The following is a 72,089-nucleotide window of genomic DNA, read 5'->3' as shown; positions in this document are numbered from 1 at the left end:
TCATCAGGGCACATGGGTTAAATCACTGCTTGCATTTTTCTATAACCTTGCGTTTATTATTGGATTGGGAAGAACCCCTGTATGAGTCTGGTTTGAATGTGCTATAAATAAATAACCGATGCAGCAATGTGGTGTGTCTAATTTGCCCAGGGGTGAATATCACCAACTTTTAAAACTTCTGGTGATGTTGCTGGGGAAGGATCTATCTTACTGGGTAAGACCAATCAACAATCCCATTTACTGCTGCTTGAATGGTAGTCGGCAGGTCTTTCCTTTTCAAAAGGCCTCTTGCTGACATCACATGGCCCAGGGTGTGCCAGACAGCATAGGTTATCACTTGCTACTTGGTCAAATCTGTCCTCTAAGGTCGTAACAATAGTAGATTTCCAATGACTAAGATCTGGAATTTCAAATTTTGAAGGTAATCGACACGGTTAAACCTCTGCAGAAAAAAAAAAAAAAAAAAAAAAAAAAATATATATATATATATATATATATATATATATATATATATATACACACACACACACACACACACACACACACACACACACACAGTGTATTGTATTAGTTATATTTATCGAAAACAATGTTGTTGGAAGCTATATAGATCTGAAATATATTTTGCCAATACAAGTTAAGTATTTTATTTCTTGTTTAATTTAGAGTACAGTATAAATCTTTTTTGTCACAGTCAGTGAAGGGCATTTAAAAATGAGCCTCTTTTTTATTGGATTCATGCCACCATTTAAAAAGTATTGTTGCCTTTCTGAGGTCTTCTTTTCTTCTTCATACACATATCTGATGCAAAGTTTTCATTATAAAAAACAAAAACAAAAAAAAAAAACAGAGTTAATATCTACCATTCACTGTTCACGAGAAGTTGTTAAATTAGTTAGGCAGGATTGCAGGTTGACAGTTTGTTCCTGGAAATTAAGATCAATGCCAGATAAAGACTTGTTCTATGTAAAATGCACTAATTGGTGTCTAATTTGGCATCCAAATGTCAGGAGTCCAGAAGGACAGAGTGCAGCAGGGGAAAATGCAAATATGAATAAGCAGATGGTGCTCTCTGGAGCTTAGGGCTGAAGTACATGAACTGGACACAAAAAGTGAAAACCTATATTTTTCCGATCTATGTTATATCTGACCTTCAGAGCATTTTGTTATCAGTTTATTCATTCTGGCCACGTTGTGTGTTTTAAAGTTATGTTTAGAAAGTTTGTTTGCCTGTCTTCAGCTGTATCAAATTATTTATATAAAAAGCTGGTTGTGCTGCACATAATGAAGTCTTCATTCACCTTTCCTGCAAGATCCCCCAGGGCCAAGCCTTGCTGTTATTTTAAATTAAGGGGTTTTGTTTTTTGTTTTTTTTAATTGATTTAAATTGGGACTATTTTGTTTCCTTTCCATAGTATTTACTGAGCGTTATTGTCATGTCAGTGTTTTACTATTGGTTCCATGACTGTGGGAAGATTTATTTAGTTGGAAATGGTCTCTCTCTGAAGCAGTGGCAGCATTCCTATTTCAAAGGTCCTAGTGCAACAATGTTATATCAGAAAGAAAAAGTTATAGCAATACAGAATTCAATAACGAATATAGAATTTATATATGTAATTAACTTGCATATCATTCTCATATGATTGTTACAAAGTACCTGCTCATTTCTAGTATATCATTGAAATGCTAAACTGTACAAACTAATACTCTTCCATGAGGCTCTTGACTTTTTCTCGGATGCTGACATACAGCACGGTATGTGGGCTTTAATTAGAAACTTGAGATTTCCAACAGATCTATCTGTCATGACTAAAGCTACTTTATTCACCCTGGTTATTTAACCACCTGCTTGATGACTTGCTTAAAGAAAAAGAAAAAAGACAACAAATATATTGACATATTTTAAATTGTAGTTTCAAGAATCTTCTAAACCCTTAAATGGTATTCTATTTATTATTTTTCTTACTGTCCTTATTGTCCTGTGAATTTTATTTTCAACTCTGGGTCTTATATTATTTGTTGTACACCCCTTCTATAGATCTGAAATCTGTTTGAATGTCCTTGATATTTGTTATTTAATATTTCCCTCTGAACTCCTGCCTTTTTATTTTCCCTCTCTGTAACAGTTTATTTATTTATTTTTAGAACAGGGTCTCCCCCTCCACCACTGTTATTGTGTTTGTTTAGTATGGTTTATTTATTGTTGTGTATTTGTATATATGATGGAGAAGCACCTTGTGTTTTTGTTATTGTTTTGAAACTTTGTGTATTTTTATATGACAGCGTAGCCGTGTTTGTTTTGTTATTGTTTTGTTTTTATTTAGACATGTTCTAGCAGAGGCGAGGGAGTAACTCGTCCTTTGCCAGGAATGACTAAAAACCTTGTGCAGAAGGTGGCCACCTCCCGAATTAATTAAGCAATTAATTTGTTACTAAATCAAGAGATGGTCACCTGTACAGTGGCTCTCAAAAATATTCACCCCCCTTGGACTTTTTCACATTTTACTGTGTTACAACATGGAATCAAAATGGATTTAATTAGGAGTTTTTGCTAATGATCAACACAAAAAAAGTCCATAATGTCAAAGTGAAAAATAAAATCTACAAATTGTTCTAAATTAATTACAAATATAAAACAGAAAATAATTGCTTGCATAAGTATGAACCCCCCTTGCTATGACACACCGAAATAAGCTCTGGTGCAACCAATTGTCTTTTGAAGTCACATAATTAGTTGAATGGAGTCCACCTGTGTGCAATTAAGGTGTTTCACATGATTTCAGGTTAAATACGCCTGTCTCTGGGAGGTCCCACAGTTGGTTAGTACATTTCCTAACAAAAACTACATCATGAAGACGAAGGAACATTCAAAGCAAATCTGGAATAAGGTTTTCAAAAGCACCAATCAGGGGTAGGATATAAGAACATTTCCAAGGCATTGAATATCCCCCGGAGCACAGTAAAGTCCATTATTAAGAAATGGAGAGAATATGGCACACCGAGAAGGGCACTAGTCAGGGAGGCCACCAAGAAGCCTATGGCAACTCTAAAGGAGTTACAGTCTTCCACGGCTGAGCTGGGAGACACTGTGCATACGGCAACAATAGCCTGAGTGCTTCAGAAAACTGGCCTTATGGGAGAGTGGCAAAAAGAAAACAATTGTTGAAAAAAACTCACATCAGATCTCAGCTAGAGTTTGCCAGAAGGGCTGTGGGAGAATCTGAGACCAAGTGGAAGAAGATTCTATGGTCTGATGAGACCACAATAAAGTTTTTTTATTTTTTTTATTTAGAACAATTTGTAGATTTTATTTTTCACTTTGACATTATCGACTTTTTTGTGTTGATCAGTGGCAAAAACTCCTAATTAAATCCCCATGTTGTAACACAATAAAATGTGGAAAAGTCCAAGGGGGGTGAATACTTTTGAGAGCCACTGTATATAAACCTGCAGCTCTCTGCACTCTGTGTGGGTGTTCGAGATGCAGAACAAGAGCGAGAAAGGAAAGAAATTTAAAATAATGAAAAGGATCAGTGAAGGCAACTGCCCAGCCTGACCTCAGGTCTACTTTGTGTTCATGATTTGTTTGTTTATCTTTCTCTTTGTAATCTGTGAGCAAGTGTTTTTTGTTTGAATATTTTATTTTATTTTTGTATTTAAATAAACGGCACACGGCACATCTTTTGCCTGCAGTACCTAGCTGTGTTGTTCTTCCTGCATTCCGGCCTAACGTCACCGCTCAGCCATTTCCTGTCACACTCTCTTATTAGTGAAACCTCTGGAATTATTACATTACATGGTATAAGATATCAGTTCTGTTTCGTCCTTTTGCAATAGTTGGCCTTCTCATCCTTTCTCTCTTTATATATGGCTCGGGCCAACATTGAAATATTCATCTATTTTAATATCAAAAGCTCTGGCCACAGTGATTTGAAGTTCTGAATGTAGAGGGGAATCTGGGAGGATTTGGTTTGAGTGGCTGACTCAAGTGAGTTATGTGGAGTTAACAGAAAGGAAAAGTTTTGGAAACTGCTCTGGATAGATATTAGCTGAGATTTGCAATGCCAAGAAGATGATTTAAGAGCGCTGCAAGCCTCTTTTGTTTAACCCACCGAGCAGAGGCCCACCAGATTCAAGAACACGGCTACTGTTATCACAACTTGTAACAACAGCTTGCAGGTGTAAGTGTGTGTGTGTGTATATATATATATATATATATATATATATATATATATATATATATATATATATATATATATATATATATACATACACACACACACACACACACCCAAACACACACAGGTAGAGGATGTAAACTGTATTGTTAATTAGAGGTGTGGTCGACTCGTGTCTTCAGACAGCCATCAAGTGTCTTGATTCTTCATTTTTAAATTAATCAAACTGTTCCTTCATCCAAACTCCTGTTGACTCAACAGTTAGGTTTCCTAGGTCACATGTGTTAATGTAGGGCAAGCTTCCTGAAATGCACTTGTCATCTGCAGTCAATTCTCTATTCTTATCCACTGCAGCCTGATATCCCAGAAACTGGTACAACCTCTTTAACCTTAATGCTAGAGTTGCCACACCATCCAGTCCTACATTTCTTGAAATCAGTCCTTTGAAATCTGTTGCTTGAGAATGGATTTGACTCTATCAGATTCCTTTAGGCAAACTTGTTCTCCGCATATCAGTCTCTTGAACAATGGCAAATGATCTTCATTTTCAGTCTCTTAACGTCTTGTTTGAAGGAGAAAGTCTTCCTCTGAAGCTTTTTGAGTAATATGTTTCAATACTGATTTGTTCAAATCAGTGGTGTCAAACATACTTTAAGACCCAGGAGTTCCCCTGAACATTGATTATTGTGTAGTGCTATATACAAGTATGTTACTACCTGCAGGATGCTGGCTGTGTACACGCAAATAACCTGCATTTGTTTTAATAAAAGCAGTGGTGTGCAGCAACTTTTTGTAACCTGACAGTGGGCTTAAGGGTGTCAGTTTACCTTAATGCCACCATTTTAGCACACTAGTGGAGCTATTACCTTATTATCTCCTTCAAATAAATGACCATGCACTAATACCTCCAGTGCAGCTGGCTGTAGGCACATTGGGATAACAAAGATTGTATTTTAAAAGTATTTGCTTTGACAAAAAAATGTGGGGCACATTTTAAGGTGCATGTTGTAATATAAGTTTGTTACATAAGTAACTGTAAAAGTGTGGTTTGCAGTGCTCAGGTATACAGGTGATGCAGGGGCTCCAGCAATGACAGACACAAAGTTACAGTTCAAACAGCACTTTAATGCTCTGTTCTCCGTTTGAGACCGTCAAATAAAAAGGCTGGCTCTACCGAACAATGGGTATTGCCAGCATATAACAGAAAGGGTTGCAGACCAGAAATAATAAGACAAACATAAACACGCAACACAGACACATAAACGCATCTCCAGACTGTGGTGCTCTTTGTGCAGGTGCGTTGCTGTCAGCAGTGGTGGTGTATTTACAGGTCCAGGCTTAGCGCTGGCTTCCTGCTGCAGCTCCCAGCTTCGTATTAGCCATCTGCTAAAGACAAATACAATTTATCAATGTCAAAACACTCCACTCACATTTCCAGTCCTTGTTTCCTCCCATTAACCACAACAAAGAAGCCGACCACATCGTCATGCACCCCTAAAGTACCATAATCCCCGCTCCCTTTAGATAGATAGTTCAATCACGTCTTCTCCAATTCATGACTGAAATTTCGCTTACCGTACTAGGGCGAGGACTCCTGGTACCGTGACATAGCCCCCTTCCTTAATGGCTTGCTTCCTACTGCCCCTGGAATGAACTGCCCAACCATTCAATACAAAGCATGTAATTCTTGTTGTACAGTGCCCTCACAGATCGAGAGGGAGATTGTTGATTTAGATTAATTTGCTGCCTGTCACAGTAATGTATAAGGTTTTTTTTTTTCTTTAGAGTTGTATTTCTGTTACTTTCAAGCAATGGAAATGTGAAATATATTTTTACATGCTGTGTATGATTTTCTGTGACTACCCAATTGTGCAGTTTTTAAAAATCACAAGTTTTTCTGAACAATAGTAATAGTAATTGTTTTTTTTTTTTTTTTTTTTTTAATTTCCTATCATCTTCACACACAATATTCATGTGCTCCTTTACATCTAGCATATTTAAGGCTATTGGTGCCTTAGTTCAGATCAGGTATTCCACAACCAATTATTCTCACATTTGTAGTCCTCTAAACATCAACGGAGATTAAAAATGTTAATTATTCATTTTCTGTATGTGTTAAGACACATAAAAAATGTACATCTGAGATATCAGTATTCTGACAATCCAGTTCCCCACTACAATAAATTCATTTTTAGTCCATTATAGTTTTGAATGCTATATTAAAACAGATTGTGAGTGAAAGCTTGACCAAGACAAACCTGCTCGGATGGGGCACTAAAATAGACTCATATAATGATGCATCTTTTTTTAATATATAGACTACAGAGCCAGAGTAGTCTATTGTGTAGTATAGTGTTCAAGTTGTTTTTTTGTTGTTTTAGTGTCCTGTCTGGGCAGTTTTGTCTTGATCTGCAGCTGCATTGCTTTTAGTAGAAGAGATTATTAATAAACTATAAAAAAGATATTTGGCAGTGAAAAGAATATGGTCAATCAAGGACAAACATCATTTTGGAAATCAATACTGAAGAAAATAATGCTGTCGGTCAAATAAAAAGAACTGCAGGTGATCAGGTATTTCAGGAAATTCATTTTTAGCAATATCTGGAGATCAGCAGAAACAGATTTTTAGCATAGTGTCCCCTTCACATTTCTGAGAAATCCTAGACTTATCAAAGTAACAGATTGGCAGTACACTCTCAAATGTTTTGGTGATTATATTTTCAGTAATCATGATTTGATTAGACCATTCAAACTGTTATTGCTCTCAGATTTGATTCAAAAGTAGCTGACTGTGTTAAAACGGTCGTCTTTGTGGGGACCGGAATTCCAGTTTGAGAACACATGTTGCACTTCATTTGGAACAGTAAATGACAAACATTGTTTTTCTCCCTCAGGACTGTCCTTGATTAGGTTACATATAATACTGCTGCAATTTGTACACTTGTAAACATCTTAAAAAACTGGTTATTACCATTAAAACAAACTTGGCTAACACAATTTCCCTCATATGATTTTTTTTTAAAAGTCTCAACAGATAAGAATCAATAACAATGTATTTGTATAAGAGGTAATAATGTCAAACACCAAAATAACTGATTGAAGGATATTGAATGCACCTTATACATTTAAAATGTTTCTGGGGTTAGATGCGACTTTATTCATCTACTGTATATAAAAAAGATTACTGTTTCCTAATGGTTTTCATTGTTGCTCCAGTCTAGTCTATTATCAATTTACTCTCTCGTCTTTAACTTGCTGGGTCTACTAGACAAGGATGTCTAGTTACTAGTTCCATTTTTCAGTTTGAGTTTACCTATTGTGTGGATGTTGTCTGTACATACGGCATATCACACTTCCAATCCTGGTTGTCACCCCCAAAAGGATTTAAATGTGGTTCTATAAAATGAATATATTTGCCCTTGAGCCCTTGGTTACTTGTGAAATGCAATTCCTGAAATCTTTGTAGAAATTGCTCTGCTTGTCGCATCAGTGAATTGCAGGCTCTAGTGATAGCTACTCCCTGCACATATTTCTTTTTAGGCAGAGTTATATTATTTCCTAATCCCTGTTTCCTCCCTAAGGTATTTTAACCTTTCATTTGTCTCTGGAGATGACAATATTTCCCAGCAACCCTTTCCCCATTCTAATGTGATTGGCCTTTCAGTTCGACAATGTTGACGCAGAATGCATACTTTGTTTTTATATTCGCTGTACTAAACAGGGAATCGGGAAAATAAAACAAAAAACTGTCTTCCGTGCTGGTATGGGAACATATTGTAGTTGTACCTAACAACATACAGTATTTTAATTTTAAAATATGATTTCTGGTACTACTTTAGATTAAAGCTATCAGTTATATGCCTTATTCTTGTGTTAGCTGTTTGCACAATGGCCCCCATCATTTCTGGGTCAAAGCATTTTACTGGCTCAAAACATGTCAGTCAGTAGGGGGAGCACTTAATTGGTTATTGGCAGGAAAGAAGCCAGTGAAGGGGTGGGGACAATTAACTAGATTAAGTGAAGTTCATCTGTTGTACTGAGCATCTACGGATCTTATTTTTAAGCAAGTGCAAAGGAAAACATTTTCTGTATAACGTTTACGAGTATTCATAATACAAATGTACATTCAATTTTCATACCTGTTACTAAATTATATAATGTAACTCTTACTATCTTAATGTCAACTCTACTGTACATTTAGAATTACCATGTTAAAGTGCCATTGTACAGTAAAATGGAATGCGGTAAGAAGATCAAAATGTCCCATTTCTCTGGATTTATTGGGTTGGAGACCTCAGTTAGGATGCCTGCTGTCATGGGGGTAGTGAACAAACCTCTGCCACTAGCATAGATGTACCCCCCCTCCACTCCCCAGCATTCCGGAACCTACTCCTTCACCCTTGCCCCTCAGTGGTGGAACAACCTACCCACAGATATCAGTTCAGTCCCTGACCACCTTACGGCGCCTCCTCGAGACACGTCTATTCAGACAGCAGATATCACAACTCTCGTCTATACTGGACTATATCGCATTCAGTTGTACCAGTACTTGCATCATCTTGTACTTGCACTGACCTGCTCCACACTTTGCTGTATTATACTATTGCTCTCAATCATAATTATGTTTTCTGTATCTTGTACTTGATTTTACTCTTAAAAAGGTAACCATATTCATGTTTTTTGTGATTGCTCTTATTTGAAATTGTTCTTAATCCATTTATTTTACTTACTAGTGGCTCTTAATGGACGTTAAGTTGCCCTGGATAAGCACAGGGCATGTGCTAGAAATAAATAAATAAATAAATAATAATAAAGGGTATACGTTTAGAAACGTCCACTGTTTGTATAATGACCGCTAATACAAGATGAAATGATCACGGGCAGTTTCAAGAGCTAAGGGCACAATCAATGAAAATTACATTTTTTTTTCCTTCAAGGCAAATTTATTAGCAATGCTAATAAGTACATTTTATTCATAATATTCATGGGGTTTCCATGCTATTTTATTTTTAAGAAAAACATCTTGTGTAAAATGCTGATCACCATGGCTGCAAACCAACAGAGATGTTTTATACAATAAGCCCAAAACAAGCAGATCCCATGTTAGAGTGAGTGTTTATACAAATTACAACCAACAACTCTCAAAAAACAAGACCAATTCCACTTATTTCAAGCATACGTGGCAACCGAGAGGGTTAGCTCAGCCAACAGTTTCAATTGGACAGCAGCAATCTGAGGAGGCTCGTGCTGTCAGATATTCTCTCCTTTCTTTTAAGTTGTGTTGGATTTACTGGTGTGTTAAATATTAATGATGCAAATAAATAAAACACAATCAATATGTTCATTTGCAGTTTTATTTGGTCAGTTCTGAGAGGGCATCAACAACTTGTTGGATGTTCGATGTTCGAGCTGGCTCATGACATCCAGTTCACTAACTATATTTATTAACGTGGAGGGCAGACACGCGTTGTCTTTGGACATAGCTGGGATCCAAAAAAGGACAAGAATTAATTAAGTTACATTTAAGCAGCTCACTTGCTCTTCGTATTTAACTTTAGTGTAGTTTTTACAGCAACGGTATTCTCAAACAGCTGCTTTAATACTGTAACAAGGGTATAGCGCAGTTCATGGTAAGTGGTTTTATACAGAACTGTAAACCCACACAAGATATACAACATGACAGTCCACACACAGCAAAACTCAATAATGAAAAAAAGCCGCCCGCATTTCATTAAGGTGAACTACACCACTGCTAACCATAAAACCGTCCATCAGCCACTTCTTTCTACCATCTTGGAACCCAGAATAATAACTCACCTGCTCCCTTGCAGTATTTATAGTTAAGGATAAACACATTCATTAACATTTATACGTGAAATGAGGGTTTCCATCCAAAACTGGGCATGGATTTTCCTGTGTGTTTCGTCATTTACACAAGTAAATGAGATTTACCCTATCCCTCTCTTTGGCCATTTTTTTCAGCCACAAACCTGATTTACATGAGTATTTCTCCCAAACATACATGCGCATCTCCATTTCACGTGTAAATTGACCCACATGGAAACCCCATGATTGTCAATACTGCTTTACACAGGCCGTTTAAATAATTGAATGTCAAAATGTAAGAATGTTTCTAAAGTCTTTTTCTATTTATATGTTAGAATAGGCTAGTTGTGCTTCTGGGGCATAGGTATAAAATCAATTACCTAAGTGAGAATGATGCATAAAATAAAATCTGTCACTCAGACATCTTCCTATCTTTAATTTATGTCACATGCTATATATACAGAAAATGTAATAATACCCATTATTTACTTCTAGGACGTTACTAGTACAAAGACAAGAGTTTACTTCTCTTGAAGAATTGTACATTATTTTGGAGGATTATGGTTTCTCAGTCTTGTGCTTTTAAGTTAGATAACCAGAAAAAGAAAAATAATAATGACAACAAAGCCTCTCATAATTTTTTAAAAAATAAATATATATATATATATATATATATATATATATATATATATATATATATATATATATATATTATTTATATATATATATTTATAACTATTAACTTCGAAGTTTACATTTAATTCCAATAATAAAATACGAGGAAGAACTTGAAAACTAGACTAGCCAGACCCCCTAACATTGTTGAGTCAGAATTAGATTCAGTAGCAACCAATCACAAAGACCTGTCAACAGAATTCAGTCCACCTCAAAATGTCTTTTCTTTAACAGAGTGAGAGATATGTATTAATCAGTGTCTAATGTCCATCTCTTTCCAGTCTGTCTTGTTTGCTTTAATCATTTGATACAGACAGCAATTTTTGTGTGCTGCCTTGAACAATGTAATTGTGTCTTACCTTTAATTCCAGATTTAATAAACTAACATACGCAAGATATCCTTATTTCAGAAAATCTAGACAGATATAATACAAATGCAATTATTAAAAAGTCTAAAAGTCTAAAAGTCTAAAATGTCATATACAATTAGTTATTTTCCATGACTTAATTATGTTTTTAAGCTTTTCCCACATGCATATTATAAATGTAATAAACTGATCTGTGGAAAATTGTGAAAGACAAATGGTCTTTAATATATATATTTTAATGTGGTAGAATAGGTCATGCACTTAATTTGTTTTATACTTAGAAAGATTACAAAACTAAGCTACAACTATGTGCCTTGGCAAATTAGCATAGAATGTTCTTGAAGACATTAGTGCCAACCACTAGAAACTTAAAATAAGTAACTAGCTCCTAATCTTTTGATTATTCCTTCAACTGGCTTTACTTTGCAGTGCGCAACATTTTCTTAAACATTTTCTGAGAACGCAGTACAATAAAGAAAGAAAGTTTCTGTACTGTATATAGTATGGGTTACATTTAAATTGTCTTTTTTTGTGTGTTCTATGTGCATAATTAAATAGATGTGTAATGCAAAATTGTAAAACTGTCTCCTAATCTTTTTGAAGTAATGTGTCATTTTACATAGTTCTTCTTGTGGCTTTAATTCACTGAGTTTTTTTCATTATTAGGCTTTTTTGTATCAAATTTGAATATCTAAAGACAAGTATATTTCCATGCTTAAAGATTAATTGGACATTCAACGGAAAGTAAAATGTACACTTTCAACAAAATAAAACAAAATATTGAATAAACGTTATAAGCTACCAATTGTCTAGTATGTGAGTGGGTGTGAATAACCATGTTAAGGATTAGAGAATAAAAGAATACAGATTGCTAAAGAAAACTAAGAGGATTTATGTTAAAAGAGTTTCCACATTTTCTAGAGGCAGTAGGAGCACCAAAATGGATCTCAACTGGGAATAGTAAGTAAATGGGACCAATGACAGCAAGATACTGTCCAGCCAGATTGACAAATGTGTATACAAGAGTGATTCAAAGTAAGGTCAGTAGAAGGACAGTAATGCACCATATGTGTTATGAAGAAAACAGTGACGAAGCTGGAACAAAACTAGTTAGCTCAAAGTCAGCGGCCTCATACCCTGCACAAATAAAATGTTCTCATTACAAAATGAAAACCTAGAATATGGTATGGCAAAGAGATGGATTCTGTAAAAACAAATGATTAACCAGTGTTATTGCCCAGTTCTTTTGGTGTTAGCCATTAGCTTTACAAACACATGGGGATCCCCCTTCAATGCTGATTTCTTAACTTTCCATTTCCATTGCTCAGTGATCTATTATCACATACACTCATTTGCTCTAAAACTGCGACAGTATTTAATTGCATACTATGTGCAATTTGTCTGCAAAATCACCATGGCACATTTGGCACATTTAAATGGCTTTTTAAGTCATCTTCTGATTCTCTGATTCTGTAATGAAAAAAAAACTTTATATGGTCATGATATACAGGATCCCCTATACATATACTGTATTTTTAGATACAGATTTGGCAGATATTTTTAGAATGTTCAGTTATGTTCCCTTACCAGCCTTCAACAGGGAAGCAAATTATTCAGCACAATGAAAATTAACAAATGCCATAAGAAAGCTGATGAAAATATTCAGCACTGTACCTGATCTACAGTACAGACATTTCAATACAGTCAAAAAATGTAAGGATAACCCTTTAATTATGTGTAATCAATTGTTATAAAGCCTCCAAATATTTTTAAGTATTTCATTTTTCAATTTTTCTGTAAACTAGCACAGTGGTTAATCCAGCATAGTATTCCGAGTCCCAAGTGATGCTGGTTTAGACAGGTTTTATTGTAGGCTATTCTATTTTACTTTCCACAATAGTCTAATACACAAGAGATATAGAAGAGATATGCTACATTAAGCAGTGAACTAATGCAATTCCTATGACAGTCTTATGCAACATCCAGAACTAAAACTGACAAGGGCTCTACAGTAATAAACTGACAAATCAATACTTTTGTCATATTCAACACTATTATCTTTATTGAATGCAAGGAGGTAACACCCAGTGGTATGTAAGCAATAATTAGACAAATCTTACCGCACATCTGGGAGTGTTTTGGATCAGGTGCTCCCACTGGGTTTGTAGGCAAAGACGTTGGGGATGGCTACATCTCACCATGATACAGTAGACCATAGTGTCCAGACACTTGGTGAGCTCATGCAGATACTTTCAGAGCTTGCCTGTGTCTTTCGGACATCTACTGTCAACCTACTGGCTGTAAAGAGGCAATTGAATTGGACATGGGATCGGAGTACGTCCACTCAATTATCTTTTAGGCACGCCCAGTCATTAAAATAATTAACTTTCAAAGGAGCATAACTCTCACATAACTCTATTTTATTATTTATTGAGAATGTTAGGCTGAAGAAAATTCCTATCTTTGCATGCTAAATATGTGACAGTGCATTCTAGTCTTGAAGTTTAACCAATTGTCTTTAAGACTTAGCAGTTTTATTGAAGGTAAATTATTTTAATTGTCAGTGAATATAAGAGAAAACTCATGTTTTAAGTTTTTGAAGATTTTATAGCCTGAAGTTATAACAATATACTTAACTTTTTAATTTTCCAGTCTGTATCTTCCGATAAAATTCCCATTTTAAGTTTTAGCTTAAAACAACTTTTCTTTTCCACCAGGTAGTGCTGGTATTCTTTGTTTGAATGTCTTTTAATAGACTATAGATTCTTTTTTGATGCCCGGCAAAGGTGGCTGATTTAAATGTCACCATTTGCATATTGATGGACCATAAAGCATCTTTGTATGGTCTATGAGTCTGGAACAACCTTCTGTTTTGTTTACAAGTGTGTGAAGTCTGGCTGAACCAAGGAGATACTAGACTGGATCCCAAGAGATATAAAGTTTTAGTTCTGGATGTTGCATAAGAAGAAGACCTCCAGGAAGATGGCAAGATGATTAGGAAACACACCGGAGCAAATGTGGATGAGGGACACAGCAGACAGGCTTTTGTGGAAGAATCTTGGGGAGCCCTTCATCTAGCAGTGGATTGAACAAGGCTGAAGAAGATGATGATGATGATGATAATGATGATGATACATATATACGTGTTAGTATCATAATAGTCATATGGTCCTAATACCGATTACACCGTTATTTTAGAGAAAACACTGATTTAATTTACCCTTTTACAAATTCCACAAGAGGCTACCCTTAATGGAGAAAGATGTTTGTACAACTTTAGTCCCCCCCCCCCCCCCCCCCCCCCCCATAAATTTACTGCTAACTGCTCCAATTGTCTAATTATATGCACATTAAAAGTCACAATAAATTAGGTACAGTAGGTATTTCTTAATAAAGCCATATTGCTGAAGCTCTGGATGTGACAGTATGCTGTTATGTTCAGAGATTAAAATGTCACTATCTTCAAGGTCCAGAGTGCTTTAATTGAAAAGCTCACTTGAAGCAGATGACAGTTATGTCTGTGTGGCTATTGATTGCTGAGATCAGGTGTAAAACAGTCAATTTTCTCTTTAAACCTGACAGTGGGTTTAACCCTATGCAGTCCATTTATACAATGCTTGTCAGGTGCATCAGGTCCAATTTATTTTCACATGCGCTGTTTATTTTACACATGCGATTTAATTTTTATTTCAGAGTAAAACAGGTTTAAAAGGCATTGCATGGCAAAACGATATCAGTACTGCATCTCCAGCCAAGCCCCACCCCTTGTTCGCTGTATTTTTCACATACCTCTTTATGTACATGCATACTGTTAAATCAACATGGAATGGTTAATAAAAACCTTTACATTTAGCATAGATTGATACTTAAAATATTTCATATTACCCTTAATTGTATAGTTATGTCAGTCCTTTAGTTAACAATATTGGTACATGAATTATTGATACTAGCAGAATAACTGAATGCTAGTGGCATGTTTTTAACATATCTCTCTCTCTCTCTCTCTCTCTCTCTCTCTCTCTCTCTCTCTCTCTCTCTCTCTCTCTATATATATATATATATATATATATATATATATATATATATATATATATATATATATGCACATATATATATGCATATATCACAGTTCACCTTGGAGTATCCCTTTTGTGCTATAAATCATTAGAACCCTTTGCATGGAAGGTCTCAGTTGCTAGGGTGAGTCTGCCCACTGATGATGTGCAAGAAAAAAGAAAAATAGGTTGGAAACAAAGTGATATGAAAAAGTGAATTCTGGCTCACCCCTGTATTCTGGATGGAGGGCATGCCTCCTAAAATCACCCTCTGTGAACAACATGACATGTATCAAGCAAACCATAACCATTGTTGATGGTACAGAGCCAACTCTGAGCAGAGCAGTTGAAAACAATCTTTTTTTTTAATGTGTGGATGTGACAAGTGCAGAGGTGGCTCACCACTGACCAGGTCCAAACCTTGCCCAACCTGTAGTCACTTAGTCAGACACTGTCGAATTATCTTTGAATGTAATAGTTCTGAAGGGATGTCATTTTCACACTTGAATGTAGACTCATGGGATTTAAAGAGAATTGAATGTGTGGGTTGTGACAGTGGTTATCCAGTGACATTGGCTCATTTGAGTAAGCTAGAATGTGAGGAGGGTGTTCCTGCCGAATGCGTACAAGTGTCTTGCAGGTGTCAGGTGAACCCTGGTTGACCACACCTGTGATGTAAAGCATTATTTGAAAAGGCTTGTCATGGTGTTCACAGAAACGGTCCGAGCTGAGCCTGGTGCAGAGTTCAAATCCTGCTGGGAACGTGCCGGTTTGTTAGACGTGAATTGGATGCTGTGACGGGGAACTCTCCGTCTATATGAATATGTTTGGAACTGGCAGGGAGGGGGTTAAATTTCTCCCTGCCAGAAAAACATGTGAGAATGTGGTTGGAGCTCTAATTGAATAATTATTGGTTAATAGGGCTCCAGCCACAGGGGATAAAAGCCAGGGGAGAGGGCCTGGCTGGAATGTGTGTGTTTTTTTTTTCTGGAAAGGTGTTCTTTTGGTTTTGGAGTTTGCTTTGTGTTTGAGAGGTTTTTTGTGTGTTTGGGAAGAAAGAAGGCCTTTTTGCTTGTTTTATTGTTTGGTGTTAAAGCCTTGGAACCTGACCATTTACTTTCGTAAGTTCACTTATTTTTGTTTGAACCTCTTTTCTGTTGGCCCTTGTGCCTGTTTGTTGGACTATTTTTGTTTAATAAAGAACTGTATTTTTGCCTTTACTCTGTCTCTGAGCCTCAATCCACTCGCCAGCCTGTCACAGATGCTTTAAACTAACATGTATTGATTGAAATAATATAATTTACTCTTTGTCAATAATAACATTGCCTGTACTTGGTTTTGAACAAATCTGATACCAAGTAGGAAATATTGTAAGTAGCTTTTGTGTGCAGCTTGTGTGAAGGAGCCTGTTGAAGAGGTTGAGCTGACCTGCTCCTGGCAGGCTCTTAGCAGTTGAAAGCAACTCTCTGAATCAAGTGCCAAACTGTGTTATCACATTCCAGTTTGAGAAAGGTAGACAACTTTCTGGAGAGAATTGCTGTGCTGAACAAAAAAGTAACAACATAATCAGTTAAATATTGTGTGTTTTACTAGTGTAGGATTTTAAAATAAAGAATGGAAGTCTTTTATAAGAGAAACTAAAGACTTGAAAAATGAGTAGACAGTTTCACTAGTTCAAGAACAGACTCACTCTCTTCTTTAAAGAAAGAAGAAAGCTTGATTTAAAGTCTGAAATCTAAAAGCAAGTATTCTAAAGTAATGGAAACAAAATATTTGAACCAACAAACTAAGTCTTAATACTGCTGCTATATTTCTAAGCATTAAACAAGTGTATAGTTTCAATGGATTGGTAAACATGTGTCTTACTTGGAATAAGTGGTAAGACTTGATCTAAAATGAGCCTTTGAGTTAAAAGCAAATATTCTAGAAAGACTGACATAAAACAGCTATTAGAATATTTTATGTGAAGGCAAGACAATAAAATAGTATAAATTGTAACTTTTGAATATAGTGAACAGATTGAAGGGAAATAACTAATTGACCTAGTAAAAGCATTGTTGAAGATGATTGGTTACAAAATGCTTATAGTAATGTTTCATATTAAATCAACACTAAAATTGGCAAGAGGGTAGGTTGTCTTAAAACCTTCTTCCACTGGATTTTGTTTGAACAGAGAAAGAGGTCAGACTTTGTTCAGTCACTATAAGAATATTACATTCTAATATGTTAACAGTAGCCTGAATTTAGATGAAAATAACTGGACCTTCCACTGAAAACTTAAATGACTTCATAACTTAAGCCTATGGCAACCACTCCCCTACAATTCCTATTAAATGTCCTGCTAACACACACCTGTATAAAAGTAATCTAATCTGAAAAGGTGATAAGATACGCTACTCAGACGGAATATATTGTAGACCCAGGTTAATGTAATCGCATAAAAAGCTGATATATATATAAGAGCCTGTTGATGCAGGTAGATGACTGCAACTGGAGTTATGAGTCCCGAGCCAAAGGCAAGGGCGCTAACAAAAGTCAAGGTCATCTACCACATGGTAAAGCCCGCATCGAGAAGGCTCTATCACTATTAGAAAACAATTTATTTATTTATTTTCTCTTTAAAAACAACTTTAAAACCTATATTTACCTTGAACTTCTGATATTTCGCAAGCCAACATTCCACTAAAGAAAATAGACCCTAACATAATTAGAATAGAAAAAAAATGACACACGTAGAGAAAAAGTTATTATTGCTAGCATATGTATTTATTGAGGTCTTATTCAGTCTTATTATAATTTATGTGGACGTGTAGAATTGTTGAATAGTCCGTGTAGTATTGAGTCTGACTCAAAACTTGTTGTTGGAGGCGGGGCATCATTCAAGCAGGCAGGGAGTGGATTGGATGGTGCAGAAAGAATTGAAACAGGGTTGGAAGTTTGACTGGCTGGTTTTGAGGGAGGGTGTTTGTATCCAGCAGATGACAGAATTGTCGACCAATTATGTCTTCCCTGTTGATTTGCTGTACAGCAGCTGTGAATTGAGCCTTCATTACAGTGTCCTGTCATAGACATGATTTCTCTTGTCTATAGACTAGCATCAGAAACTAAGTAGCTTTTCATGTTAACAGATTCATTGTAGATTAGAATGTTAACGGAAAAAGGCAGTATTTATGAGTGGATTGATTTTAAAATGTATTTCACAGTTAGGCACTTCAACGTTCCAGTGGGCATTTATGCAAAATAGAAGCCCGCTAGATCTGGAAGCCGATTGGCTGTTCACACTCAATCGTTTTATATATATATATATATATATATATATATATATATATATATATATATAGCGGAAATCATGAAATTGAGGGGTCACCATGAAATTCACCTCTTTTAGGGGCTAATGCATACCCAACAAGTATGGAGAGGAAACAAAAGAAACCTTGTTTAAATGAATTACTGCACAACGCAGGCCAACACATACCACTTCGCTTGGTTTGGTTGAACTTTTTTCTCCCTATGCACTGCATTTTTGGGTCATTCGGAAAACAGTAAATACCAATACTCTTTTGTTCATTTGCCAGATTGGAGCAACCAGCTACAACACAAATACAAGGCATTTTATTATAAAAAAAAAAAATTGGCCTGTCTCTGTGAATGTCAATCTGTCTTTTGTTTACCTTCTCCCTCTGTGATGTCACTACAGGTATCGTGGGGCTGCTTCAAAACTGAGACAAGAAGTTGCGCCCATCACATTAAAATTTGCATTTTATTAAAAAACTGTATCACTGCCAACAATTTTAAATCTTGTTTGGGAATACTTGTTAGTCATACATTATGTCATAGGCACTTTAAGGGGCTTAACGTATTTTAGGACAACCTTAATAATACACTTATACAAGTTTACTTTAGTGAAAGCATAGCAAAGTGCAATAAAGCATGGATAAAGCATAATAAAGCACTGATAAGCATTGCAAAGAGCATGGTAAAGCATGGTAAAACTGCAAAAATACAGTGAAAAAATACTTGGGTAAATGTTTGTAAGTGTACAACCAACTCAATTTTCTTGAAGGTGGATTAAAAATGCTTGCATATATTCACCAATGACCTGTGCTTGTTTAAATTAATGAACAAGGTGTACCTTTATTTGTTGACTGATATATATTCCATAGTCAATAACGTTTTACTGTATCTTCCCTAGTGATGTTAAAATCATGCTTTTTTATATTGGACACATTCATCATACAATCACCTGCTGTCAGTGTAATTTGTAGGCAGATCTAAGCCTATACCATTTACAAATATTGGAAATATACAGTGTAAGGTGCTTTTTCCTGTTGTATTTGTGCAATTTTCTGGTTTCCTCTTACCTATAATTGTACATTGACATAGACCCCATTCACACTTGTGATTTAAGGTAACCCAGGGGTGCTTCAGAAGAAGCAAGACACCTAGGACACCATAGTGGCCAAACTAAACATGTCAAATAAAAATACCTGCATTTGAAGAGCAACAGAAAACATACACTACATAGCATACTGTATGCCATAGACCACCAAGCAAAACACTTGAAAGTTGAAAATAAAGAGGTCTCAATAACAACTGGATTCTTGTAGCATTTCATGGAGGTTTTCCAGGTTAACCTTTATTTCTTGACATCCTTCATAAAATAATTTTTTTCTCAACATGTGATAATACATCACATGTGTAATAATGATAAACCGTACAGTTTACTGCATACTGCTTTCCGCTCCCTGTGTAATCAGGCCTTTCGGCCGCCTTTTCCTATCACATTACCAATCACATTTTCTATGATGTCAGAGATTTTTTTGTTTTGTGTAGGGGCAAAAAACATGCAAGGCTGTTTGTTTGATATTAACCAAATGAATACACATCATAAATAAACATTAACACAGGCAACTTTGCATTAAATTTACCTAAACATACTAGTCTATTAAAACTGCTTCTGCTATTCAAGCTCAAGGTTGAATGAGGCTTCAGCTCACTTCAGTCAGTATCCAGAGTTGTTCAAAGATGTAGAAAACAATAACAATCACCCCTAAAGGTCAGTTCAGCAGGTTTGGCAAGGATGAATTTCACGTTGATGGTAATGTGCTGTAGAACTCATAGACAGATGATTGTACAACACATGGGATGCGAAAACATAAATTAAATAAAAGGAACTAAAACCTAAACAAGAGCAAAATTGGGATTCGTCTTACAGCAATCTGGCTGGAGAATGCTGCAGCTATTTTACAATAGTCATCCCGATGACAAAGACTAACTCTAAGTTGAGCTAACATGTTTTTTTTTTGAAAGTGTAAACAACTGTATTTTCATTGTAATATTTCAGTGCCTGTTATTGTGATTGTTATTGTTGTTCTACTGGCAATAGAGCAGTAGTTTATAATGCATTGTGCATGCTGTTGAGCAAAGTGTATTTGATATGACAGTGTATTGCTGTATTTAGATTAGGGATCTTTCCTTAATTAAGTTTCTGTAGCTACATGTGAAACAGAATTTTGTTATAGCCATATGTTCAGTAATCTTCCAATAGAAGGGTTAATGCTGGTGTTTACTGCTTTACTTGTGATGATTAGGGACTAGAGAATAATTAGTACAATGATATATTAATGAGTGAACAATAGAATATTTTAAAGATTGTATTTGTAAACAAAGACGGTATTTATGCAGGTTGCCGCTTGGTGCCGTCAGTATCTTGCAGAGGGTACAAGCCAGATAGTTTTAGGTGCTTTGACACCTCAGACAGAAAACACAATCCATCCAACAGGGGGCGAAATAGCGGAACAATTGAGAACAATGGGCCGTCTCACAACGAGAACAATCAATGGGAAGCACTCTACATGCACTCAGGCACGCTCCCGACATGAAATCCAAGGTTCTGATACACAAACCAATCTTTGAACTGCTACCAACTGGATCAGAGATACCGTTTTCGGGCACTCTAGTACGAGATAACTATTTTAGTGTTTGCCTTGGTGTGGGAATCCTAAAGTAGTTGTAATCAAATGTCTAATTTAGCCCAGATTGATCACTGGAGAAAGAGTTGGATGAACATTTAAAGTCGACATAAATTGAAATATGTTCAATTTCTTGAACTAGCAGTGCCAGAGTTTTGTGGTGAAATATCCCAGACATAACCAGACAAAGAGTGCACATATTGGTGGAGGAATTCCTGTTTCAATGGAATACCAACATAGTTAATGACTCTTGTTCTTTGCAAAGACATTTCTTTCGTATCCTGGGCTCCTACCAGAATGTGGGGTGAGAGCACACTCATTCTCTAGTGGCACTCGTGATAGTGTGAATTGAGGGTGGGTTTGGTGGAAGTCTCTGAAAAAACTAACTGAGGTAGTGGATAAAATATTGATTATTATTATAACTATTTGTTTATTTAGCAGATGCCTTTATCCAAGGCAACTTACAGAGACTAGGGTGTGTGAACTATGCATCAGTTACAGAGTCATTTTCATCAATGTCTCACTTGAAAGACGGAGCACAAGGAGGTTAAGTGACTTGCTCGGGGTCACACAGTGAGTTATTGAGTGAGTTGGGATTTGAACCCGGGACCTCCTGCTTACAAACACTTTACTTTAACCACCGGACCACACCGCCTCCTCCTTGATACTAAGCATGGCCTCCTTTGACTTGAGGAAACAGAAGTAATCCTTCACAGTGTAAAGGTACATTTTTCATAAAAGGTACGTCTTTCATAATATGACTATGCACAGAACAGGTTGCTGAGAGTTGCAGAGGAGTTTGGATGGATGTAGAAAAGATGTACTGCTTCTAAAAAATGCAAGTTATCTGTGCACAATTTTATTTAACTAAAAGACTGAAGCTGCTTTTTTATGTGCAATGCGACTGCATTATTTAAGCATGGGTATGTGGCATGCATTAATATTGCTTGAAGATAGTGCATTGATCTTAGTTATTAAAATAAACTGAAATGAAAGAAATAGAAAGCAGCTGGTTAATACCTACAACACCCCCTTGACTGGTATCTTAGATACTGTAGCGCCAATCAACACTGAGAGTGTCTTTTAAAGAAAGCTCACCGTGGTTCAATGATACAACTTGTAAAATAAAATATGAGGGTCGGAAAATAGAACGGAGATTGCGGGAACCTAAATTTCATGTTCATGGCGTTGGCTAGATGATCACATTATTTGAATTTAATTGAAACAAATAAAAATAATCCTAGATTTATTTTTGCTACCCTTGATAAATTAATTAATCCTTCCCCTAATAGTCCTACCCTAGACATTGGCTCCTCTCACAGCTGCAATGACTTCATACATTTCCTGAAAAATAAAATACTAGACATCAGAAATGAGATTCCACAGACACCTTCTATTAAGGAGGACTCCAGCACAATTTTACCAACTACACCTATTAAGGCCACTGTGGGGGCTTTTTGTCTGATTACCTTACAGGAACTGACAGAGCTAGTTCAACATATGAGACTACTATATGCGGTCTTGATCCTATTCCTACAAAACTAGGATATGGTAGCTTTGGTAAAGCCTATGCTTAAGAAACACAATTTGGACCCTGAAGTCCTCAATAACGACCAATATCCAACCTGTCATTCATAGATACGGTTCTAGAGAGAGGTGTTGCAATTCAATTACAAAAATGTATAACTCTTAATGGTATATTTGATAAGTTTCAGTCTAGTTTTCATACTGCACCGAGACAGCCCTTGTCAGAGGTAGGAACGATCTGCTGATAAGTTCTTACTCAGGATTTCCATCAGTAATAATTCTTCGTGATCTAAGTGCTGCCTTTCATGCTGTAGACCATTCTATCCTACTGAATCGCCTTGAAAGCACAGTAGGACTGTCTGGCCTTGTCTTATCTTTCTGATAGGTTTCAATTCGTCACTATTTGGGAGGTAAAATCGGCATTATCAGAAGTTGTCTGTGGTGTTCCACAATGCTCCATTCTAGGTCCCTTGCTGTTTTCATTATATATGCTACCATTAGGTGACATTATCCACAGACACAGAGGGAACTTCAATTGCTATACTGATGATACCCAGCTATATTTGTCCCTAAAGCCAGGATTTTCTTCTGCCTGGGTGTTATTAGTTACTTGCCTTACAGACATTAAGCATTGGATGTCATAGAATTTTCAAATGTTGAATCCAAATTCAACGGAGGTTATGCTAGTGGGCTCACAGAACCAACTAAAAGGTAATGTGGGATTACATGAGCTAGAAATTAAGAGTTTGGGGGTTTGATCCTAATTATCATTTGAGATTCATATTAGGGAAGTTACTAAAGTATCTTTTTACCATTTAAGAAATATAGCCAAACGTAGACCAATTATTTTCATATCTGACTCTGAGAGACTAGTACATGCCTTTGTTTCATCTAGAAGTAATTATTGTAATGCACTTTTTTCTGGTGTCCCGCTTGCAGCTTGTTCAGAATCCCAGTGCTAGAATTCTGACTAAAACTAGGAAAGGTGAACATATTACCCCTGTTTTAGCTTCTTTACACTGGCTCCCTGTGCAGTATAGAATTGATTTTAAGATTTTGCTGTTAATTTATAAGGTCCTGAATAGATTAGCACCTAGTTATTTGTACTCTGAGATCACAGGATGTGGGCTGCTGGTTATTCCTATGGTTAATAAAAGCAACACAGGAGGGGGGGCTTTTCTTGTAGCGCTCCTAAATGGAATGCTCTGCCTTCGTTTATCAGTTAGGCTGGGGCTGTTACAGTATTCAAATCAAGATTAAAAACGCACTTTTATAAAATGGTTTTCTTACCTTAGTAGGTTTTAATGTAACTTTAAAATTGCTTCTTTTGTATTATTGTGTATACTGTTATTTAAATGCTCTGACAGTGGCAGTTGACATGTTATACAAATGTATTGTGGTTTGTTCTTTTTTTCTGCTATATACTGTATAGTGCTTTGCAATACGTTTGTATAAAAAGTGTGATATAAATAAAATAAATAAATAAAATGCTGTTCTACATTGGGACGATAACCACCTGGGCAGCCCTTTGGACTGAACAAAGGCGCAATGTTGCTGCCAAACAGTATTTACTTGACAATTTCTATTTGGAATATGGGTACTATTTTGTGAATACTCTACTACTCTAAGAAACACAGAAGAAACTGCATCCTTTGATATTCTTGGACTACTACTAAAAGGAAAGCTTTAACCCTGCATTGTTGTGTTTACCAACAGCTTGAAGGATAATTTGTTTTCAATAATTACAATGTTCATAATCTACTGTTAACAAAATGGCTTGACGCCATGGCATAATCTGCTGCCCTGGAGTAACTAACTTAAAAAATTAATGGCAAATTGAAGGCTTATGTGAACATAACGTACTGGCTCCAAGTGCAGTGTTTCAGGGAAGTGTGCTAAACACAATAAATTAAAGCCACCAGAGTTATTACCCATTAGCTTTGATACCAGCATGACAAACATTGGATAGGTATTAAGGGACACTTTCATGTATTACAAGGCTTGGATAATATCATGAACTCAAATGTGTTTATAGGCAATCTATACCCTGAATTTAAAACCAGAGAAACAATGAAATGCATTTTCAGAGATGGTGGGGATTACAGTACAACAACAAAGTAAGAGACAGCTAGAAAAAAAGCAACTGAGAGGATCACTGCAGATTTAACAGAATAACTTAACTATTTTTAATATTAATACTTGCCAAAAGGGAAAACATCAGCTATCTTAACATTTAAAACCACTTGCAAATGCCAAACATTCATGGCAAAGAGTGTTTTGAAATGGTGGAGAACAATGCTGATTTAAAACACACCTTCATACACACAAGAAAGATACAAGAACATGCATGTCATCATCTTAAATGTAGTTAAATATGATTAGAATTCCATGAATAGAGGCAGTATTCTACTTGTGTACTGCAAATGTATAATTGAAAGGCTATTGAGTGAACAAAATAATTCCAGTAAATCTTACCTAAAATTTATTAGTCACTCTGCATGTTTTCTGTGTCTCTGCATTGTTTCATGGGACATCCTGAAGTGCCAGAGTGTGAAAGTGCAGCATTGAATTATAGGAAAATCCTTTATTTTCACAGATTTCTACGAAAATAATATCATTATAAAAAAACCTTTCATATAGGAAGACGTATTTTCTTATATGAGCTATGTGTAGTTACAGAATACGTTAGGTAATATTTAATTATTTTGTTAGCTCTATGTGCTTTTAAGATTGAATTTAAAATGGAAAATTATGATAGCTGGTATCTTTCAGGATCATGCACATCTGTTCCTTTAATAATGGGCTTGTTGGCTGTATTTTGATAGGGTAACAAACCAATATAAATGGTGGTCCAGAAATAGCCATTGAGAGGAGGTGGTTTAAGGAAAGCTTACCATACTAAGCAGATGTACAGAGAAGAAAATGAACACCAGCTTGCATAAACAGAAATAAAGGATGGTGTTCAGGTTAAAAGAAAAGGCAAATGCTTTGAGGATGAATATTATTTATAGCCCTATATTTACTATCTTGTGAACAGGAATAAGGGAACTGGTTTGGTTATATAGAACACAATTAATACCAGTTATAAAAAGTAGTTAGCCCTCAATGTGTGTTGATCACTTAATATTTGAAAAACTGTTTAACTTCTGATATTTAATTTTATATGGCTTTGAAAAATCAGAGAACATCTGGAGAACTATTGATGATGACGACACCTCAGCCAGCATTGTTTGTTTTTTTTCCCCCACAATACACAAGTGTTTCTGCTCCAATTGGCATTATAAGGATTGTTTAACACTGTGCCAGAGGCAAAGGAAAGGTGTGTAAGTTTAATGGCACCCGATACACATGCTGTATATCAGATGGCATTCTTCAAATAATCAACCAATGTGAGGCTAAAATCTTAAGTCAAACAAATGCGCAAATGTGGGGCAAAAAAGGTTGATTGTCTGTAGCATGATTTTAAATTGACCGTAACATTTGACAAAAACAAAGGTTTGTTTACAAAGAGGAAAAAGAATTGGACACAAAATTACAACTATATATATATATATATATATATATATATATATATATATATATATATATATATATATATATATATATATATATATATATATATATATAGTAACAAAGCCTGCTCTCCATGATTCGTTGCCCCTTCACAAGCAGTACCCAGACACCAAAATGAAAGTTTCAGCACTTGTGCGCACTTTAATAACACAAAACAAACAAACACAAAATAAACACCTAGCTCTTATGAGCACTAACTACACAAACACAGGAACCTAATTAAAACATGACAGCTAAGCGGTTTACCTGTTAACAACAAAACAGACAAAAAGGCCCGCCCTCCGTCCCTGTTGAAAGCACCATCAACCAGGCCCTCCACACAGCAGCAGCCCTGAGTACACTAGCTGCTTCCTTTAAATACCCTGCACCTGGCACTAATTTAGAATGAACACCAGGTGCAGGGGATAACTAATAATCAAACAATTAACACAACTATCACTAATTAAACCATTCAATAAAGAAATGTGCATTCTCACATGTTTTTATGAAGGGAAGCTATTAACTCCCTCCCTGCCATATTACAATGTATGTATGTATGTATGTATGTATGTATGTATATATATATATATATATATATATATATATATATATATATATATATATATATATATACACACACACACACACACACACATATATATATATATATACGTGTGTGTGTGTGTGTGCGCTCATGCGTGTGTATGGCACATGAGATGCAGTCTATTAGTTGAATACTTAGTAATTGTACTTGTCACTCTTCAAAAATGTAATTTAATTTATAATAATGTATGCATACTGAATACTTGTCTTTTGTGCTGGCCAGCCTGTTAATGGTGTCTAATACATGTAGATTTTAACATTTAGGCAATCAAATATGATAGGAAAAGACTGCAGAAATATTTCTGATGTCACTGGCAATGATTAAATGTCTTCAAGATCAATCTCTTATCTGCTTTCAGTGAGCAGCCCAAGTGTCACAGTGCCTTCGCCCACAGGTGGAATCATTAAAGTGCAAATCTCCATTGCATCTTATTTAATTAGCACGCTCTATGGAGAATGCATGGTGACAGCAAAGTCTGTCAGACCGACATTGCATTGGGCAGCCATATTACAAACCAAGGTGCTGAAAGCTAAAAGAAATGATAATAAATTGATTTCATTAACAATACTTGGGTAAGGAATGTTTAAAAATGTACAGATATTTTTTACTAAGATGTTTTTTTTATTGTTTGTCAAAAAGCAGCAATTGTAAAAACAGAAAAAAAACGACGACAGTGATTTCATTTCTGTGAGTAGTACTGAGGTCAAGTAAACCAAGATGCCTACAGCTTTATGTATTAGCATGGGAATGAAAAGCTTTCTGTTTCAGTTGTATGTATTAGCGTGGGAATGAAAAGCTTTCTGTTTCAGTTGTATGTATTAGCGTGGGAATGAAAAGCTTTCTGTTTCAGTTGTATGTATTAGCATGGGAATGAAAAGCTTTCTGTTTCAGTTGTATGTATTAGCATGGGAATGAAAAGCTTTCTGTTTCAGTTGTATGTATTAGCATGGGAATGAAAAGCTTTCTGTTTCAGTTGTATGTATTAGCGTGGGAATGAAAAGCTTTCTGTTTCAGTTGTATGTATTAGCATGGGAATGAAAAGCTTTCTGTTTCAGTTGTATGTATTAGCGTGGGAATGAAAAGCTTTCTGTTTCAGTTGTATGTATTAGCGTGGGAATGAAAAGCTTTCTGTTTCAGTTGTATGTATTAGCGTGGGAATGAAAAGCTTTCTGTTTCAGTTGTATGTATTAGCGTGGGAATGAAAAGCTTTCTGTTTCAGTTGTATGTATTAGCATGGGAATGAAAAGCTTTCTGTTTCAGTTGTATGTATTAGCATGGGAATGAAAAGCTTTCTGTTTCAGTTGTATGTATTAGCGTGGGAATGAAAAGCTTTCTGTTTCAGTTGTATGTATTAGCGTGGGAATGAAAAGCTTTCTGTTTCAGTTGTATGTATTAGCGTGGGAATGAAAAGCTTTCTGTTTCAGTTGTATGTATTAGCGTGGGAATGAAAAGCTTTGTTTCAATTTTACGCACCAAATGTAGCTTCTTTATTTATCCAGCAGCCATCTTTGATTTTTTTTTTACGTCTCTGCCGATTTTGAGCTTTCATAATTTTAATTAGCAATATATTTCTACTAAATGAATAACATATTTTAAGAAAGAATGTTACTCTAAGCTAAATGGCTGCTTTAAACTGGAGGATCAATGTTTTATATGTACAAGCCAGCCTCTTGAAAACCGCACATCTCACTATGGGCAGAAAGTGGTGAGGACGTGACACTGACACGCTGATTTGTCACATCGAAACAGCACTGTTGCCATGGTCTCAGAGCAGAGAATGAGTTAAACTTCAACTGGACACCTGGAAAAACCTGAATGTGTGTCACTTAATCCAACCAACATATCTTCCAACCACAACACGTAGATGATAATTCAAAGAGGTATGTCTTCCAGACACATAGCATTAACCAATTATGAATTTGGAATTTGGTTTTGTTTCGAAATACCAGTCTTTTGTGCCTGGGTCTGTTGTAACCATATCGGGAAGGTTCTGTGACCCAGGGTCAACAGTTCAATGGCAGCAGGTGTTCAGGGACATCAGAGATGGGAGAATAGCCACCAACCAGAAGCTTGTCTTGCCGCACAAGCTGTTGCAACGTTGTTGTCACAAACCAAGAGATTTTGCAACCATCAGGGGATCAAGACCGGGAAGCCGTGTCTGCTTGGTGGCTAGTGGCTGGGCATGCCCTGGATGCAGGGAGAAGTAATGGGCTGCTGCTGTTGGTAGCAGAGTTGTCAAGTCCGTTTATAATAATAAGCAGGATTGGGCTTGTTTTATTGAGAGTCGTGGTTGAAATTTGCATAAACGCCCACACTTTACATTATGACATCTATGCCAGAAATGATTTTTTATTGCAGATGATAGTAGAGTATATTGGCCAAAGACTAATTAAGCATTTCAAAGACCAATAATGCCACATTTAGGTAAAAAAAGAAATATAATGCTAACTAGTTCACTTTACTTGATAAAAATACCTTCACCTATTGACCCATATTGTGGTAACAGCAGCATTACTATCATAGTGTTCTCCTTCTATTTTTGTTTTAAAAATAGCTATTGTTCTATGATAGTCCTGTGAAGGCAGATGCCTATTTCTATAAACATTTATGTTATTTATGTACTTTTGAAGGAATGGTAGGAAACAATCCAAATTAGTAGTTGTTGATGCAGGATTGATGCCAAGCAGTAAATCTAAGCCAATATTCAATACTCTCAATTCCACGTTTCCTGGATTACATTTTTCAAAAGAGAACTATAGAACTAATCAGTGGAAATTTCCCCTTGGTAATTATAGAATTCACAATAAAAGTTCCAGTACATGATTGTGTGGATCTGACTTGCATTGCAAATTATGTATGTTATTATTAATCAAACACTGAAAAATATAGTAGTGGATTAATAGGGCAAATTGGTAATGCCAAATGACTTTTTTGTTTGAAATCCCAACAAGACTTGCAGTAGAAACAGATGTAAATGAGGTAGCACAAAATAATTTCTATTTTCAGTTCTCCTAGCAATGCTAAAAAACTGAGCTCAATATAGCAGACACAGCTCAAAAGATTTATTTCTCCCAGTCTGCAGGTAGAGGTGGTTTTGAAGGAATGAGATCAGGTAGAAGACACACTAAGGCTATCCCATGTCTGCCAGCCCAATACAGATGCATTACAAATGCTACACAAAAACTATAAGGAAGATCCATGCTGTAGACGTGAGATTTGGTTGCATCTGGAGACTAACACACTAGCAACCAGATGCAGGAGAGATACAGAAACATAGCCTTTGAACACAGTGTCAGTGAAACTTGGTTTTGTTAAGGTATTCACAAGGGTTCACTGCTTTGATGTACTTTATAAAATGGTCTTTCATGACATAATTAAAGAAAACCGGCAAATTGTTAATTACTATTTAAAATCTGACACATGCTACAGAGTGTAAAGAACACACCCCCCCCCCCCCCCCCCCCCCCCCCCTTTTTTCTTCGACCAACACAAAAGTACATAATAGTGTTATATTTGGGGATACTACGGTAATAATTTATTTTATTATGTGACATACATAAAATAATACACTGTATATAACTATATATATATATATATTATATATATATATATATATAGATATATATATATATATAATATATATTATATGTATATGCTAATAAAAAAATTATATATATGGTACATTATATTATGTATTACAGGTTTAGAGCATTTCATTTGTTAAGTTGACATTGTTATTGGAGATTCAGTTTAAATGTTGCTCCGCTGGAAAACACATATTAAATTGATCAAGAAAATGGAAACAAATGGGGATTAATTTTCTCAAACAAACCAAGCATTGTACAGGAACAATCATTGCTATAAATCTTTGAAATCTTACATTAAAAGAAAGCTATTCAAAACTGTGGGTTTCGGGCAATATATTGACCCAATCACGTCAAACTAAACCTGAAATCTCTCCACACCAGCTGCATTATATTTCCTCTACAGTAATGTAGATAAAAATGTATGAATAAAATATTGTAACAGAAATTCGTGGAGGTAACTCAGTTTTGTCATGCATGTCAATGACTATACTCACACATGGCCATGTTTTAGTAAATAAACACAATCCCCCATCCATACTCAGGCCTGGCCAGCTGTGCATGTGGAGTAAGGTTCACTCTGCCTGGGCAAGATCATTGTTAGCAGACCCAAAACCTCAGTTTTCTTTACATAACGGTGCCAATTTTTGCCCTAAACCGAGTATTCTCATTGATTGTATTGGGGATTTGAATTACTCATCAAGCACCTTCTAATTCAAAGATTCTGAATGTGGACAGTATTTTACTATTTAAGCTGTACCCCAGCTTACAGCCTGTGTTAAGTAAAGCCATGTCATTCCTGTGCATACTGCTGCAACATTTCTGCAGAATCGTAACATGTTATGACATTATGATCATTGGATGTTCTGCTCAGAAAATCCTCTTGAAACTGTGCTGATGTTAAAAATTTAAATAAATGAGAACATTGTACCGTAGGAAATAATATTTAAAAAAAAAAAAACAGAGACATTTGCATGCAATAGATAATTACATTTTAATTTCCCTTTATCAGATTTAATTCACCATGTTGGAGAACAGGATGTGGCTGCCTTGAGAAATGAGGTCTGATGTCTATAAAATGTACCTATTAACCATAAATACAAGAACAGAAACCTTTCTAAACAGAGATATGGCCATTTCAGTCCATCTATCCTTGCCCTGTTCCTAGCAGCTTAGTGACCTAAAAACTGCAACAGCGTGACTGTTAACTCCTCTACTACCCTCACCATTGCAGTGTAAAGAAGTCTCCTAACCTCGGACTCAAATCTCCACTTGATTTCTAACAGTGTCTTCTGGTCCTTGTCTCTGAGCCTTGCTTAAAGTATTGGGCGAGGTCCCTACTCATTTTTCATTGCTCTATAGTCCAAGCTCTTCAACACAGTTATTTAAAAGTGTTATTTACAATCCCAAACACACTATAACTATATAAAACACACACACACACACACACACACACACACACACACACACACACACATATATATATATATATATATATATATATATATATATATATATATATATATATATATAAAATCACACACACACACATTATATATGCAGTGCTCGTCATTAACATAGTATTAAAATTAGACACAGGAGGCCCCTGTCACATCTGATTATCACATTTATATATAGTGTAGTAACATATTCCAAAAGAAAACGTAGCCATCCCAGTGAGCACACATATATACACCAAATCAAATCAATATTCATGAGAACTGCAGCTGACCATCTATTTTATGAATAATCTATTTCAACTGTTTATTAATAATACATGTCAAGAGCGTGCACTTGCACTATGAGGTTTTGACATGAAAGGAATTATTGTTTTGCAACATAGATATGGCCCACTAAAACGAATATTTGGAAAACCATCAAAGGCACCCTGAATCTTGTTTATGAAATTAGGGTTACAGGTCTACCTAAAAACCTGGCATCAAAGTTTGCATTTAACATTTAGACGGTGTCTTGCAAAGATCAAACACATGCCATAGGTAGAGACGAAAAGATGTGGCTTCTGATCAGATTTAAATGTATAATTGAAACATATGCAGCAAGATTTTGCAGAAAGTTGAAAGTCACATATAATAAAATATCCATTTACACACCACAGTGATAAACTTTTTAATTGAGATATTGAGATGTGTACCTTTAACACGCAACCCAATACATCAGGGAGTGTGAGAGAATGACAGCACACATAGAACTAGCATGGGTTAATCGGTTTGGGCAGTGGATGATCATTTCTTAATTGTTTAAATTAGTATTACACATGTATATATAAATGAATTTTCAGTGTTCCTAAAATGAACCTGGATTTAGTTTCAAGTTCAAATTGTGTGGTTTTAAATGTTTTTTTTTTTAATTATTTTTGGGAAAGCAATAATTCAATTTAACAAATTATTCACATCGTGTAACAAGAACGCTTATTGTTTTTTTTTTGACTGTGTAAGTTTAACCATGGCTGAAGCTCTCAGCTGACATTGCACACACTTGGTCTTTCGTGTTGTCTCTCAGATAAAATATTGATTTACAAATAGGCATGATGCCTGGTTAATGCATAATTTACTACAAAGTCATACCCATTTAAACAGTATGTGTGCATATATATTATTTTTATTTCAGTAAGGTACACACTTATAGTTACGCGTCCACAATATCTACATCCACATCAGTTTTATAAAATATGTGTTAACCAATAGCTTGATTCACCTCTGCTATGTTTCCCATGTCTGATGTGTGTTCTGCCAGTAGACACTAGTCACAGTTTTTTATCTGTTGCATTAACTTCTTTACCCTGCGTGGTCCTGTTCAGACTCTCAACTGCATCTTTTTTTCTGTACCCCAAACCCTTCTGAAGTTTTCTGCACTGTTTTCATCATGGTGTGTTTATCATTTAGAACAGATTATCTAAATGTTTTGTCACATTCACCCCCGTTGCAGTATTCTCAACACTCATGTCACAAACTTGGTTTGCAGTTATAAACCTCATTCACAGTACACAATACATTTGTACATTTTTAAATTGTTTTATACAAAAAAATTGCAGCTGCATTATTTTTCTAAAACATTCATAAAAATCACAATTATGTGTGCTAAATGTCAGTTCCTGTCTTTTAATTGAACCTCTGGAAATCTGATCAAAACCAGGTCTCTCCTTTATTGCTCTACCTAGCATAGCTGCACAAGTGATTACAGTCATAATTCGATTAATCATTGTAGATCACATATTCTGCACATTCTGGACACAATTTGTGGCATGCTGAACTGTATCAGCTTCCCATCAAACACACTACAGCTAAACCACTTAAGTATATATATTCACAAGGTCATGTCTTGTTTTGATATTTAAGCTCTGAACCTTGTGCTGCTGTCCTTTCCTTGGGGATGCATTTAGTGTGTGATAAATAAATATAATTTAACAAATCTAAACACATTTCCACATTAGTTCCTGCTCGTGCAATGCATGATAACAAAATGTATTGTTATTCTTTGGTTTTCTCATAAAATGTATAGCAATAATTGAAAGCCATTATGCTCAAGAAAGCTGTGGTATACTCTTGGTACTAACCTGATTAAAATATGTCCTTAACTTCCCTGAAAGCTGGGGAATAATGAAGCATAAATATGGAACAACAAATACTTAAAGTCCATTTAATTCAATTTCTACAAAGCAATCTGTTATTTAGCTTAGCAAGTTTATTAACTTTGTGATAGCTTTGCCTGAAACCCATGAAGAAAATGAAATCAATCAGATGCAGTTTGAAATGGTTACTTTTCATTTTAGTTGCCCCAGGTAGGAATAAGGGCAGATATTTTAAGAGAGCTGTACTTCTTCCTGTCGCCACAGCTAATGAGGCAAACAAAAAACATTGACTGCTGCTTGACCATGCATACATAACAAGCAACTGATAGAAGACAGATTCTTGTTCACAGATGAAAACATCTGCATTCCATCCTCAGGGGGTTTTAGTTTAGGCCTGTGTGTGAATGGCAGGAATACTGATACATTTCATTTGCTAAATAATTATAGTGAAGCTTAGACAAAATTGAACACAATGCACAAAGCTGGCCAGCTGTCGGTTTTCCAAGTATGAATTAATTGTGTATTTTGGTGTGAATCAAAAAGTTTTATAGGCCAAATCCCATACTTTGCTAAGTTGTTCACTAAAATAGTATTTGCCATTACACATTGCAGCCATTGCTGTTTATTTATTTGTTAGTAATCCTTTGATAGACATGACCACCACTAGATGGATCAAGTCCATGACGCTAATTATTGAGATATTTGCAGACAGCCTTTTCCATTTTTCTTTTTAAAATCTGTTTCATTTTTAAAGTATGTGTTTTTAAAATCAAAATAAGTGTTAAGCTGACACACTGAATGTGACACTGTTTTTTATTAAGAAAAATGCAGTTTTTTTGTGGTAGCCAATTTATTTAGTTTCTTTAATTATTTCAGAAATATTCTGTCAGTATGCGTCATTCAAAGATCATTTGAAACATTGCATTGCTATATCCTGCATCTTGAGTACTAGTGGTTTTTCTCAGTTTATGAACATGATAAATCACATTTAAGCTACAATCCTGCATCCAACCAAGTGCTACTCAACTGCACAAAAAAAAAAAAAAAAAAAAAAGCTAGCCTCTATACAACAGTTCATGCAAATATCTAAATATCTGGATGGTTTTCATGGATACCTTCTGTTTCTTCACAGCAGGTAAAGCATCCTGCCCATCACTATTAGTTGCCACCTTCATCAGCTATGTCAGACTGAAAACATTTCATGCATTTACAGCATTTCAGCCAGTGCAGTTAACTCATTCCCTGGAGACAATGGCCATTCATCCTACAGGACCTTTATTTATCTCGTTGCAAGTCAAGGTTAGAGTATGTAACAGTCATCATTAAATATTATTTTTTTCCTCTTGAATATGAGACAACAATGCCCCTTTTCAATGCAATATAAGTGGAGACCTTTTTAAATAGAATGTTAATAGCACCCTCTTATACGTACAATAGCATATGCAATTGTAGACAATAGTAATAATGCTGTGTTGCATATTAGCTTGTTGAGAGGCTCAACAAAGACAACGCATTTGGCGAGTGCATTCCAAAGTACACAAGGCTTTGTTAAAGACAGAACACCAATACAACATGTGGAAATCTCTGAAGGCATAATGCTGTAAATACAATGAGCCTTTGCAAACATAAAGTAAGATAAAACAAGACCTTGTGTTCCTTAGATACCAACAAGTCAACTGTTATTGCAAAGGCAATCTTACAGGCATTTTTGGGGGATGATTCCTTAAAATAGAACAAATTATCAGACGTACATTTGTATTCATAACCAGTCACAGTCCGGGTTAATTTCCTTTTGAAGGACCATGGTTTCTTCCATTGAATTTATCAATATCTTCAACAAATATTCAGTCTGGTGTTTCCTCAGAAAAGGATGGATAATAAGTAGTTTACAACAGGAATAGTAATGGAGCGTAGACGGATTAGACCGTTGAACCCAAGGAGTACAATAGGTTTTATTCTCTAAATCCGGGTTCTGCTATATGTCAAATGAAGCATAAAGCATTGGCCCCATGTTGATGGGTTCAGCACCCCTGACGTGCAAATGGTGTCTACAATGCACATGACATACAGAAGATGCAAGATCCTGTGGATGTTAAATAACTATATTTTATCAAAGCAATTGTTTGTAAAATGATTTTTTTATTATTATTTATTATTATTACAAAGGATTGCTATTCAGTTTTAAAACTTTACATGATCTATGTCCCAGTCATCAGAGCATCAGCTGTGAAACAGGCAAACTTAAATCCTCTGGACAAACAGTTAAAGGTTCTGGGCTTCATACGGCATCTCAAACACCTTTGTTATTTTAGCAAAAAATGATAGATTGTAATATTGTATCACGTTTGATAGCTACTTCACCTGAAAATATATAGGTTTAATAAATTGTATTTTTGGTCACTAATATTTTTTGCTTGGAGAGGAGTCACAGATGAAGATATAGTTATCATCACAAAGATCACAGGATCAAACCACACACAGTAACTGCTAGTGTAGCTACTATATGGTGTGCACATGATAATGTGACAAAGCAGGGTTGAAAAACAGTGGGAATAAATACATCTTTCAGGGTTACTTTGATGTTATTGTAAATCACATTTGATGTATGCCTGAGGGAGAATCAGGAAGCAAGATAAAAGAGCACAAAATATCAGATGTATGCCGTGTTTCTAGTTTTTCATTTGTTGAGAACAGGACATGTCTTATAGGGCAATATACTGTATGTTTATACTACTGAATCTGCATTTAATTAACTGTCATATGCATTGGAAAATTATTCAGTGCCATCAGCCAATTGGCTTCTAGCTCTAGCAGGCTTCTATCATAAGGTAGATGCTCACTGGAATGTCATACAGTCAATCCACGCAAGTGCCAGCTTCTTCATTTTGACTTGCAGTAATGAAAGCTCAATTCACATCTATTGGACAGCAAGTACTGTATTAAACAAAGACACTATTAGTCAAAATGTATTTTCGTTACCCACCAAAACCAGCCAATCAATACTTTGCACTGACGAAAGCAGCCAGTCCTGTATCCGTAACGGACGAATCAGCCAATCACAGCCTGTCAGCTCAACTTGAGCCCAGCATCTTTCAACAACAACAAACCAAGACATGGCAGGCATTGGAAGATACCTGGCACTGTCGAGATAAACTATAAGCAACTCAGACTAGTACAATGTTATTTATTTAATAAAGTTATTTGTTTTTTTCTATGTATGTGCTTCTTTATGAACATTTTCTGCAGTGTTTTTTGAAACTTTTCTAAGAGGAAGGGTACACATTAATACATTTTTCAGATGCGTTGTCTTTTCCGAGTGATCTCATCATACTTTACTGTTTACACAAGCACTACTAAATACCAAATAATATATCTGGCACAGTTAAAAATACATATTTGGACTTCAAATCGATACAAAATAAAATGTGCCTGTTATTCAGCACAACCCTGACAGCTATTATATTTGTGATTCCATACCATGATGTGAGCATTTTAAGACCTTGTTACCTGAGTCAATTTACTAGCAACTTTTATTGCCTGCGACCAAATCCTGTGAGGATTGACCAGTGTAACAGCCCTGACAACGTATCGTCAACGTTCTGACAACTGCATGGCAACGCGATTGCTTAAGTGGACAGCAATCCTACTACAGGCAACAGGTTCCAGGCAAAATCCAATCAGAGCACTGGTGTGTGTCACGTGATTATGTCTGCTACAGTGAAAACAATAGTTAAAATAGGCAGGAAAGCAGCAATTACCTGGACTCAGGACAAATAAATACTTTTATAGAGTTTTATGAAGGTTGGTCAACACATCTTTAATTTGGTAGTATTTTGATAACAACCAATGCGGGAAGAGTTACTTTTAACAAATTTTGCTTTTTTGTTTGTTTGTTTTTTTAACTTCTTGAAACCTTTGGTCCAACTGTCGTTAACTGCAGGGGAATAACAATGTAGCTGCTGTAACTCTGCTAAACCAATGCCCATCTTCTGTTATTTCGTTAATTTTTTTAAAAAGTTGTCAGTAAATTGTGTTCAATCTGTATGTGATTTTATTGGAAAGTGTTTCTCCTTAACATTAAATTCACATTTTAAAAATGTATTGTTTATTAATTCAAATAATTACATTTTTTAACTCTCACTACTTCCTGTCGCTCTTTTTTTTTTTTATTGGAGAAGAAAAAAACAAAAATTATCAAACTAAGTTCTTCGATTAAAATGAAAGTTATGTTAACAGTTGATAAATTCAGTGTGTCTGTATGTGTGTGCATGTATATGTACTATACTAACTGCCAGCATTCGTTGTGAAACATACATTGAACAGGTTCCTCTTTTTAATTGAAATTATTCTTCCACTTGTTGTTTAATTGTTTTATGGTTGCACTTAATTTAATTTACCTATCTCATTATCCCCACACCCTTTGTGATCCTTGTGTGTATTTCTCGCCCCCAGTGTGTTACGCTTGCTGTCTCTTACCCTTTCCCATTTGTGACTTTATTCTTTGCTTAGTTCAGCGGTTATAAATGCTACAGTTAGTAGTCAGAGAGCAAATAAAAAAAGCAACACATTGAAATGTTATTTGCTTGTCTTGTCCTTCTTTGCTGAACCTGTGCGCAACAACCCCGCAATATGCTTTTTTATTAAAGACAGCTATTTTATTTTATTTTTTTTTATCTCTGTGACTTTATTCTCCCTCTGTCATTTTCTCCGTGATTTTGAACGCATTGACCGTGACTGCTCCGTGATTTACGTCCAAATTTTCTGTGATAAACTCCTAGCCCTTTTTTTGTTTAATGGCTGCCATTTCAAACTGTTAATTCCAGAACCACATGACATAGTACTTAAATATGATTGGATATTGCTTGGATTAAAGCAATTTGTATCGAATGCGAGTTGCCTGTTTCTTGTCGCCTGTGGTGACGTCACTGGCAACGCGTTGCAACAATTTATGTTGCTAGCGCATTGACTGGTGTAACAAGTCCTTTACAGCACTGTGGAATCATCCTTGATTGCATGAACCACTTACCTGTTGTTATGCTCTAAAAAGTGATTGCTGCAATGCAGGTGCATTCCCTGTTTCTGTAAATATCTCTAAAAAATCCAGCAGGGTATACGTTGATCAGATCAACTCCAAAGACTCTAATTAATTGGATGGCTCAATGCTTTCTTTACATTCTGAAGTACCATCAGCAATCAGGCTGCAACATGCTGTGTAAGAATATCCCAAATTAAATGCTCCCCTAGGTTAATTTTGATTGTATTGTTTAAAACACGTAATACAGTGATAGCTGTCAGGGGCTCAATGGCCCATCTTTCTTTTCAGGACCCCACTTTCAAGAGGTTTCAATTGAACAAATTAAACTCACCAGTTGCATGACTTCATATAGTAAACGTAAAATGCATTAGGTTACAATCTTCAGGTCTTAAGGTGGCAATATGATACTGCCAGGACTATAAACTATGATAAAGAATCTATGATATTATCAGCATCAAATACTTTGAACATGTATTTTAACAGGTCGTTGTTAAGCTGTTTAGTTAAAATTGTTCTCTTTTTCCTTTGTTAGTGTTGATACAATCATCCTTATACACATTACAGAAATTAAAGCCAACTAAAGATCGCTCCACTGCTGCAATATACTGTACATTGAATGAATGTATCTTGCAGCACAATGCATTAAATGTTCTCCATTCCCATATCAAGTTGTTCTTTAATCACTACCCACTACTATATAGTCCCTGTTCAAGAAGGGTGATATACAATACAGCCCAATTTGCATTTAAACTCATCCACACCTACATTTAAAACCTACATGTATTTGTATTTCTAATAGGAGATCCAGGCTGTGGCCATGGTTGTAAACTTGTCAGTTCTGCACTAGGGATTTCTCAGACAAAAAATATATCTCTATACTCCATATACTGCAATTTAGATTATGTAAATGTAATCTGAACTTTTATTAAATATAATACATATCATATCAAGAATGGCAAGACTAATAATCCAGACAGCAAAGTTATTAAATGAACTGGGATATATTTGAGTGCTTTTCTTTCTTTATTTTCTTTTTGTAAATTATGGTGTGACACTAAGCTCAAAATATTGGGTTAAGCACAAACAGTAAGGCATTAAAGCCGTCTCACTGACTGGCAGCAGGATCCCAAAAACTATTTGTGCCACTCCCTGCAAATCAGCAGATAAACGTGCTGCTTTCAGATTTCCATTCCAGCCACTGCCAACTGTAAGAATTTCAAACTGTGTCTCATAATCTTCTAATAAACTGAAACCATCATAACTTCAGATGTGGCTTATCTGTTGTGAAGAAATACTGCATTCCAGGAAAGCAAGCGAGAAGCTCTTAGCCAGCAGTGGCACTCCGATGTTTGTCAGTTACAGTTTTTTTTTTTTTCTCGTTAAATCTGATTAATCAAAAGCTCCCTGTAGTGGACTTTTACAGATTGTTCCCAATTGGAATGACCCCCTCTAGCACTGCTAAAATATGCTACATCTGTTCTTTAATAGCCAGCCCCTCCTTGTAACTGCTGATTCAGAACATTTTCTACAGGCCACCACTTACTTGGTAAACTGCTTTACTATTTTCCATTTGTATTTCAACCTTCTGAAGTTTAGTGTGAACTTCAGGATATTCCTGCTTAACTTTAGCCCCTTATCTCAACAGCCTTCCCCTGTAGCTCTTGTCTGTGTCAATAAACCTGATTAACCATTTCACTGTGGTTCTTGTTTAATGCAGTTTAGTTTATTTGCAGTAAGCAGATTATTCAAACTGAAAGTCACAGTAGTAAAAAAAAAAAAAAAAAAGACCCTTGAGATATACATCTCAGTCCAAGGGGAAATAAATTATCTCAGATAAAATTACAATTTACATTTCATGAAAGATAAGATACAAAAGACAGGCAAGTCAAAGCCAGTAATCATTCTGTGCTCACAGGCCTGGTCACATTTCAGACAGGTGTTAATACGATATTTAAAGATTGATCTGGCAGGTGGCAAAATTTAAAATGGAAAGTGTGTTTTTTTTTTTTTTTTGCTGTGAGTTTTGTTTATGATTTTGATTATAGTTTCACTAGAACTAAGATCCATGGTTATTTTCTAAAATGTCCAGCATTAATTATAGCACCAAATGCTATGGGGCCAAATGCGTGAGTGTCATTCTTATGCTCACACACATTAGTAAAAAAAATCCCACACAATTTTCAAAATTCTGGGCAGTGTTTGGTCAGCTTCTAATTGATGTATAGTATAGAATAGGCAGCTATCTAAAACACACTGATTGGTTGACCGGCTGAATACAACAATTCTTCGGCCAGTCATAGTGCGCCTCCTTTTTTGGTGCTCCATGCAGCTGCTGTTTTGTATTACACAACTAATATAAGAGAGAATAAATAATGCAGTATCACCATAACAATCCAACATATTAGATTCTGATGTAAAAGTGTTAAATGTTGTCTCTCCTTCCCTCTCCCTACTTCAAAACTGTGTGCCCAATCACAGCAGCCGCAGCCTCTCAGTTTGTATCCAATCACAGCAATCTGTCAATTGAAACGTGTTGCTTCAGGAATATGGGTAGGAAATGGGTGGAACACATATTAACCAGAGATGGTCTAAAAATTAATAGTTCACTTTTTTGAAGGATCTAACCAAACCAGTCCTACAGATAAAAATAATCTGTTTATTTCAACTTTGTTTATATTTTCCCTGTGTGAAACCCCTGGGGTGGCGTAGTCATTACTTAAATTGCCAAGTATTACAGTAACAGACTTATTTTTAATTAATAAAAATATTTGCTGACCACTGTATTTCTTTAAATAGCCATTTTAAAAATGTATTTAAAAAATGACATTATACCGTGGTATGACAATAGCTGTAATATATTGACTGTTTGACTGTGTAATACCGTGACATCTCTGGCTTCATAGCACTGCTCTACCGAAATCATAGACCTCCAGCATTAATTAATAAACTGATGCAAAAGAGTCTTCTCAATGATTGGACTAAACAAGACGGACACATGGAATGCTCTGGCCTTGGAATGCACCCTGCCCTCTGTCATGACAATCAAGATGTCTGATATGGAGCCCAACTGCTTCAAGTATGAGCCCCCAGCAGAAGTGGTCAAGGCCTCCAAGTCAGCTACTTCCAGCTACAACCGGGACATTCAGTAGCTTCAAATGTTGGCCCAGAATGCACTTAAGGCAATGAATTTAAGCCCCCAGACCCCCTACATTCTCTTCACGCCTACGGCGCTCGCAGCACTTCACAGCGCGCTAAAATTGTACTTTTTCAAAAGTCTCACTCAAACAGATTCCTAAAAGTTGACAGCCCTGCTGTTGTTTCTAGATTTTTGTATGGCTATCCAAAAGATAGTCCTACTAACATTAAGTATTTATGAGTAACACTGACGTTTATGATGTGTTCTCATTAAGAACATTCCAATCTAAACACAAATTCCAATACAAATACTCCTATGTTCAAAAATATCAAATCTATCTATAACCCTGGAAAAGAACAAGTGGAATATCTGAGTTCCACAATACTATACAGCGATATATTTACTGTATACTAAGTAAAGGGGTAGATTAATTCTAAAGCTAAGGGGGCATGTGCATTCTGAGAATCTGTGACAGTTATGTGGCTTTACAGTTTGCAGTTTCTCTTTCATAGTATCAAATCAATCCACTCCTGATAATTAGGGCAAGGGTATATTTAACTTTTTGGGAGGTAACTGAGGTTGCAAAGTAAAAGGTTCTGGAATCGCACAGTCACCCACGTTAGGAGTTTGGCAACAACAGAAGGGTATTTTTATGACTAATTGAAGCACTTCGACCAGCCAATTACATATTTAGACATATACTGATGTAAACGTGCCGCTTTGTTGTAGTGGATAGATTAGATTTTACATAGGTAGAAAAATACATTAAAAAATGACCCCACTATAATAATATGTACTGTAACAAAGGGCTGGTGCTGGGACTGACTTGAGTCTTGTGGCTTGCACTGAACAATGCTGCTTTGCAGAACGAAGTTGCACAGCCTGCAACAATGCTTCTCACCCGCAGGAGTGCTTACCCTGCTGCAGACACTGTTCCCCTATACTGGACCAGCACTGTTCCCTACCAAGCGCAGGGAAAAGGCTCCTGGGGATCATTACGTGTACCTGGCGGGAGCAAGGGGGAGTGGGGCTGATAGCAGCCACTGATTGGTTGCAGTCTTGTAAGGGATGTGGGATATAAAAGAGGCAGCCTGCATGCTAGCCGGGGGGGGTGAGAAATAACCTGTATAACCTCTCTTGCTGAGACTTTCTGTGAAAAAAAGAACACAAGGAATGAAAATAAAATTCTGATAAATTACCCATTTTGTTAAAAAACACGTGGGCTAGTTCCATCATCCTTTGAAGACAAGAGACACGCCTCTTACATTAAAACACTGGATTTCAAGAGAAAGAACATACCAGTTTCATCAATGTTCCAATTTTCACCAACAGCATATATTGCAACCTTGTTGAAGGAAAAGTTCCCGTTCATGTTAGCTAAGCCAATGTCATATCTACATTAGAAATTTGGCAAGAGTACAAAAAAACCTCAGGGCTCTAACATTTTAATCACTTAAAGTGCTTGGCAGACCTATTTACGAGATTCAGAAACAAATATAATTAATATTCTGATCATATAGTCAGTTAAAAAAAAAAAAAACTAGGATGCTGACTAAGAGAGGACGAAAAAATTCTAGGCAAATAACATGTAGTTAATTACTTGATCTGCCTTTCGCAAATGTAAAATGTAGCCCTTGACAGAGACAAAACAGTTCTGAATTTATGTTGTTTTTCTTTATTGTTTTTCTTTATTCTTAGTAGGTTTCCTATCAAATGTCCTTTTTAACCACTTTCTGAAGATGAAGTTATGGAGGGCTTTATAAGAACTGACTGCGGTGCAATGGCAGCTGCGTTTATTTTTGTTTGTTTGTTTGTTTTTTACACTTGCACATACCTAGAGATCATTTCTTAAGCCACCTCACTTCAGAAATTTAGATTGAAATAGCCTGGCAAATAAAGATCTGAGCAGAAACAGCATGGTTGAAGAATGGTGCTGAACATGCTCCAGGATATTTCATGGGTAAGCAATTCAGTATTAAGAACATGAAGAAAGTAAATAGCACCCCTATTATATTATAGTGAAGGAAACTGTGAAGATCATTTTCCATAGGCACATACATATAAAGATTTTACACAGGCTTCAGTGCAATTTGAATTCATTAGCTACCTGTAAATAACTTGTAATAGTAAAGGGCATACCAGCAAAACACTAAATAAAGTCCCATAGATTTGGTATTGCTTCAGGCTTCTTGTGGGATGAACATTTTATAAGCATTCTGTTATAGAATATATCAAAATATTTTTTAAAAGGTTATATCAGCCCTTTTATATATGTACTGTAACTGGAGTTTATAATTGCTTATCTTTATCCTGTATAGAGCAAATAATGAGAACCATACATCAAGTCTGCCATCTAGCGTTTGTTTCTGAGTACAAGAAAATAATCTTGCAACTGAAATTGTTAGCTGGCAGAAACCTAACAGGTAGCTAAATTGATTCTTATTCTTCTGAGAAAAAAAAGAACATTTTTCATCTTGTTTTAAAATCAATATTTTAGAGCCACACTTAGCTTCATCTTGTGACTCAGACCTCTGATGTGTGTCCCCCATGGGCAACATGTAAGGAAAGGTACTTTCAAATGACAGAGGACTCTGTATACCTATAGTTTAGCAATGCTAAACCTACATTATACTATAATATAATTATAGCCACAATTGTGATTTATTTTGTATGCAAAGGATTGTTTCTTTTTGTATTGAATGTATTTTAAGTAACTAAATGTGAGCAATAAAGCATGTATTTTTTTAAGGATTTACTCACAGGCATGATCACATCACTAATCCAAATCACATTTTCAATATTTTAGACTCTCTATGGGTTTTCTTCATAATATAAACCTAGGACTACCATAGGGTTTGTGGTCCAGTGGTTAAAGAAAAGGGCTTGATACCAGGAGGTTCCCGGCTCAGCCACTGACTCACTGTGTATGACCCTGAGCACCTCTTTGTGCTCTGTCTTTCAGATGAGACGTAAAACCAAGGTCCTATTGTAAGTTACTATAAAGCAGTAATTGCTGATGCATTTTTAACAGGACGCTTTAGAACAGAAGTGTCAATATATAAGGGCTCTGATTATAAAAAGATATAACAGATATATGGCTTCAATAATCCTGAAGCCCTACTGTCACTGAATGAAACATTCAGCACTACTGTAAGTACAGAAATACCATCATACGATACGTGATTAAAAAGATGCAGAGTCTTCCCACCACAACAAACAAGATGGTGTTGCCCATATTAAACAACAATTTGATAAGTGGTTATCTAGATACATGTAAAATTTAAGTGTGACATACAGAGGACGGCTGTATGGACTGACAGACACTTCCATATATCTCCAGAATGTGATATTCTCAATAATTAATACTGGGGGTGTGCAGAGAAATCATTACTCACACCCGGAAATGCTAGGACAAATGCTCGAGCTCGGATTTTACTCAGATGACGTGATCGGAAGTGGGCAAAAACTAGAAGTGCTTTTAAAACACATCTCTGGCTCTGATTTTCATCCAGAAAGTGACCTTACTGTGGTTTAATGTTTATTTAACAAGGATACTGATCGATTTAAGGTTCTAATATATCATTTTAATTCTTGTTGAGCAAGAATTATCAAATGATATGGGAAGTATGTGGTGGGGTGGCGATCAATATACACAGTTGAAGTGGAGACTACTTCGACCAGATTGCAAATCTGCTAGATGTATTTATCACGGATATTAATTTGTGCTCATAAAATCAAGTTTCATGACACTGAATAAGCGGTCCTCCAGATAGCTGCAAAAATGTGTCACATACAGCTGGACAAATGTACAACAGACAGACACCTCATATATCTGCATATCTCCTATCCTCAATAATATGCTAAATACTGTTAAAACCAAGTTTCATGGTTAGATAAGTGCATCCCCAGATAAATGCTAAAATGTTAGTGTGACATACAGTCGGACGGATGTACGAACAGACAGACACCCCCATAAATCCCTGGAATATGATATTCTGAATAACTTATGCTAAATAATGTTAATACCACATTTCATCACAATTTTAATTTCCCCTGTGTAGGATACAAATGGACTGGTGAAACTGTTGCTGAATCTATAAGTAAGAAAATCTTTAATAAAGCCTGAAGGAATGCTAACCAATACATAGCCAAGAATGTACCTCTACATATTTTATAGAAGAACTGCCACATCTTGGTAACATGGTCTGATTACAGCTAGACCATTGGAATAAGTCTGAACTACAGATACAACGCCTAGAAATATTACTGCACAGTTTACTGAAATAAATGCTCCGACATGACCAGCAGCACAGGTTTGCATATGGAACTATACAGTTTGTATTTTTTATTTCTTTATTAGTCATGTCTGTTTTTTCTCACAAATTTGAAATGCCCAATTTAAATTTAACTTCATCGCTTGCACTTGGTACAGGAGCCACCCTACACTGTAAACTGCAGTTCCTTGTGCTAGGGAAGCCACTGGGCACCTCATGTTCACATTTTCCGATATCATTTCTTTGCATCACTTGAATGGTGCCAGCACCTGAATTATCATAAAAATCCATTGCTGCACATGATTTCCACTCAGAAAGTAACCATACAGTGAATTAATGTTTGTTTAACACTAATTTTGAATTCCTAATGCGTCATGTAGTATTCATTAACAAGTGATATGGGATGACTGTGATGGAGGTAGAGATTAATGTGCACCACTGAATTGGAGACCAAGGTCTGATTTGACCTTGAACCTACCAGCACGACTAGAACAATATTAATCATAATTTGGTCTCAAACATTTTCCACAGGTTAAACTGTATATTAACACAATCAGCCAGTCAACAAATGGCACAGAATGAAGCATATCTATATATCTATATCTTTTTGCTTTTTTGTATAGTTGGATGTCTTAAGTTGACCTGCTAATAACAGTTCATTTGTCTAACTATCTTTTTTATGAATTAATTGTACTTACTTCGTAATTGTCTCCTTCAGGATTATGTATCTTTATTGTGTTTAGATCACATATCATATGAAACCATATGAAACTTGGTTACAGATCCAATCATTCAGTGTCAGTGTACATTTTATACTGAGCATTACAATAAACTTATCACCTTTGTAACATTTATTTTCGAAAACAATAAGGTAAATGATAGACATTGACAAAATGATTTTGGTTTTGTTTAAATAACTCGATCATTCATCGTTGACCATGACACGCTTGAGTGACTATGACTGAAGCACATGCACTTAATCACATAATTAGTGAGACAGTTGATTGGAAACTGGATATGGAGTGATTTCAGCTGTTGAATTGGAAGCTTGAATAAAAGCAATAAAGAAAATCACAGAAAAAAAAACAATATGCCACAAAAGTGAAGAGAGCAATGCCTTAATGCAATTGGCATGTTGGAGGCTGGACTAGAGCAGCGTACTGTGACTCGCCGTCTTGAGTGCTCAGCAATTTCAAACCAGACGAGATGGTATAACCAGACACACTCTGTCAATGACAGGCCACGAACTGGGAAACCAAGAATCACAACACTTGCCCAAGATTGGCAGATCATTTTGTAATATCTTCATGATGTCAGTGGTTAATCGGCACAATAAAAAGTCACTGCACCTGCTCTAAAACAGAGTTTGTCATTTTTCAATTACATCTAGTGAATTTTATCCAAATATAAGTGATATGTTTCTTTTGATGATTGGAATATTTTGGTTTAACAGTCACCACCCAATACCAGGTGTATACAGAAAGGGGCGTATTTTTTTTGTAAAAATACCCTTTTGTGGTCAGGGCCTCAAACTCTAATAGACTGTAGAAACAAAGAGACACTTTTAGTTGTATGCCCAGGTCATTTGTTGTGCATTGTATATGAAGATGGTTCTTTATTAAAGATTATACAATAGTCCTACAACAATAACTGATGTTATGTGTTCATAGTATCAATCAAGCTTGCAAAAAAAAAGCAAATAAAATGACTGGGGCACTCAAATGATTGTGAAGGATTAAAGTAGTGCAAGTAATATTTCTAGTTATTTTCTTTAAGATTGTAAAATGTGTCTCTGTTGTATGCTGAAGCTATGATTCATGTTGGAACTGAATTGTATTCATAGTACTTTAAGAGAATAATCATAAGTGTAAATCTAATAATGTCCCTGCCTGCAATCACTGTTATTCATCTCGGTGTAGGAGTAATGTAAGGGAACACTTGCTTTGTTTCAATAATGTCTGCATAGACCTACAATATTTAGTGCAGTGTGGTGTCCCTCGCCTTGTCCGTTCTGACCTGTTTAATGCTGTAGTCCAGGGTTTACCAAACACACAAGTCCAGGCCCCAGCTACGTTTCAAACATGGAAGGTTTTTATTCCCAATATTTACAATTGTTCCAAGTATATTTGTTTGACCATTCCATAACAAAGCAAAATAAATCATCTCCACTTTGGGGAATCAAATAAACTTTGAATTGGCTTTGTTCTGCCAATATTAACACTTCCTAAATCAACTCAGGGCAGCTAAACTGTTCCCCTGGACACTTATTTTACATGTGGTACCAAGTTCTGGTAACAAAACATACATCTCTTTCGGTCTAGGGACATAGCTTTCCCTCAATTCATACAAAAAGATAAAGACCGAATATGGAAGTTGAGTTTATTTTCAATACAGCTCTTGTGCGTCATCAATCAGGGTGTCCTTGATCGCATTTTGCGTGTCTAAATACCTTCATATTCATTATATAAAACTGTGTTGCATATATCGATCGATCTGCTGACCAGTGGCCTAGTGGTCAGGCCAAAAGGTACACATTTGTTTTCTGTAACTGTTTAAAGAACAGGACTTTTGATCGGTTCTTCTTGACTGGTCATCCAAATTGTCAGTTTCCTTGTGACAGTTGAGTCACTCTCAAATGTATTTTAATTAGAAACCTCTTGAACAACCTTAAGGGGTGAATGTAGTTTTTTTCATTGTGTCCGAGGGAATGATGCCTTGTTCATTCATAAGCTAACATACCTTCCCTCAGTCATCCTGTTACATTAGTTACAAATGAACGAGTAAACATGTTTTTAAAGACAAAACACCTTAATATAATCACAAATTATATTAGACAATTAATATGATTATTGGTATCTAAACAATTGTAATGGTCACTATTTGTAAGTAATACTGTGCACAAACAAGCTTGTAACGTTGTTCCTGTTAAGTTTGCTGCAAATTCAAAGGTGATGTTTTTACCAGCACTTGCACTAAAAAGGAAACCTTATTATGTGATAAAAAGATAGTCAAGCTATACTTAAATATTAGAAAACTTTTTTTTTGTTTTGTTTTTGTTTTAAATCCTAAAACTAGCCAGCATACAAGTTCAGAGGGAACAAGAGTGAGAGTAAAACTGCTTGTGTACTCGCAAGGCTCTGCCATTAGAGAGTCTCTATTGGTTTGTATTTGTGTCGTCCGTCCGTCCGTCCGCCCCCCCCCCCAAGGGGGAGGAGCCACCACTGTACCCTGTACTGGCTGCAACAGCACTGCAAGACCACAGCCAATGTTAATTAGACAGCAGCTATTCTAGAGCCTATACGGTGCAACCCACAAACTACCGCTGATGCTGAAGAGGACATGAAGAATCTGTCCCTGGAGGACAATTGACTCCCCAGTTCCAGCAATGTGAGAATGTGGCTGGAATAGAAAGCGGGGGTCCTGATTAGTTGGCCAATTATTCTGTCTGCCTACAAGGATTTTTAAAATGTCTATCCTAAAATAAGTTGACAAGTTAACTTTAGCTCATATTTTAAGTACAGCACAGAGACCAAGACCATAATGGTGACAATTTACGACAGAAGATAAGCGATTAGGTTACCAAGCCATATTGTTGCTACAGAATGATTATTTAAGAACCAGACTCAATTTTGTGAACAATCTCCAGGAGCCAGATGACCATTGATGGCTAAATGGCCTGTTCTGAAAGCTGCATGTGTGTGCTTAATCTATTTAGTTGCCCTGGGGCAGTGGTATGGTTGCCTGCCCTAGACAAGTGTATTAAGTATAGCCAGGTGTAAAAACAGGTTTATACAAAATCCAGATCTGGCAGAAAACAGAGGTAAATAAAAGGATTGTGATGGGGTTAAAGTAGTCCTAGTCTTGCTACGCTCCATGGCTTTAAGCTGGGAGTATGTCTGTTGTATGTTGAAGCTAGGATTTATGTTGGAATTGAACTGTATTCATAGTACTTAAGAGTAACAATCACAACTGTAAACCTAGTGTCCCTGCCTGTAATCACCATTATTGTGTACGAGTAATGCAAGGGAAAACTTGCTTTGTTTCATTAATGTCTACATAATTTGAAAAGTGAGTGTCACACACACACACCAAACTGGTAGAGAGCTGGCAATAAACCAATTAACACTTAACTGTGTACAAAAGTTAACCCTCCCTTTTTCTACAGGTTCTTTTGGGATTCTACAACACCAACCCCAAACCCCCAGATGAATGTCCAAGGACCACAACCACAAAGTTGAGTAAGCCTCAACTTACTACAATCAATAGCCAGAGTAATCTTTATCAAAACAACAAGTCACACAATCTAAACTAAAACTAGAAAAACAAAATGTAACATAACAATTCTTCCCAACACAGTTGGCTTATTTTAACGCCATCTAAAAAAAAAAGTTAAAAATTGTGCAAATACGCAGGGAGGGTCCCAGTAAACCAGCTAACTTGCAATACTTTGATCAGGAGTAGAGAGGCCATGGCACAGAAAGATGTAGCCTTATATTCTTGTGTCCCAGCTCAGATCACTCCAGGCTAAGAATGGCCCTTGTCCTCCAGTATAGATTAGCCCCACAGTCAGGCCCTGTCAAAACCTGGGGTTGGCTTCTCCTGGTCCCAAATGCGGTCACTGTCCACTGGGGGTCAGCCCAAACCCCCAGGCACCTGCTCAAACAAGCAAAAGCCACCATCAGTACAGTTCTGTTGCAAAGTATTGTGTCCCACATTTGAGTTTGCAAAGATATTCCAGCAGGTTGTTATGTGCAGACCACCACAATAATCTGTACAACTGGTACAATGTTATCAGATAGACTTCATAATTCCTTTATAGTAGCAAAGTCAATGTGTGTTATACTGTCTAATAGAATGGTTTCCAAATGCACACATACAAGATTGTGCCTGTGCTCTTCTGCAAGCTAAACAGGGTTCACCACTCAAACAAAAGTATTACTACTTGGTTGTAATTTCCCTTTATCTGTTTATCCAACTTTTCCGGGTTCCTCCTGCAGCGTCTCTCATCCACTTCCTGGTCAGGGTCCTCAGGCAACACAGTCTACATTGGTCTCTCCTGCACTGTGCTGACAACACACCTTTTAAAGGGCAGTTAGAGGGCTAATGAGGTAATGGTAACAGGTAATTAGGTTCCTCAGAATGTCAATCAGTTCTAATAAAAACAACAAAGTAATCACAGCAAAAATATGGCAAACAGTTCAAATCAATCAAGACGTAAAAAGGCACAATACTCAATTAGGTTGCTTGTAAAAATCTTATCTGTCTTTCTTTTTCCAGGATTAGCGCAAGAGATACTGTGATCAATTGTACTTTTATATGTCTTTGTAACAAGCAAATTATACAAAGAAGAATAAATGTCAGCCTCAGTATTAACCTTCCCACATTTTAATCAATAATTTTAAGACAATACAGTGACAGAGATAGCATGCAACCAAAGGAAATATACATAATTGCAACAATAACAACATAAATAGCAATTCAAAAGCAGCATGCTAATTAGAAAATGCTAATCCAATTCATTGCCCTGAATAAATATGCATATACTGTAAGCAACTACTCTCTACTGCAAAATACAATACTTTAATATAAATTATTAAATTAAATGATGAAAGTCAGGCCAAGCACTAGAAATAGAAGACAAGCAGATCTGAAAGCTAACATATATTGAATAATGTAGGCACACTTATAAGATACACAAATCCTTTGTGATAATATAGTTTAAAAAGTCTTCAGTCCCTGATTGATTTGCTTAGAGATCTCCAGCATAGGAGTATTTAATGACAGGAAGCCATTTTTTTATGTTTACATCACTTGTCAACTGAACAATAGTGCACTGCCCCAGTTTCAAAATAGGGACCAATGTGTTACTCCAGTATACTTGTAGGCAGTATAAAAACATTGATTTATCAACTAGTACTTTCTTTTTTAGATGAAAAATGAAAACTTTAAACATAAAGGTGTGTGTTTTGCATTGCATAATGCATTGGGGGACACTACAAACATTCCAAACTTTAAATTCCACAACCCATGTAAAATCTCATGGGAAATATACTCTGTATTCTTTAAAAAACAACAACAACAACAACAAAAAAAAACATATAGTCAGGTTTATGTAAACTGGAACACTGCCATTCATCCCAACCTTTGGGAATCTTGCATGATTATGTATAATCTGTTGATTGTCCCCTTGCTAGCTTTCTGCAAAGCAAATAATACAGTACAAGTAGAAAGTTACTTTTAAGATGGTATTTACAATGTAGGGAGACAATCTTCCAGAGCAACAGTGAGATGCATGAAAAGGATCTTTGTGTTTTCTGATTATGAGACAGACATGATTTTCTATAGTGTTTCTTTTGATGCAGGAGTCATATATAATCCAGTCATGAGTTCAATATATGATAGTCTTTTTAATGTACTGTTCTACTAGATTATTAAAGTAATACATATTTTAACAACAGTGACCATCAGATTGTGTACATTACATTGTATTTTATCTCATGTAGTTTAACTCTCAATAAATGAACAGTCTCTGTACAATTAGCAACACCGACATTCAGCAATGGACAACTGTATAAAAACGGCCTCAGCTAACTTATGATTGGACTGCTGCAGAGAAAATACAGGTCTTTGATTGGTTGATCATATCACCGGTCTGATTTTAGGAAAACGTTAACTGCAGCTGTCCACTCCTCACCCGTAATGCACAGCAACCTATGGAATAACCAAATAAAGCAATGGGCCACAAGATGGGTGTATGACGTATTTATACAATTAATTTACAGATGTGTTGCAACACACAGCAAAGATAACAGGCAGGACCCCCCACCCCTCTTCATCCTTCTCTCAATCTACATTTCCATACTTTGATGGTACACGTTGGATGCCGATATGCCTGCGGAGAGGTGAAGAACACATATAACTGTATATGTAAACACACTACCACTGTCCATCATATCAATACAGTGGAAGCACTGCTATAATCTGGTATATAAGGCTATTCAATGTAAATTATATGACTATACTCATTTCAATGAATACCTTATATCTTCCCATAGTAACCATAGCCTCAGATCTTATTCTTTTTTGCAATTTAAAATCCCAAATGTGCGTACTGAGGCTGGTAAAGGATCCTTTGCTTATTATGCCCCATGGTCCTGGAATGAGTTCCAGCCCAAACTAAAGCTGCAGATCCAGATATCTTTGTTGCAGTTTTAGAGTAAACTGCATGATTTCGTGACTGAGAGTTGTATTTGTTTTAAATAGTTGACTACTTTTGTGTATTTTGATTATTGTTTTAAATGTGATTTGCCTGTGTCTTAATTGTATTTTATTGTGTATTGTTCTTGTTGTCCAATTGACTTGCTGCTACCCACTTGGCTAGGTCTCACTCTAAGAAGAGGTTTTAATCTCAATGTGACTACAAGGATAATAAATATATATATATATATATATATATATATATATATATATATATATATATATATATATATATATATATATATATTCACTGTCGATCTACTAAAAAACTAGTATTCCGCTAGTTTTCTATTACTAAGTGGGTATTCAGTATCACATTTTCGGGAATACTGATGTCCAGAGTACTTACGGATTCATTCAGAATACCCTGTTTCCATGGCTTGGAATAACTATTCAAATTTCCCACTTGAGAGCGAGCACCCTCACTGGGGCATGATGTTTACAATGTGTCGTGTTGCACTATGTTATATGCAACTGACTCTGGGGTGGTGTTTTTATCATTGCAGTATGAAGCCGTGTTGGTTTAATTTCGTGTGCAGCTGGGACACGGTGTTTTATATCATAATGGTATATTGCATAATAACAGTAACTAAAACCCTAAATACTAACGTCGAAAAAATAAATGAAATGCTTGCGTGTTTGTAGGTACTATTATGCACTGTTAAAAATACTGTGTGTGCGAGTGCACAGTATAAAAAGGAAAAAATGACTTTAAGGTTTTATATGTTTTATATATTTAACTATTTAAAGATATATTTTTTGTTATAAAAAGAAACGGTACTAAATTGTTTAAGTAAGGCTGTTAATGTGAGCGCGGCTCGCTCTGTAGAAGGCTGTCTGTCTGTAAGGGAAAAAAAGGAGAGGACTGACTAGTATGTGAATCAATGATTAATATTACTTAAAAGAAAATAAATGCTTGTATTGTAAAAAAAACAAAAGAAGGAAAGCTCTGAGTGTCTTTGTGATCCTGACGTGTGAGATGGACTTGTGGCTCGGAGCAGCTGATTCAAATTCAGCGCCGTTCTGAGACACGGGCGAGGGGAGGAGCCAACAGCACAGCAGAACAACACAGTTAAACGAGGCAGTCTTCCCAGCGACAGGGAGTGGGAGAAGTACAGGCGTGGAAAAGTACAGAGCAGTTTAGAAGCAGTTTGAAAGCAGGTTGACGGCTGCAGAAGAAACTTAAAAAAATAAAAATAAAAAAAAACACCCTCAACATGGTCTTCAAGCCAGTAAGCTGTGACACCTGCTTGATGTGGGAAATCTTAGAAAACCCAGCGGAGCTAAACCAAGTGTGCGTAAAGTGCCGCGCAATCCAGAACTTGCATAAACTAGTAAGTATACTAGAAATGGAGCTGGAAGAAGTGAGACAGCAACAGGATCTTGAGGAACTGGCACACCCACAATTCATGGAAGTCTGCATCACCCCTAACAGACTGAAAGCCACCAGGGAGATAGAAGGTCAGAACAGCTGGGTTCAGGTAGGCAGAAGCAGGGAAAAAAAGAAACTTCGTCAAACACCACCACCAGAAATCAAAACAACCAACAGATTTGAGTCACTTCAGAATTTTGATGAGCAGAACCAACAACAAGAGAATGAAAGGAACAACATCCAGGACCCTATTGACAGTGGTGACCAGACAGCAAAAAGAAGGGAGGTCATGATTGTTGGGGACTCCATATTGAGAAACACAGCAAGTTCAATTCGCAGTTTGGACCCCTTACTGCAACAGTGTTCTGCCTTCCGGGAGCCTCGGTCAAGCACATCACTGAGAAGGTGGACAGGCTCCTAGAACGAACAGGAGACGACCCGGTAGTAGTCGTCCACATCGGTACAAACAACATTGGAAGAGACAGACCAAAATCCCTGCAAAACAAATTCAGAGAGCTAGGAAGGAAATTAAAAGAGAAAACCAAAACTGTGGTATTTTCTGGTATACTACCTGCACCTTGCAAAGGACCATATGGACAGCTGGAAATAATTAATCAAAACGCATGGCTGAAGATGTGGTGCACACGGGAAGGCTTCACCTATCTTGATCATTGGACCACATTCTACAACGAGGACTATCTGTATAGACGGGATGGACTGCATTTAAATAACAAGGGAACCAGTCTACTTGGAGAAAAGATCCTCGAGCAGGTTCAGAAGCATTTAAACTAGAAAGGAAGGGGGGAGAAATCAACAAAAAAACAGAAGGGAGACCGCATCAAAACAAGAACAACAACTCAGGTAAGACAACCATTAAATGTATTTATCTAAATGCTAGAAGTATCAGAAACAAAATTCTAGAACTTGAAGCTACTGCACTAACAGGTAACTATGATGTGATAGGTGTTACTGAAACTTGGTTGTCTGAGAGTGATGGGGACGAATATAATATTTGTGGGTATACACTGTATAGGAAAGACAGGCAGGACAGAAGAGGAGGAGGGGTAGCGCTATACATAAGAAACAGTCTTGAAGCCCAGGTGTTAAACCTGGACAAAGAAAATAAAACCGAATCAATATGGGTCAGAATAACAGACAAAAATTCAAAGGGCATAATAATAGAAGCATGCTATAGACCGCCAGATTCAGACGGTGAGCAAAATAATCTGTTATACAATGACATTAGAAATGCGTGTAGCAAAGGAGAAGCCATACTAGTGGGGGATTTCAACTTCCCCCAAATAAAATGGGAAAACCCGGTGGGTAGCATGAAGGATGAAATAGAAATGGTGGAAATGACAAATGACTGCTTCCTAACACAATTTGTCAAGGCACCGACTAGAGGGGAGGCATGCCTTGATTTAGTCTTTTCAAATAACGAAGATAGAATAACTAAAACAGAGGTCAGAGAACCACTGGCAAACTCAGACCACAACATGGTCTCATTTGAAGTGTTTTTTAAAACCCCAAAAGTAATGACTAAAGCTAAGGTTTACAATTTTAGAAAAGCAAACTATGAAGGTATGAAACAGAGACTAACAGAAGTAGATTGGAGTAAAATAGAGAAAACACCCACAGAAGAAGGATGGTTGTTCTTCAAAAATGTAGTACTAGATGCGCAAAACAATTACATCCCTAAAGTAGACAAATCTAAATGTTAAACTAAATTGCCAAAATGGTCTAATAGATCAATTAAAAAAAATATTCAGCGAAAAAAGGCAACCAAACGAGCAAGATGGGCCGAATGGCCTCCTCTCGTTTGTAAACTTTCTTATGTTCTTATGTTCTTATTTATACAGTAAATGTTATATTTCAACAATTCAGGGTTTCATTTTAGTTATTCTCTTCTCATACTCTTCAGCAACATATTTAAAATGGTGATTCTTTAAAATTAAGTTAAAACATGTTATGCAGCATTGTTTTAGACAATGTTGATTAAAGATATACAAATATTATCCCCAATTGTGATTATTTACAAATAACCTAGCCACATTTTACAGACTGCCCTCCACAATTCCGCAAACAATATTTTGGATTAATTTGTAAAGCTTATTATAGTCTTATATGAAACATTGCTCCTAAGGGAATGTATGCTTAAGCATCTTGTTTACAAAATATGTTATTCCCATATAGATCCCAGAAGGCATTTCAATCTGTTAAGGTTGCTCCCCAAGGTAAAATTTACAAATTTAGTGACATATTCCTGCTTCTCTTATCAAATACGTTATTTAACATTTACATTTCACTGTCAGCAATAACAGTTCTGAAATAATGTGTTTCATATGTGCTGAAGGTTAGAGGAAGCCTGGTCTTAAACTCAACACACATAAAAAGACTTGTGGGACTGTGCATATATTTGAGAAATGTCATTCTAGTTAGTCTGCTTGTTTTTGAATTATGTAAAATAGTAATATTACAATTATAAGCACAGTTGGAAATTACGACAGTACAAGACCAAATAAATAAATAAATAAATAAAATAAATGCAACTTCTAAAATGTGCAATACTGCTGATTTAATATAATGGTTTTACTAGTTCATGGGATGATTCATTATTATAGGAGTCAGTCTGGTCAGTTCATAAAATTTCCTTTTTTTTTACTGGCGTCTTTGAGCTGGACATGGTTAAGTCCATTTGGAGTAAACTATAGTGAGCAATCTTTCACTTTCATTTCTTAACATTTCAGAAAGCAAGCTTACAAAACAGTACTACCTACAAAGTTTGTAAATGTTCTGCCCTTTAAATAATGAAACAAGCTCTGAAGTCTATTGTTGCAGTGTGCTGGGCATTAATAAAACAGTGAGAGAAGCATAACTGCTCATTGTGAGGCAAACTAGAAAATGCTGAAGGCTGTGAATTGCAAAACAAGCTACAGAACCTCCACTTTACTTTAGCAGGACTTGGTTAAAGGTCTTCCTCTAAATTAGATCTCTTTGATGAGTCATTACCCCAGTATTTCCACTTCTGTGAACAGAGCAATGCACTCTTGTGTGACTAGAATAGAAAGTTGACAACATTAACAAGTGAACCAAAGGGCAATTCAGTGACCCAAAGATGTAAAACCACTCTCTCGAGAAGAAAAACAATCCTTACAATTTTACACACACATACTTCAAGGAAGTGGGCAGGAGCAATCATGTTTACTAGGATCTTATTCTGTTACTTTAAGATCTGCTGCCTATCATTCAGTCCTTGTTCAGTTTTATAATCAATGTGCATTCATCTACAGCTATGGCCAAAGGTTGTGCATCACCTAGAATGTTAGGATTGAGACATAATAAAAAAAATAAAACTATAGAACATAACATCAAAAGTCTACAAAGCCATAATAGTAGTACAGTATTTTATGTTAGGTTTGTCACATTTTTTAATTTGTCGTTTTTTCGTTAAGTATATGGAAAACTACAAAGCGTTATGTAATTCAATATGTTAACGTAACATTATTCAGCAGGTTTCATTCAACTTTATGAAGCAGAATGAGTTTTACTGTTTCTAAAAATGTAATTAAAATTGACCGAATAGGTTATACATTTTGTGGCAGCCCAGGATATATCACACAAAGGGGCAACTCACAGAAAGCAGCACTATGAGCAAGACACAATGTATTGATAAAGCTCAGCAAATGAACTGCAAGGTTATGTCCAGAACACTCAGCCTTTATTGATATTGCAGCATTGCCAAATCTCAAGAGCTCCAGCTGTGAGGATTTATATCCAGAGGAGAGCACTGATGCTTTTGTTGTTTTCCCAGTGACTGGAACCATGCCATAACTTCCTCAGAGTCAGATCAATTTGCTTTAACACAGCCTCATTGATTCAGGCATTTCAATGGCATTATTTTATCTTCCCGACACAGGAAGGAACAAGATCATATTTTTCTTCATGTAGGTTTTCAGTTATTTTTGTTCCTACAAGGAATCTTTTCCTAGATAGTGATGTCTTCATTGAACCTGTTTCTGAGCATGTTCTTTGCCCACAATAGCACATAAAACATTTTGTACTGAAGCCATCCTGTCAGTTAGAATTATGACTACTAACATGTTCCTTCTGCTATGCTTTTCTGGGACCATTTACTGTAACACACATATGCAAATGAACCCTTGCATAACCTTTATTACACAAAGAAAAATAAAAAAAACAAGCATGTTTGAATAACTAAATATTAAACCAAGAAGAGAGTTTGGTCTACTGGTTATGGATACAAATATGAATATGAATTTCCTGGTTCTGAATTTGAATACCATCCAGCTAGAGATAAGGCTTGTATGATGCTTTTTTTAAATTTTATTTAGTGAGCCAATTATTTTACTCCCAATTTGGAATGTCCAATTATTTTTTTCCCCTCACTGCAGCAATTCCCGACATAGCTCAGAATAACTGAAGGTTCAGCAGGCATCCTCCGATCCCACGACCAAGCCAGCTTCCTCATTTACACCCAGGAACTCGCAAGCTCATGGCCTCTGGAGGACAAAGGCCAGCCTTGCAGGTGTCCATCTGAGCTCACTGGGCACCTGGCCAGCAGAGTTCGCTGCAGCTCCATGAGGAGAAACAGTCCTTGCAGGTTTTACCTCCTAACCCATGACAGTACCAAAGCCAATCCCTTCAGAATTCCCGGTGACTCCACATATCCAGGACGCTCCCCTTTGCTCCCCGGACTATATGACTCACCCTCCACACCACGAGGGGGCTGTGCTTTTGCCAGGCGAGCCACTGGGGAACCCTCTGTGGGCTCTTTAATAGTCTAAACTAACATGTATGTCAGAGTATTGATCACTTCTTTGAGGAAGGTAACAATAAGTGATATTGTATTGGCTGATTGTCCTTTTAGAGGAAACTATGGGGTTATGTCTGGGCAACAGGGACAAAGCCACACAATCATAAAGTTGGAGGATATGAGCAGTTTTCATCATCAACAAAAGATTTACCTAAGTGTTAAAGAATATGAAGAATAGTAATCAACTGAGGAAGTAACCAACATCCCTTCCCCATAATTCTTCCATAGCTTATATATATAATAGGACCCCATGTTTGGTAAAATTAAACAAAAAAGTGTCTAACTGTACTGTGATTTCATGTGTGATTACATAGTAATTATATTGTAAAAAACACAACCACATGTCTAAATGCAGTGTCATTACAAAACTGAAACTGCCAACATGTTTACTTACAAAACTAAACATGTAACTACACATCTATGTGTGTAATGAATGGTCAAGTCTTGCTGTACACAAATCCCCACAGCAAATTGCAGGTACCAGATTCTTGTATTAAACCGGACAGAGAAAAGTTCAGACACATGTCAACCAATGTCAAGAAAAGGAGCTGTTCGGGTAGCAAACCAAACGAAAGAAAAGTTTAGGAAAGTAATCGAGAGGTGGCCAACTTACTGTACAAAACCCCTTACCAAGCAATATATATATATTGCCACCATCACAAAGCGCTTTACAAGATGCAGTAACAAGAACATCCAGAATACTTTAAATACAGAGAAATGCATAATACATGATATACAGTTGAAAAAATGTACAGTACATTAAATACAGTGGAAAATGCATAATACATACAAATATATATATATATATATATATATATTAGATATATTTATATATATATAGTCATATATATATACATCAGTTTTGTGGGAAAACTTGTAGAGGGAAGATACATAGGACCAAGAATAACAAGTAGTTTGCATCCCCTATGTGTCTCATGAAAGTAAGAAGTCCCAATGTTAGACGGGAAGTTGGGACCACATTTCTCAAGGTACATTTAGTTCATTGTTGATTAAGATGGTAATTAAGTATAAGTATTTAAGTCATGCAATAGTTTATTTGGATTGTCTGCGTGAAGATAAAAACCTGTGGGTAGACCTACAGTGATGCACAAAAGAAACGCAACACTCTAATAGATTTAATCAAATATTTTAAACACCGATATCAAACAAATTGTGAACAGAAATACAGATCAAAGAATCTTGATAAGTTTTCAGTATGAACCGCGCGACACAAAAAAAAATAAAATACAAAGTTGTTATCGGGTATGACCTCCCTGAGCTTAACACAATCCTGGCAGCGTTGACACATAGACCTGATCAGCCTCTGGATGGACTGCTGTGGGATGTTCCGCCGCTCTTCCTGTGCAGCTGCAGCCAGCTGGCGAAGGTTGGCTGTTCACGGTTGTCTCATGTGGATGGTACTGGCGATTTGGTTCCACTGATGTTCTATTGGACTAGGTCAGGAGAAAAAGCTGGCCATGGCAAGACCTCGACATTGTTTTATTGAAGTCGTGCAATTGTAATCTTAGCTCTGTGTGGTCTTGTATTGTCCTGCTGGAAAAGCGACACTTTCAGATTGGCTTGCAGGAATGGAAAAACTGTATCAGCAATGTATCACTGAGCAGTAATGTTACCCTCAATCTGCACCAAAGGCGTTCTTTTGTTAAAGGAGATTTCTCTCCACGTCATCACACTTCCACCGCCCGACCGGTTGGCTTGTTGTCCTCTGTCAAGTCTGTCAAGGGCAAAACGGCATTCAATGGTGAATAAAACACTCCCCCACTCTCTCTGCCTTACCTCAGAAGTTCTCTGGCCCATAGAAGATGGTGATTTTGTCTCTCAGCTGTCAACATGTTACCCCTGAACGGCCTCCAAGCATGCAAATCATTTTCATGCAGACGGTGAGCTACAGTCATTCTGCTGATGCGCAGATAAATCGTTCAGATCTGACGGTCCTGGGCTGGTGCAGTGACCCTCGTCTTCCTGGACATGGCCCGTCCCTAACAGAGCCAGTTTCCTTGGTTCTCTGGAAGTCAGCTGATTGTTGAAGCAGAACATCTCATTCTCCGGGCAACCTCTTTCACTGACAGGCTGTCGTCAATCATGCTGATAGCAACCAGGCAATCTTCATTATTCAAGCAGGGCATGGTCGTATCTTTCACTGTTCTTTGTGTTAATTAAAATCATGTCTATACAGATTCTTAATCCCTAACACCTGCCGTTTTTATGAAATCACATGACTTGAGCTCAGTATTTTGTTATCCCAAGGATCAATACTACTCAAAAATATGCTCACTATTTAAAATGTAAATAACACTATGTATATGCCCAATGAACTATTGATGTAAACTTTTAGTGTATTTTTATTGTAAAACATGATGACTGGTACTATACTAGTTTACATAAATCTTTATATACTAGGTGTACTTTCAGATAGTGTTGCAACTCCTTCATCGTTTACAGCCAGTAGCATTCTTTGACCATGAAGACACCGCTTATGTGAAATGACCTTGGAAGTGAAGCAGTAACCTATTTCTGAAGGGCAAGCAAGCAGAACTTTCTTTATCAGTGTAGTACCAGATGTCATGCTTTAAAATTAAAATACATGCTTGCTCCAACCTGTGTAGCAAATGGAAGTACAAAGCAGGTACAATTTAAAAATGATTTTGTTAGCTATAATCGCTTTAAAATTGTCATGTATTAAGTGCATTACAAATGTATGCGTAGTATGGGTTTACAATATGTTGTTTGCACATTTACCTTTGGGATATTTACTCCAAGCAGAGACAAAATAGGTTTTCTGGACTGCAGACAAGCACTATTCACAGATTCAGCTGTGTAAGCAAAATCCCAGAGCAAATTAAAAGTGAAACCACCAGCCTAATGCATATTTCTCAATTACAAGCACCTGCGTAGGATCAATTAAAAGTCTTAATTCGCAGAAACAATGAATGGACTACAACTGTGCTTTATTAATTAAAAAAGGTATCAGCCACTTCCAGCTGCGTATTTTATCATAGTAAGTAATATGTCAGAGTTAAACAAACACATATCCACACATAACCTGTTAGGTTAATGTTCTGTGGTTGTTGGAAGCCTTAAAATGGCATAGGGGGTACATTCTGGGCTTCTACTATTTTTAAACAGTAAATTTTATTTTCAATTGTAATTCCGTATCTAAAGGAGTTTTAAGCTCGTCTAGGGTTGCACTTATTAATATCAGTACCTTAAGTAATATTTGGATTTATTGGCCTTAAAAAAGTGTCAGTATTAAAAAGTATACTGTATTAAGAGTTCATAAGACTAAATGAAAGAAATATTGTACAGTTGCTACAGATATTTTGGTTAATACACCAGGAACATCCTTTGTAAAGAAGTGTAGCGTTATTGGAGTCGACGTGGCGTTATCAGTTCACGTGTAGATGTGCTGTAGATGCTTCTGGAGACACAGATTCTCCCAGATTCTGTATTTTAAATAAAGGCATGTTCACTTTGTGTACAGTTGTTCTTGGGATCACAAATATCTTCCTGGAGCATGTTTGCTGGGTTTACACAATCACATTGCTCCAGTGTTGGTATTTGAAAAGTTAACCTCATATTTGCTATGTACAAATAATGTGAGCTCAAAGCAACTATCAGACAGAAACATAGGAATATGTAGGCGGGAAGGTCATTCTTTGTCTGTTGCAGGCTGTGTGTGTGTGTGTGTGTACTTCAGAGTAATGCAGCATTAGAGCTCGCCCTAGTTTGGGGACATATAACTTCCCAAAACCACTTTCCCCAGGTATAGCTGAGCTGGACGGTGGGCGAGGTGTAGCTGGAGGGTGTTTCCACTGACGCTCAGCTATACCTCAGCTGCATCTCAGGACGCAGAATACATTCCAGCACTCCTCAACCTTTGGGAGGAAAACCACAATCGAGCAGCTGTCAGGCACAGTTAGAAACGTAAAAGTGTTTTACAAAATTGCAGAAATTCTGTGGCAGCAGTGGATCGATCGTTATTCAGTGTTGAGATCAAATTGAAAAATGAATACAAGATTAAAATGAATAGCACAACATTACCTTTTTACTGCCGCACTACTACTTCCTGGGTCAACTATACCTGACAATTACCCTGGAACGCAGACAGCCATTTTTAACTAAACATAGCCCAGACCTTCCAACTCAGCTATACCTGGGAAAAGGCAGAGGAAACGAGACATCAGAGATAATTAACACCTTCAATTTCTTACAGCTCAGGTGATATGGGACTATTAGAAACTCTTCTTTGACATGTAGTCTAGGGAAAACCTTGTCTGACACAAGCAGGAAAGCAGATTAAAACAGTTGTCATGACTGATGTCTTGTTTATTTTACAGTGTTTTATTAGACAGACTCTTTAAAATGTTTTGTTTGTGATTGGTGTTACTTAGCAACTTAAGGTTAGTGTTCTGGAATTAGAAAGGTGTATAATTTTAGTATTTATGGAACTCTGATTGTAAAACATAGCAATGACTGAGGCATTCTGATATTAATCACTTATTGTTACAAACACAAATTAATGTAATTAGCTGTGTGAACACGCTGGTGTTTCAATTGCACGACTGAGTTTTCTAAGGTTGTGTTTCTCAGCGTATTCAGAGTTTATCAATCACTCTGTGTACTCAATGAATCAGGCTGTATGTAGGATTTGCTCCCATCTGATCACCCAATTCCCCTTTTAATTGATACTCTTTTATCAGATTACAATAGGATTTGTGCAAACAAACAAACACTGTATAGTAAAGCCACACAGGTTCTGCTGCTGGGCAAAATACGTCTTTAATAGTCTGTCTAGAAGAGCCCTTAGCTTGGATCAGGTGTCAGTCTATTTTAGTACTTCCCTTCAACTATGACTTCCAGTTTACAATCTAGTTGTGCAATGTTTCAGGAAGGCATGAACCTCTTGGCAGTTTAGTGATGTGGACTATTGCTAATTTAAACTGCCAGCTCATTTGTGACCAAACCTCAAACCTTAGTACCATCCCCCAGGTGTTAGTTTAAACCCTTAATCTTGGATTATGTTACTGCACTTGTCATCTGAGCATCACACTCGCTTCCACCAAAGAGTTTTTTTTTTTTTTTTTAAACGGTAGAACACTTCCTTGAACCCCTATTACTTGTAAAATAAAATGATGCTAGAATCCATACACATGTACATTTACAAAATATTCAAAATATATACTTTCTAACTGAACAACACTTTATTTTGTGGATCTATTTCTATTACATAAGTGTTGAATAAAGACATTGCATTTATTATTATTATTATTATTATTATTATTATTATTATTATTATTATTATTATTATTATTATTGTTACCATCATCATTGACTTATTATACATGGCAAACTATAATTAACATTGACATTTTACAGTCTTATTAAACACGGCAGTGGTGCAAGGTCTGTGTATAAGGTTGTCTGTGTATAAAAACATTGATGATAAAACTGGTAGCCCGCGGCCCGGAATCAGTTTCACGAGGCCAGCCGCAGAGAGTCGATATCCCCCGCCAAGTGGGAAGCCTTCTCACACAATGAGTTATGGGTACGTGTCCTTCTGAGCGGACCTCTCAACCACTCGAATGTACATGCCACAAAAACAGATATCAAAAATAACAAAACCAATCAAATCTAACCACCGCAGGGAATTAAGTCAGCTGAGACCGCTACCTTGGCACCAGGTATTATAGCTATAGCTGTTGTAGTTTTTTTTTTTTCCCCTTCAGCTTATAATTAATATTGTACACAGGGGGAATTAACATTGTGACCCCCTTCTTATCTTTTAAAACACTAATCATATGGAAAATGTATTTAAAGATTTAAGGAGTTAATGTCACAAAGTGTTTATGTTCTAAAGGTCATTCCCCTACGTAGTACCCCCTACTATTGCCATTAATGGTTGAAAAAAACAAACACGGAAACAAAGACGAAACCATAACTATATAGCGGTACTATTGTGTTGCCATAATAATTATCAGCCCTTAAGTAGTGAAATCAATAAATACACCAATATGGTGATATTAGAGTATATCCCACACTGTGGTGCCTTATTGCTTACATATACAAGAAAAAAGACATGTTGAAGCATGTCTCTTCAGTGTTTAAAGTTACAGATCACAATTTATTACAGTCTTGAGTATTTTAAAAGTTAGATCACCAAGAAAAGCATACATAGCCTTGAGAACTATAGACCATAGTCTTGAAAAAAAAAAGTGTAGACATTCTGTAACCCGGCTGAAATAATTGCTTTATCAGATAAAAGAGAACAAAAAAAAAAAACCTGATACATTTTCAAACATTTGCTTTTTGGTAACGTTTTTACATTTAAAAAAAAATCCTTCAGGAAATGAAACATGAAGATTAGACAGTTTACTTTTTTTTTTTTTTTTTTAATTTAGTCGTTACCAATGATTTTTACCGCAGTTTTCTCCCCAATTTGGAATCGCCAATTGAGTTATTATTAATCCCAGTTCATCGCTGCAGCCCCCAGCGACTCGGGAAACGGAGGCTGAAACAAACGTCCTCCGAAACGTGTTCCTGCTAAGCCGTCATTTTTCGCACTACGGAAAATTAAAAGCAAAGCCACCAGACTTATAGTACCGGAGGCCAACACAGATCTGAATGGCTCCACTGTAGACCCACAGGCACCCTGTCAGCCACAGGGGTTGCTTGTGTGTGGTGAACTATATATTGCCCTGCTGACCTAAGCCTTCCCTACCCGGGCGGCGCTCAGCCAATTGTGCGCCGCCCCCTGGGAACTCCCAGTCACAGTCAGCAATGACATAGCCTGGATTCAAATCTGTGCTCTCTAGGTTATAGGGCGCATCCTGCACTCCACATGGAGCAACTTTAGTGGATGTGCCACTCGGGAGCCCCTGGCAATTTACATTTAAATTTCAGTAGTTGATGTTTCGGCTTTTGTTTTGCTACTTTAAAGAAAAACATCATGTCAGAAATTAAAGCAGCAAGGTAGGACCGTTTATAGAAGTACAGACCATTGTTTTGAAAATATCTGACGTTCTAGGTATGAATGCAATATTACACGCATTGTGGTGACACTCATATTAAGATTGAAGCATGTGTTCCTAGTATAAAATGTAAATAGTCATAGTTGCATACTTTTTAGAAGTTCTGTCAGTTTCTTTTAAAATAACCTTGATAACCTCTCTTGGTTTTTATTTCTTTTCCACCTGATCTCATCTCTGCTATCTCATTGTATATTGATGAATTTAACAAGATTTGTGAGAACCAGGTCCCTTTCGTCAAAGCCAGAGCTGAAGATTTCCATCTACCCAGTATTGATTTTAATATAATTAAATCAATCAATGAAAGAGGGAAACTGAGTAAGATTTTTGTCTAACTAAATTAGAACATTTAGAAATCCAAGACTTCCTGTAATCTGAAGAGAACCCAGTTCTTCGTTATAGCCACCCTACAGTTCTGCAATTTAATCAAGTCCTTTGGGTCTCCGTGTGACATGGTTTCCATCCTCACTGTTCAAGATAAACATCATGCACTCAGTGACAAATTAGAAATAGATACGATTCTTCACGCACATTTTGTTTCAGTCTTTTCTGAGGAATTCTCCAGAGATTCTAGTGAATTAGAAATAATGTTGCACTTGAAACTTGTTAGAAACATAATTTCCTCTTTTGTGAAAGATTTCTTTGTAAACAAATAATTTATTTAGTTGCTCTGTGTGATAACCAAGACGTATCTGTCATAAGCAGTTTTCTTTCACATCCCTTATAAAATATATATGGAATGTTTAGTTTCACAAAATTCACTTCAACCAACCAGCTGCTTCCCTCTTTGACTGACATACATTTTATCAAGTAAGATGTGTTGGTCCCAAAGACACAGCTAATGTTAATGACCTAGAAAGTGAATCAGTAACAGACTTCCTAAAAGGTAAACAATCTGAGGACTTCCTTTAATCTAGTTGTGGTAGGGCTGAGGTGTCGTACATTTGTTTCCTGGTTTTAATTACTATACAGTACTTTACTTATTTAAAATGGAAGATCAGTTTTTCACATGGTACATGCCCTTGTAACAGGGTGGAGGCTGGGCGTGGACCAGCAACCTCACACTCCGCAAGCCAGTGTCTTAACCACTATCAAAAAGGACTTGTCTGTATAAGTGTTTTTGGAGCTGTTAACCTCATCTCATCTCACAACAAGGGACAGAAACCATAACAGCAGTGCATCACACAACACTGTCAATTACTCCCAGAAATTCACCTGATTTTTCAAGGTTAGAAAACATTACAGTATATGGATACTGGTAGGAAACTATTTTGTCAAGTTGTGGAGATCTAACAATGTGCTCCTTTTCTTTTTAGTTAAATGTTATTATTTAAATTGCAGATCCGTTCACCTTTAGACATTTTCTGGGCCTTGTTTTGGCCTACTTATAGGTGTTTTACCTTTGGGAATCAAGTGTTTCTCTCAAAGGCTTGCTTGAGAAAGGCATGAATGTTTTTGCTTTTTACAGACTTTAGTCTTCAAAGCTTAGCTACTGTAGGTTGCACCTCAAACTAGGTCTCAATTGAAATGCAGCTCACAGATGGATTTATATTTGCCTGTATGTTTTTTATTTGTTGTTAGTTTTAGGGTTTGTAGAAAACAGTCCCCCCCGTCCCCCCCCTTCTTATTACTTATGATGTCAACGTTGAATCATTTGACATCTATTGAAGTTGTTTGTGGATAAATAAAAGGGAGAAAGACAACCTACACACCAAAGGGAGCAAAGGTTTTAGAGGTAATCAGCCCCTATTGATAATGGAAAATCTGTGCTCAAGAAATGACTTAGATAGATGTACCGTGTTCTGTTATTGCAACAAGCAGTATTTATAGTACCGAAGAAGGGCTCCAAGTACACTTGATGCATCCTTGAGTTATAGCTAGTATGTAACAAGTGCTTTTATTTTTACTGGATTTTTTATAATTAAAAAAAAATAAATAATGCATGTGCTGCTTCTGCTGAATATGATTTCAACAGAATCGGTAATTCATCAGCAAGAGGCATTGACAGCCTTTGTGACGTTTGTACATTAAAACCGTAGAGTGTTTTGTTATGGAAGAATAACTGGATTTATAATCCCAATGAGTGACGACAGAGAGATTTCACTTTGCATGTAATAACAAAAATGTAACGTTCTGAGGAGCCAATCAAAAAGACAATTCTGTGTGTCGTATGCCATGACATAGCACAAACGGCAGTCATGACACTGGCCATACACTGTTACATTTCTACATGTATACGTGTATTAGAGTTACAATATAGGACGGTTGACATCTATGTGTAGGTTTCACTTCTGCTTTTAGAAATAAACATACAGTAGGCTACTGTATATTTGGCAATCTATAACCCTAAAATGTAGGACTGTAGTTTTTTGCACTTTGTCTGCTTACCTGTAATTTAGTCCTTGAGCTGCACTATGTCAGTTTAGTCTCAACATAAGTAAAGTAATAATCAATAATTAAACAATTGCTCATGTCTAACATTTAGTAAATTGGTCATCTGTTTACTACAAACTACGAATCAGCAGTTTATTAACAAGAGTGTTTTAGGAGGCTACTAACTTTTTCTGGTATCTCTTTCTTTAAATTTACACCCCTGTAAATATGTATGTATTTTTTTGTACTTACTTCAGAGGATTTACAAGTACAACAAAACTAGATATAGTTTTTTTTTTTTTTTTATTAACTTACATTTTGAAAGTAAATTATTTTGTAAGTCTTACATATTGCTTCTAAACAATCTTACCAAAATCCAAATTGTTTACCATTGTTGGTGTTATCTCCCAACTATATTGCAACTATGGATACACACATAATTTTATCATGTTAGATGTCATTTGAATTGAAACACTGTATGTCTGCCATGATAATCATAATTAATAGTTAAGATTAGGTTATTGCAATCTAACGCACAGAAACAATGTATCTGATTCCCCTTCCAACACATTTTTGGCATGCATCCTGTAAACTAGGTGATGTTCTTGTCTTTCTCAATTTTGCATATCAAATTACATATATAAAAATATATTAGTTAAAATATGTTATCATAATTGCATCTTTCAGGTGCTGTTTAGAACACAGGTCTAAAACCTTTATTTATGGTTGCTATCATCTTATCAGCCTCTTGAAGTTTATTCAGCACGACTGGACCCAGATTCATTAGATTCCATTTTTTTATGTTAAACTTGTTATTGGCCTTTAGTTCAAAGAAAAAGGGAAGCTGTAGTTAAATTTTAAAAAAGAAAAACATGAAGAGGTAAAGATTAGGAATTAAGACGCTTGTGGCCTGCACTACACACCAGTTACATAATGTCCACGATTAACACTCAGGTGTTAATTACTTAATTATTCTTTATATCAGTAAGACTTTTTTATATTTGTATTATTTAATGTATCTTGGCATCCAGTGGAAGTCATGCATTGTTTTATAGAAATAAATAAATAAATAAACAAACAAAAATTTACTTAGATTCAAGTGTCTATTAAAACCAAATTAGCATCGTTAATGGATAGCCTATGGCCCATACTGTAGTAAATTGATACATCTTGCACCAACAGGCTCAATTTCTTGAATGTCTTGGAGCAATTTAAGCAATTCTCAGCTGATGCTGGAAATATACGCAGTGCTACCAATACACACCTGCTAATGCATCAGTGCTTTGGGCACTAAGTCTCTAGAAACTAATTCTTTATCATCTGCCATAAAAAAAAGTTCATATCATGAAAACAAGGAGCTCAGTTCGGAAAATAAAATCTCTTCCTCATGAAAACTATTTTTTAAAAACTTATGCAGTGTGGTTTTAAGGCAAACCAGCTTACATGTTTGTAAAACAACTATAGCATATGCTAATGCATAAACATTATATAAATATAGGCAGTACAGGATCATGCTCAGATACGTGAGAAAGCATGACATGCTTTGTTGTTTAACAGATCCCATTAGAAATAATGGCATTTTACAGCCAACTGCTGCTCACTCATTCTCTTTATAATTACCCCATTTTGTAAATCAGCAGGTGCCATAGAAAATATATTGAAGGCATTATTCCGAATGTGAATTATGACAAAAGCTGGATATGTGGACAAAGTGTGTTCAGTTCTGCCTCAACGCTATTAATGTGCATTTTCAACAGTATATCTTGCTGTTGGGGCAGGCTGCATTGATAGTCGAACTGCGTTACATCCAAACACTGTGAAGCAGCTGATTCTTAAAACCTTCATAGCTAAGAAGCACATTTACAGAATGCAAAGCATTACATCTTTGTGATTGTTCTGCATTGTATACAAACTGAATGATTTACTATTTCAGTGAGTAAAAAAGAGCAGTCAGTGGTAAAAAGCTAATTCAACCACAGTTAGGAAAGATTATAACTCCACTATAGTCAAATATATAACAATGGGGGCAGTTTCCATGGAAAAAGAACAATACAATCTATTTTGGTAGTACTTTCGGGTTGTTTCCATGTAGTTTTCTTTTAGCCAGAGAAATTCTTGTTCCAAATGCAAATAAACTAATGCATATTAAAATGCAGGAGGATTTATTTAAGTGTTTGTGTCTTGGTTCAAATTTGGCCTTGTGTGATTGCTAATATCGTACAGCTTTCTTAAACTGGGTTTCCACAAGATTTTCAGATTGTGTTTAAACACTGCAAGTGCAGCCTGCCTCATTTTGCCACCAAAAAAAATTCAATAAAAAAAGCATTGGGGTGTGGGAGGGGGACAGGATGGGACGGGACAGGACAAATCTAGCCATGGCATTACATAAATACGCTATATTTATACATATTTTGGTACAAATGTGACTTTCTAGGTGCCCATGATAGATGGTACTTAAGCTAGTGTACAATGAATTGCATCTTAATGATAAGGGGGGGCAGAACAATCTCGGCTAAAGCAAGCAGCTCTTCGATGACCAATGACAAAGATAACCGAAGCAAGTGTAAAGAAGGGCTTTGTTATTTATTTATGTATTTATTGCAAAGGTTTATTTTTATATTTGTAGTAGCTTTAGTGTTTTCTTTATAACCTTGCTTATAAAACAACTTAATTCTAAAGCATTTTTTATGTGTCAAATGTAAGGTAACCAGGCATCCCATTTTGGAAAGGACAATCCCACTTTTGGAACACTGGTCCCAGTATCCCCAGAACCTTTCTTGGAACACAAATTTCCTCCCGTTTTTTTCACCCAGCATCATCACGCCAGTAACA

The sequence above is a fragment of the Polyodon spathula genome, chromosome 15, assembly GCF_017654505.1.
Source record: "Polyodon spathula isolate WHYD16114869_AA chromosome 15, ASM1765450v1, whole genome shotgun sequence".
Classification (NCBI taxonomy): Eukaryota; Metazoa; Chordata; class Actinopteri; order Acipenseriformes; family Polyodontidae; genus Polyodon; species Polyodon spathula.
The sequence above is the reverse complement of the archived record's forward strand: the minus strand, read 5'-3'. Positions refer to the sequence as shown.